Source organism: Zootoca vivipara, chromosome 7, assembly GCF_965207765.1.
Source record: "Zootoca vivipara chromosome 7, rZooViv2.hap1.1, whole genome shotgun sequence".
NCBI classification, from domain to species: Eukaryota; Metazoa; Chordata; class Lepidosauria; order Squamata; family Lacertidae; genus Zootoca; species Zootoca vivipara.
Window position 1 is genome coordinate 48203505 of NC_142590.1, and position 56302 is coordinate 48259806.

The 56302-nt window shown below is 46.0% G+C and overlaps 2 protein-coding genes across 5 annotated transcripts; both read right to left on the reverse strand.

Annotated features, from left to right (window-relative positions):
• Positions 1-1115: 1115 nt before the first annotated feature.
• Positions 1116-23798, reverse strand: ATXN7L2 (ataxin 7 like 2). The gene is made up of 11 exons (XM_035121476.3): positions 23588-23798; positions 19826-19894; positions 17331-17435; positions 14680-14884; positions 13127-13425; positions 11997-12079; positions 9295-9539; positions 8591-8783; positions 7927-8048; positions 4463-5348; positions 1116-1261 (listed from the first exon to the last, which is right to left on the reverse strand). The coding sequence occupies exons 1-11, from the start codon at positions 23727-23729 to the stop codon at positions 1247-1249; spliced, it is 2364 nt and encodes a 787-aa protein (XP_034977367.3). The 5' UTR covers positions 23730-23798; the 3' UTR covers positions 1116-1246.
• Positions 23799-32920: 9122 nt separating this feature from the next.
• SYPL2 (synaptophysin like 2) lies at positions 32921-48208 on the reverse strand. Of its 4 annotated transcripts, none has more exons than XM_088674134.1 (6): positions 47881-48184; positions 47603-47674; positions 43731-43855; positions 37955-38159; positions 37079-37270; positions 32921-33201 (listed from the first exon to the last, which is right to left on the reverse strand). In XM_088674134.1, the coding sequence occupies exons 1-6, from the start codon at positions 47941-47943 to the stop codon at positions 33058-33060; spliced, it is 801 nt and encodes a 266-aa protein (XP_088530260.1). In that variant the 5' UTR covers positions 47944-48184; the 3' UTR covers positions 32921-33057. The 4 variants fall into 4 exon arrangements, with proteins under 4 accessions (XP_088530260.1, XP_034977366.1, XP_088530258.1 ...); XM_035121475.3 differs by lacking the exon at positions 32921-33201 and adding an exon at positions 33401-35247; XM_088674132.1 differs by lacking the exons at positions 32921-33201; positions 47603-47674 and adding an exon at positions 33401-35247 and having other exon boundaries at positions 47881-48113.
• Between the last annotated feature and the right edge of the window lie 8094 nt (positions 48209-56302).

The following is a 56302-nucleotide window of genomic DNA, read 5'->3' on the forward strand; positions in this document are numbered from 1 at the left end:
TTTCGGGTTAAGAACAGACCTCCGGAACGAATTAAGTTCGTAACCCGAGGTACCACTGTACTAGGAAAACCCCTTTGAAGGATAAGCAGGAGAACAGAAGCTGTATTTTCATCCTTTTAAGTCCCAACATGCTGCCTGAAAACATTCTAGTACTTCGCTAAGACATCTGCTTCTCTCTCCTCTAGTCCTAAGAGGAGGAGTGGGGAGCTTGAGGGCCACATTAGGTATTAATCTGGTCAGCTGTGCCCCGTGCAAGGCCAAACCCCTCCCCCTTGCCTTCTGTTCTGCTCGCTGTGTCACAGTTGTGATGCCCTGTGACTCCCCCTTGGCTTCAGTGCCCAGCACAACGGAACCGGCTGTGCTGCCCTAAATCCACCTCTGAGGTATCCCTTGCCATCAGGGCCAGAAGTAAAAGTGGGCAGGGCAATGAATAATTTGCCTCTGTGCAGAAGACTGGCTTGCTTACACACACTTACACACACACACACACCTCTCTCTATCCAGAGAAGCAAGAGGCATTATTAATGTTCAAGGATACCTTCCAACCAGGCAAAAAGACTCAAGGATGGTCCAAAGCAGGGCCACTAGGGGTTTGGCTGGGAGCTAGGGGAGACCTGGGCCTGAGGTCCCCCATTCCTGCCTAACAGAAAGCAGGACTTAAGGGTCAAGGAGCAACAGGGAGAGCCACTGCGCAGAATCACAGCAGTGGTGGGATGTCAGAGTAGAAGCAGCACAGGTGATGCGGGCGATTGCCATTCAGGAACATGTGAAGAGCTGGGTTAATGCCCCCTGGCACCCCTGATCAGATTGCAAAGGGTGTCTGCATGGCCTCACAAAGCCTTTCAGCGCCGGGCTCCCGCCTTGCCTTCGCCATCTCATGGAACACCCATTTCCCTTTGAACAACCACACTGCCAGAAAACATCCCCATTTCATTATGGGCATTGAACTGCCTCCCGGCCATTCCACCTGCAACCGCATTTACAAGCTGCATGTCGGTTGCATTTCTATCAGTTTTCCTTGTGTTCGGTTTTCCCGCTCTCCTCCCTCACATCCCACCCAGCCCCCTTTAAAAAGAAAAAAATTAAGCAGGAAAAGAACAGGAGGAGTCTTGAGGTATTTTAGAGGGGTTTTTTTCCCTTTAAAAAAATACTATAAAGTTATAAAAAAAGCAAAGAGGCTTTGAGTCGGACCCAGGGCAGAGTTCTCAGGCTGTTGGCTCCTTCTGCAGAATGCAGGCACTTGCTGTTAATGCGCTTTTGACTGCAAAAGAGAAGAGAGAAAAGAGGGTGTCAATGCGGAGGGTGACAGTTTACGTAGCACCATTCACAGCAAAGTGTCTATTCTACCCAGGGCTGCAACCAGCACCTATCTGAAATTACAAAGAGCAGCAGCCATGCTTCTAACTTCATTAGAGGGGTATTTGACATGGCAACCTTTTATTAATTGGGGAAAAGAGCTTTGTATGGGATTGCACGGCACCATTCGAGCTACGTTGCCCCCCTCCACCGTCAAAGACAGGGTGCCACTGAGTGCCAGTTGCTGGGAATCACAAGTGGGGAGAATCCTGCTGTGCTCAGGCCCTGTTTGAGGCCATCCCATAGGCATCTGGTTGGCCACTGTGAGAACAGGATGCTGGACTAGATGACCCTTTGGCCCGATGCAGCGGATGCAGGGTTAGATGTACTGAGGTTCTAATAAAGGAACTTGGAAATTACAATTCCGCAGATAATGCAAATGGAGCACATCACCCCATGTGATATCCAGGGTTCTGAAAGAATGAATCAAAGCAGAGTCCCATTTTAAGATGCATCACAATGGCATGCGAGTGATCTCTCCGCAGCTCCTCCCCACGTGGCTGCATAAAGCCAAGTGAGCAATGCCTGAGGGAACCAGAAAGGCTATAGGCTGCAACAGCCTCCTTCTAGGCAAATTTGACAAATTCATGGAGGGTGATCCTTCAACAGCAGGGATAGGGACCGTGTGGCCCTCCAGATGTTGGGGGACTCCAGATCCCAACATCCCCAACCGCTGGGCCATGCTGGCTGGGGCCGATGGGGAGTTGTTGTCCAACAACATCTGGAAGACCACACGTTCTTCATCCATAGCCTATCAACAGTTCTCAGTCCACTGCAAACTTCACCTTCAGGGGTAATTTCTTGCTAGCTGCTAGATACCAGGGACAACAACCTTGGTCATGCCTGCTAGGAATCGGAGCTCTGTGCTGCCTCTGGGATTGAAGGTCTTACGCCTCTGAATTCCGCTCCTTGGCAAACAAGCGCATGAGAAGGTTGGTGCGCTGACATCCTGCTTGTGGGCTTCTCAGAGGCATCTGGTTGGTTACTATGAGAACAGAGCGCTGGACCAGATCGGCCTTTAGTCTGATCCAACAGGGCTCTTGTGTTCTCGTGCTCTGCTTTGTACTCCCCTCCATCACTACAGTTTCATTTTGGGGAATTCGTGGAAACTGCCCCTCTGAACAAAACTCAAATAGCCCCAATATAATTATCGTATTCCCTTCCTAAACATTTCTACCCTTTATCTTAAAAGTGCTCCTAGCTGGGGTTGCCATCTTCCCCTCCGCTCCCCACCCCCGCCCAGGAGACCTGTGTCTTTTAGAACTGCAGCTTAGCAAGAATTTATTCAGCAGGTAAAGCTAAATCAGTGCATCTACCGGTACATGCTAGGAAGCTGCTTAAGACTAAAGAAGTGGTGGGAAGGTGTCACTCTTAGCTAATCTATTACTTCTCTTTTCCACCTACTGCCAAAGCAGTTAAAAGGTCTTCTATGCAACTTGAAGGCTTTTAGTATTTCAAATTAGCTGAATAAAAGCATCAACTCACTTACCGTGCATTTATTTAATTTTACATAGGATACCAGTGGCCTCACTCCTAAGGCTTTCGATAAAAATCAGAACTGGTCCACCAATGATATAATGCTAAATCAATCATTTGCCTTTTAACTGATTGCAAATTTATTTAAATTTAATTATGCTTCCATGAAGCAGTACCGGGTATTAGATGCATGTATTAATAAATGAATGAAGTATGAGATAACTGCTGAGACAGGTTTGTTACTCAGTGGTATAGAAATTTATTAAGTGCCATATAATCTAATAAACCAAAGCTTAAGCTCATTGTTAGGAAAGCCTGCCTTTAATGGTTTGTTTTTCACCCCCTGTTCCACCACCACACCTGAATCAAACATATATATACACAACATCCCTGGGTACTTAGATCTCAGACCTACAGATGGAAATTGGCCCTCACTGATCAATCAGTTGAAGGTTTAATTGACTGATGCACTGCTCTCTCTCTCACACACACCAGGATACAGCTTCAGAAATTATAAGAACCCAAGAGCAGCTTTCCTGGATCGGACAGCTATCTGCCTTGTTTCCTACAATGGCCACGCAGATCCCTATGGGAAGTCCATAAGCGGAACAGGAGAACAGTATAGCCACTTTGCAATCCTGTTCCCCAGCAAATGGGCTTCCAAGGAAGGAGGAAATACAAAGTCATACTGAGCAGAAGCCACTGGAAACCTTATCTCCATGTATTTGAACAAAACCTGCTTCTAGCAATCTAAGTTGGCTGACATCAAATAATGAGGCAGCTAATTATCCTGTTTATGATGAACTGTGTGAAGTACCTCCTTTTGCCTATGCTGACTCTTCCACCATTCACCCCAAATGTGGTCACACCATAGATCTTTATGAAGGCGTTACAATACTGGCAGTTGTATTTATCACTCCTTTCCTAAGGAGCTCTAAGAAGGACTTTGATTTTTCCACACAGCGGCCAACATTTCCTTCAAACTATCTGCCACAGACCCCATAAGGAGGATGTTAGCCAACACGCTACAAAAAGGAGCATGACGCAAAAAATGTCACAGCTGGAAGTTCCTGACCCAACACCATTTTAAACGCACTCTCTTGAACACTATCCAAAACTTACCATATGGACTACAACAGAGTTGGTGTGTGTGTTGCTATAAATTTATTAGCTTCTGGGGACCATTATATGCCATGTCCTGGAGTTACGAAGCAGTCAACCTTGCGGCAGTAAACACAAGTGTGCAGACTTTGTGTCAAAACTCTGGCAAGGGAGAAAAGGCAGCCAACGCAATCCTTTGGAGGCAGAAGATCCAGTGTGGGGTGGTGGTTCGAGTGTCAGACTGGGGCCTCAGAGACCAGGGTTCAAATCCCCCACTCGGTCATGAAACTCACTGACCTTGGGTCAGTCACTGTCTCTCAGCCTAACCTACCTCACAGGGTTGTTGTGGGGATGAACAATGTTGAGCTCCTTGGTGGAAAAGCTGAGAGATAAAGGAAGAAGAAGAAGAAGAAGAAGAAGAAGAAGAAGAAGAAGAAGAAGAAGAAGAAGAAGAAGAAGAAGAAGAAGAAGAAGAAGAAGAAGAAGAAGAAGAAGAGGAGGGAGGAGGAGGAGGAGGAGGAGGACGTACCTTCATTGTGTTCTGCTTCTCCTCAAATCCCAAAGAGACAACTGGCTTCTTCCTTCGGACAGAGCCACCCAAGTCAGAGGAGGAAGAGGAAGGCAAGGGGGAGGGGGAGTGCCTGGCCTTCATCGGCCTACAGTAGGTGGCTGTATTCTTGCGTCGCTTGGCCTCCTCATCCGAGATGCAGTTGGCTTGCAGTGCCTTTGGCCCATTCAGTGAGGAGGCCCGGTTCTCCAGCTGCAACGCTTTGACTGGGACGTGGCCGGGAGCCCTGCAGTCCAGATGGCTGACCCTCTTAATCCTGGCTCCGGCCGAGACGGTTCCATTCAGGGAAAGAGTCGAGGAGGAGGAGGAGGAGATCATGGATGGCTTGGCCTTGGCGGGCGGGCGGGAGACCTGGCAGCCAGCTGCCTTGCTCTTGCCCAGATCGAGGAAACAGGTCTGTTTGTACGGAGGGCTAGCGGGGGCCCCGGGAGACTGCTTGCGTTTCCGGGCCAAGGCCTCTGGCTCCACGCCGCCAGCCGCCGCCTCCTTGGCTTTGGAGGACTTGCTGGCCTTGGTCAAAGGCAACTTGCTGAAGGACGGCGAAGGGGTGTTGGCTGGGAGTGGGGAGGTGATGGACTGGCTCCCGCCCATGCAGTCCGACTGGCTGCAGGCGGCTGCAGCATGGGGCGACCCCACTGCATAGTTCATGCTGTGGTGGCTGCGGTTGTCCCTGGAGGCCACGGTAGCGGAAGCCGCGCAAGACACTGAGGTCCTGCCCGGGAGGCTGTTGGGGAGGCTGCACACCAGGGAGGAGCTGCAGTTCTGAGAAGTGCTGGAAGTGGAGAAGCCCAGAAGAACAGGGGGTGGTGTGGACAGAATTGGATGGTCAGCAGCGGGAGGGATCCTTCTGGTTGGGCCAATAAAAAGGCGGGGGGGGGGGGAGAGAGAGTTAAGAAGACCTCTGACTTTGGAAAAACCCCTCCAACCCTCAGCTCTTGTTCCTTTTGCCCTCCATGCCAGATCCTAAAAGCAGAATCCTCGTGGGCTCCCTTGCTTTTTCAGGTTCCAGATATGACGTCGCACCCTGCTGCTCTCAAATCCAAAGCCTTTGTGCTCGGGTTGCTATCCCGTTCTAAATCCCTTACATCGATACCTGCAAACACACGCATCCACGCACACACACACAGACAGCCGCCACCCGCCCTCCTCTTTCCCCTCCGCCAGAACCTGGGTGTTTGTTTTCCCTTTGTTCCGATGAGTCGGCGTCAAACCCTACAGCCCAGCGCCACCTACTGGAGACGAGGCGGACCAAAAGCCCCGACAAAACACCAGGACTACGAGGTCAGCCGGAGGAACGCAATGTTTCTCTCGGCAACCGTGTGCAGAGTGATTGATGGCAAAGCTGCGGACTGGGAACATAATTGCATGCGCTGCTCTTTTTTACACGGGTGCTTAATAGGTGCTTAAAAGCACGCCCACATTTTACGTCCATTTGCAGGGGGAAGAGATGTCAAACGTGGATTTCAGCTGCAAGCTTATTTCGGAGGAAGTCACAGTGAGCACAGTGGGGCTTCCTTCTTAGTAAAATAACATAGGATCTGGCTGCCGGGGTGGGGGTGGGGGCTTTCTACATTCCCATCTCCCTGCCGCCAACCACACAAGAAGCATGCTGTTGTTTCTCATTTGAATTCCTTGGAGAAAAAGGAGGGATACGAATGCAATAATTAAGCTATTGCCAAGGGTCCAGATGTCCCTTCTCTAGGCACCACTTCTGAAGAAGAGATAAGGAATGGAGAAAAATGCAGGAAATGCAAACACCCAATCTGTCATTTCCACTGCTCCAGCGAGTCCCATGTGGAATGCGGCTGGGAGACGGATGAACATTTGCCACGGGTGACAAACCTCAGGCAAGTTGTCCTCCACTACCAGGACAAACAAACCCTCAGCGTGGGTGATAGTGAATGGTTCAAAAAAGCCTCTGAAGAGACAAAGCACTCTTTTGCTGTAGCTCTAAAGCCTGAGAGAAGGGGCCATTTAAGCTCAGTGGCAGACACCACGGTCTGCAAGCAGGCGGCCCCAGGTCCAATCCTTGCCATCTAGGAAACAGCCCTGCCTGAAACCCTGAAGGACTGCGGCAGCCAATCAGTGCAGAGTGCTATACCAAGCGAGATCAGCCCAGAATTCTGCCTCTGTGTAAGGCAGGTCCCTATGTTGCTGCATCTCTAAATAATGTCCACGCATGCAGGATGCAGGAATGGGCTGGACCCTTATCTCCCTCAACCCTACACCCATGGGGCCACCCGTCTGTCAGTCACCTGACACCTCGGTAATGGAAGGTGACCCATTTTCACCTGCGTGGTTTGAAATTAAAACGAGACAGGCATAAGCACACTGCGCGAGCTGCTTTGAAGCCCCGACAGTTGGCTGGTTGTTGTGGCTTCAAAGCCCTGTGTGTGGCTTTTTGCAAGCCCTGATGATTGTCAGGGTTTGCAAACAACAGCACACGGGGCTTGGCAGGCGGCGCTGATCAGAAGTGCCATCAACCCCCCCTTTTAACCCTTGAAATACAATCAATTTTTTAATGCTGATTTATAAAGTTGCTGTTCTTGGCTCTATATGCACTGGCTACTTCATTGTTAAATATGAACCAGCCTGATAATCTGATGCAAGGTTATAAAAGGAAGAAGATCTCAATATCTGAATCAACTAGGTCAGTTGAGTCCATAACAAGGGGATTAGATTTCTGAACACAAAGATGGGACCTTCTAGGTGGTGTTAGACTCAGTAACTACTATCAGATCCAGACAGCATGGCTTATGGTCAGGAGTTAATGGACATTTGAATCCAACAGCATCTGGAGTCCCTATCAGAACAGAAAAAAGGATAAACACATGGGACAGACATGCAAAGGTTGGGGGCGGGGAACCAGACTCCAACAAAATACCAATCTCATCAAAACACTATGTTTTGTAGCCTCCATTCTAAATATATTTAGACCTCACTGCTACCCTGCTATGTCCTAGTAAACAGCAGCAATGTCAGTGTCGGGAAGATAGCAGGAGGCACTTGGGAGTTGATCCACAAACAATCATACAAACTTGTTTCTCAGAAATTTGGTTTGTTTTCCAGTTGCTTTTGCCTCAGAGGACTTTATAGCGCCCTGAGGTGGAGTGGTGAAACAAACCATGGTTCAGAAGGGTTCACAGTAACACCAAGCCAAAGCTAAAACAAACCAAGCTTCATTAGCCAACAACAAACAATGGCTTCAGACATGTTGGCAGTAAACAAGCAATAGTTAAGCTGCTGGGCAGGATTCAGATGATCAAACAAACCATAGTTTAATAAACCCGATTTTAATCAGGCATAGCTTAGTGTTAAGCACAAACAAGGGCTATAAACATGCCCATCTTCAGCTGTGTGCAAGGGGCATTAACATGTCACAATTCATCACAGGGTTTTCTCTACTTCCCCCTAGGATTACTTACTTCCACATGTGTGAGCTGAGATGCTTTTCCAGCATGGAACTGAGTGCAGAGCAGAACCGATCCAGCCGCCGACTGAAGACGTAACACCCAGGGCTCACCAACCTGCTTCCAAAAGTGCAGAACTGTTGTGGGGAGACGGAAGCAGGGATAAAAGGCATTAAGAATATTAAATCGTGCAAACGGCACATACTGAAACCTCTTGCAAATGGGGATGGGATGCTAACACCAAGAGAGTTGTTTCTTCTGCCCACCTCATCTCCTGAGCAAAGGAAGGCAAAACATCGCCACACGCACCTTCACACCTGGGTCTCATTGATACCAACAGAACAAGGGCAACTAACCTAATCTGGGACTGAACCCATAGATTTGTTTTGCATGTGTAAGAGTTTGCAAGAGTTTAGACCTTGGTGTATCCAGTTAAAGGGACCTCAAAACTCAGGAAGACATCTTCTTGGAGCCTTTGAGAACTGCTACTAGAGTAAATGTCATTGGGTCACATGGACCAGGGGCCTCACGCGGTATGAAAGCAGCTTCATTTGTTCAAGCACCCGACATTCCCCTCCCCCTTGGCATTCTTCTTGCAAGACTTGGGGCAAGCATTTTTCTCCAAAGGCGTGAAGGACCCATTTCACAGAGCCACGCCAGTTTTTAGCCTGGCACTTACCGCCTGGGGGCGTGGTGACCGTGTTGCATAATGGCAGTCCACCTTGCGGGAATCATCCACTGCGTCATCCTCACTCTCCTCGCTCGAAACCCGGCCGGTGCTCTTGGGCGCTGGAAAAGGGTAGAGCCCGTGGTCGACCTCGCTAGAGGTGGAAGGCAGGTCATCGGGCTCACTCTCTGAGGATACCCTAGACCTAAAAGCAACACAGGAGGTTAAAGCCCTCTTCAAGGGGAGACTTCCCTGAATTTGTGGCAGAGATATTACTGGCTTCCTTACTAGGGAATATATATGACTAGCAGCCATATGTCCCACGCTGCTCAGGAATTCTAAGAAATCCCAAAATTAGTGCAATTTTGAAAGATTCAGTCTGCCATTTTTTATTCAAAATGGAACCCCGCTGTATCCAAACATAAACAAAAAACCATCTCCTTGATCTCGGGAACCATTGTACAAAAACCGGTTATGATAGCTTAAGAGGTGTCCAAATGCATGGCTAACAAACCACTTCCAAAATATATAGTAGATACAGAGTTTCTGTGAATAGAGTCTGCTTTTGCAGTGGTACAGAAGATGGCACAGTGCCACCTCTCCTGAGGTCCTGTCCACATCTGTGGTTGAGCCAAAATAATCTCCCAGGCAACTTTAATTAGAAAACTACACAGTCAACTTCCTTCTCATGCTTTACCTATCTGCCCTTTTTTTACCTGGAAAGTGCACAGTGGGAGTAGGGTTGCTTTATTCGGCAAAGAGAGGCGTTAGGCAGGACCAACGATGGCTGTGAGAGTGACGAGGAGTCCTGCGAGAGTCGTTCAGAAGGCGCTTCCTTCCTCACTGGGCTCTTGTCTTTGGGGGACTCGCCTTTCCTGGCGTTGGCCTTCAGCTCGGCCACTAAGACGTCAAAGTCCTTGGCGCGGCCCTGCACCTCACGGCGCTGGTGGACCGAATGGATCTGAGGCACAGAGAATGGTTAGAGGCACCAGCTGACAAGCGACAAGCACATCCACTGCTGCAGGACTTCACGACACTAGATTATGGAGGTGTGACGCGAGCAGGGCTTTTTTTCAGCTGGAACTTGCTGGAACTCAGTTCCAGCACGTCTCAGGTGGGCACCTTTGCCAGGATAAGAGAACAAGGTTCATGGTGAGTTCTGGCACCTCTGTTTCTAGAATAATAGCACTGGACCAGAGCATGACAAAACCAACAACCTCAGAGAAGAAGTCCATTTCCAAGCCTATTTAATGAGAAGGGAAGCTCTGATGGGGGATGGGAGAGACTGTCACATGGCGGGTGACTTTCGAATAAGAAATTTGCCACGTGGTCACTAAGGTGCTACAATCTTGTGGGGAAACTGATGCTCTCAACCCCTGAACATTTCAATAAATCCAAGCAGCTGGCTCTTAGACAAGTGCTGGATGAACCACTGGGCAGAAAACAAGAGCTCATACAGTTATTAAATTGGATTTTAAACAGGCCCACCTGGAATAAATCTGACTTATGGTTAGAAGGCAGCTGATCATCAAAAAGGTTAACATTATTTACAGAGGCTGCGGCAAAAGCACACTGTGAAATTACCCAGTGTTGTCATGGGGATGCCTTGACACACTGTGTTTAGCTTGCTTATGTTTTGCTGTCCTGGCTACAACTTCTGCTATGCCTGGATTTTTACTAGTAACGCTTCATTATAGCATGTATCTCAAACTGCCCACCAAATATCCCTCTGCCTGAACCAAGTGTTCTGAATGTTTGGAACAGAGAAACCCCAGTTCCTATTCTTCACACGGGGTAGCTGGCTGTAAGAACACAAAGCCGTCTATATGGAGCCTTAAGACTACCTCAAACAAGTTAAATTGAAGCTACAAAGTTTCCCACCTATATATGATGCCTGGCTGCCTTCCAGAGAGAGATGAGAGGCATAATTCCCCCGGGGGAAATTCTCCTGAGCACGCTTTATTGCAATGCACAGGAGCTGTGCAAGACCATCCTAAGTGCTCTTGTACAGCTCCCATTTATTTAAGAGCTTTCCAGCAGATTGTGCTCTAGGTGACTCTTCTCCAACCTGGCATCCTCCAGTTGTTGTTGGACTCTAGCTCCCATTAGCCTCAGACAACACAGCCAATGGTCAGGGATGAACGGAGCTGTATAGTCCAGCAACAGCTATAGGGCCATAGGTTCCCCTTCCCTGGGTTTATAGCAAAGTATTTTCCACTTGAACTTTTCTACAGAGCAGGTGTTGGGACATGGCTGAACTACAGTTCCCATCAGCCCTAGCAAGCACGGCCAACGGCCAAGGATGATGAGAATTGTAGTTCAGAAATATCTGGCGATCCAAAGGTTTCCCACACCTGCCATTGAGTCAGGAGCTTCCACTTGATAGGGTGACCACTTCTTTTTTTATTTTAGAACCTAGTCTTGCTCCTATGCCTGACAGCAGCCAGACACAAAGCCACAAAGCAGGCATCTATGTTGGTAGAGTGATGTTGATGGTGCAACAACAGGTAAGCCGTATCACAGCACACACTAGCCTTCTTGCAAATGCAGAATTCTTTCATCGGCAACTTGCTTCCAGTAACTCACAACAGTCTTAAGAGGAGGGTAGGCAGCCAATAGGGCTCAGGAACCTGAATAAAGCTGGCAGACCAAGGGCAGCCAACTTGGCGCCCTCCAGATGTTCTTGAACTGCAACTCCCACCAGCTCCAGCCAGCATGGCCAATGGTTCAGTATGGCGGGAGCCACAGCCCAACAACATGATGAACATCAACACCCAGAACTGAAGCTAAGCTTGCAGCAGGGAACGGGCTATGCAGAAAAGCCTCCCTACCTTGGAAAACCACAGACAGTGGTGGAGCAAGCCGATTGGGTGCCTGGGTGCCCTGCGCCCAGTGGTGGGGCCATATGCCCGCAGGGAGAGGTGAGCTGGGGCAGGAGAGGTGACGGGCGGACCGTTTGGGGCAGCGTGGAGCCTGCGGGCGCCCAAGCCACTGCGACTCTCCTCAGGAGAAACACGTGGCTTGGGAGCGCTGCAGGCCCCGCGGTGAGTGCTGTCCGGCATTTTTTCACCCCTCTGAGTGGTGACACCCGGGGCGACCCGCCCCCCCCGCCCCCTTCCTCCGCCCCTGACCACAGGCACTCCAGAAAGGTGTGTTGACCAGGGAGGGGAACACTACGAAGCACACACACAGGAGGGGCCTCTTTCCACCATTGAACAGGTGAAGCATTTCCGAGCATGGAAAACTTTTTGCCTTCCAAATTTCCAGATTTGGCAAATGGAAAGGCCTTTGTTAGGCAAAGGAACATGCCCACTTGGGACGGGGGGGGGGGGAGCAAAGGCTGGTCAAAACTCTTCCTTATGCTGAACTACTCTTTTGCCCCCATTTCACACCAATTTCATCACATGAAGCATCATACCTTGCAGGTCAGTAACCGAGTGCAAACCTTCTTGGTTTCGGGGTTCACCACCCCACACTGCCTGTTTAGGTCACATTCTTTCCCTGTGGGAGCAAAACACAGAATTAAGATGCAGACGGGAAAAGAGAATGCAAGACACTCATCCTGCCCCCCCCCCATGTCTCCTGAGGCCTGGTTTTATGCTTTCCCCCTTCCAGTGCCTCAGCTTCCCTCTCATCCTTCAAGGAAGCTCTTATTCAAAAACTCCATATTTCAAGGAACTCTTGACACCTGCTGTCAGAATAGCACCAACAGGTTATTTGTCCAACAATATTTCTTTTCCTGCTGCTTTTTAATTTTATTTTATGGGCATCCTGTGAGAAGTTGTGTCTTTAGCAATCACTGCTTCAATGTGGGGGGGCTCTCTTCTAATCCAACATTTATTGTCCTGAGAGGACAAATACTTGGGGTCGTAAGAAAAAAAAAAGATGGCAGGAAACTCCCCTTCCTGTCTCCCTTGGTCAACTGAGCCCCAAGTCGCAGATTATGCACAGTGTTCTCCTTCTTCCCAGTCACCTGGAGGCCAAGTGCACAAACCTGGTCAGGAGAGGGATCTGACATACTGGCTATGCATACCCAGCTTCAATTTGAAATGGGTCACTTCCCCTTTAAAAAAAAGGGTGCTAGTTGGTACATACACCTGGCCAGAGACTATCAAGCTTGCCTTTCTGCTAACCCTTTCCCCCGCTCTATGCACCCAACAAAGTAGCCCACCTAACAAGGGAGATCATTCAAAAACATGGTTCCAGATAAAAGAATCCAGATATGAGTCTGGTGCACTTCAGAGTCCAATGCATCCTCACTTACAGCAAATGTTCTATCTATCCTAGTCCTCAAATACCTTTCTACCAGTGGAAGCTCGGAAGAACCTGTATTTGGGGGTGTGGCAGTATTCTCTTTGATGCCCACTCTTCCGGAATTTGGGGAATTTGGAGATAATGTTGTGTGCAGAAATGCTACCAAACCGTAACCAAAACTGCACCGCTGTGAAATGGAATACAAGAAGGAACGCCCCCCCCCTGCAAAAAAATAAATAAATCGCTTGGCTATGTGCTATGCTGCCTCCAGCTACAGGATACTACGGTACTCACGTGGCATCTTCTTCAGAGATTTCACAGCACCAGTCTCTTTCTCTCCCAAGGCAGGAGCATTTTCAATTTTCCTGCTCAAGCCGTCAGCGGGTATGATGGAGTTGCCACTGGACTTGGCTGACGTTAGGGATTCTTTCGGTGATGCCACTAAGGAGGGCTTGCCCAGCATCTCTTTTGAGCTGGCAGAAGACTGTCTGGCGGTGGCAGAGTCAGAAGGCTTTGGGGGGGCCTTGATCCCATCGCTGTCAGGCTTTGGAAGGCTGGAGATCTTCTCTAGGTTCACAACAGGCACAAACAAACTGGAAGGGAGCAAAGCAGAGCCACAAGTCAGAAACACCGTAAGAATTCGTCATCTCCCACTTCAGCTGACCAAGGTTGACACTCTTGCGTCTTCACTGTATTGGGTTCTAGCTTCACTACTAACAGTGTCTGTAGGAACATTAGAAGAAGCTGGGCTGATGCTCTAAACATGAAAACTGGAGCCTTAAGATGCCAGCCAAACAGGCAGACCCAGAGCAAATAAAAGGAGAGGCAAAGACAAAAAAAAGAGCAGGTGCAGTTTCCACATTGGTACCACATGAGTCTTGGAAGGCACCAATGGCCAAATCTCACAGGTCTTCCCAGTGTCCTGCAACACAAGCTCCTTGCTCAGCTCTGGCCATCAGCAATAGACCAAGATGAAGAAAGAAAACTCTGAAGTGCCTTCAGATCATCTTCCACTAACATCGGCAAGGATACTTCAGGATACCATCTGACCTCATGAGTCTCTAGAAATAGGCTGCAGTTCCCTCACTAGCAAGACCCAACCCTATAATAAACTAGTTGAGTTTGCTTAATTCTGCCTTGCTTTCTGCAACAAACCTAGAGTCACTAAAAGTGACTAAAACCATCAAGGGGACATCAAACCGGGGGAAACAGATTATATTCCCTCTCTTGCTTTTCAGATTCTTTTTTGTTAAATTTGTTGTTTATTGCTGCAATTTTTAGTGAAGTTGTAACTGCTCGGAGAAGGCAGGGCACACATTTTAGTACAAACAAACAAATAAAATAACCAGATGCAACTTATCAAAAGCCATAAAAACACTCCCTAAATATAACCTCAGTAATAGGATTCATTCAGACCCATCTATGTGCCTGCACACACACACACACACACACACACACACACACACACACACACACTAAAAACTACTTCTAGCTTCACAGGTCTAGAAATCTAGAGGTTAATTTAGCCCTTGTCCTTTTATACAAAGAACAAAAAGTAAAACTTTAGTACCCCTAGATAATAAAACTTTAGTATCCCTAGAGCTGCATGTAGATCCCCCGTACCATCTTACAAAATGGAGACTTACACCAGGTTGCACCTGCCATTCTGAAGGGCGCAATTTCTCCAATACCTCTCCCCCAACCACCCCAGTAAGCACAGCGCTGGGATGCTTCCCCCAAAAGCAATGGAGTGAGATTCCATACAGCCCAAGAAGAATTGGTTGGGCTGCCCTCTGTATCCTGAAGCTCAGAAAGGTCCCCTGCCAACAAACCCAACCCCTCCTTACCAGAGGTTGTCCTTTGACATCTTGTCTGTCCTCTCAGGCGTGTGCTGGGCTTGACTGAAGGAGCCCTGGGACCTCTCCCGCCAGGACTTGGTGGATCCGTGACCTCCACCGGCAAGGGACCGCCCATTGACCGCATGGCACTTTTGTAAATTTGAAGAGGCCTGCACCCGGCCATAGAGCTTGCTGGGAGGTCCATGTCGTCTCTCTAGGTGGGAATTAAGATGCTGTTACTGAAAACATTGCAATCAACGAGCCAATGTGGGGGTCTGGACGGCAGCCATCATACTGCAAGTGGCAAGTAATGGCCTGGAGTACAGAAATGGGGAGCTCCAATAGCAGCTTCTTAACACCAGGCGGATGGCGTTTCATCTTTACGAATTCCCCATTCCATTTCCAGCACGTGTTGCTCTGCATTTGTGGCACCTGCTGCCCACAAACATTTTTGTAAATTCCAATATGCCTTCATGGACAGTCATGGACAAACTACTGCAGCAGCAGCAGCAGCACCAAAAATCTACCCAGAGGCAAAAATACTCCAAGAGCCAACAGCAAAATTGTGATGCGCTGCCTGCTGTGGTTTGCCCCGCCCAACACCCATCACCAATTTCCCTTCTGAAACACAGATCAGTTGAATCAGAACAGTTATGCAAAAGCACCCAGTTTATGGATTTTATTCTAATATGAAATTTGGAGGTTTACTATGTAAATAGTGCTCAGTGCCAAATTTGTGACCCCCCCCTTAAGGTTTCATGGGCAATGCTCCAAAAGTCCCATACTGTTATTAGAAAACTGTATCCACACCTCCTTCTCTCCTTTCTGTTGGGAACTTGCTCAACCCAAGTTAGTGGCTACATCCAGAACTTCACATTTAGAGTTTCCTAGCTCCAATTTACCAAGTCATGCATTTTGCACCACAGAACTGTGAGAGGTGGGCTCCTAAAATGCATCCTTCCAAGATCTGCTCCAAATAGTGGGTAGCAGACAGCCAAGCAGCTACTCTATGAGATATGCCCATTTCCCACTCAGGGAGGCCCATAACTTGATCAGAGTCAATCACCAAGAAGTAGGTACAGGGTCCAAAAGGGGGCAATCAGGACCAGCTGGAAATCTGCCTAATCTTAGCTGTCACCACCCCTCTATGTGTTGCTATTCTGTTCCTCGAGGCCTGATTCATAAAGCCCAAGGGAAGTTGTGGAGGCAAATGGAATAAACACACTTCATTTATATCCTGCTTTTTCTCCCATGATGGAATTCCAAGGTGATGTGGACAGGGTTCCCTCATCCAGGTGTTCACCAGGCCTAGACCTGCTTGGCTTCAGCAGAGCTGCGGCATCCTGCACCTTCAAGCCATGTCCTGGGACACAAATACCAGCCTACCCCACCCTCTTTGCAGGTTCCTTGGCAGGAGGTCAGACCGTAGCATTGCCCGCCCCCCCCCTCCGTAGGGTGAGTCGCTAAAACAGCCCATCTCCAGCCCCTCCGCTCTCCCCGCTTCTTGCTCAGCAGCCCCTTTCAAAGGCAGGCGGATGGCCTTGGGCAATCCCAGCGAGATTACTGCTCAGGGCACCAGGCCAAAGGAAAAAGTCTGGATACGGACAAATCATTCACAGATGGTGGCAAGAGGAGGTTGCCTAATGTTAGATTCCCTTCGTTGCGCTTTAAGAACTTGGGAGGAGAAGCAGCTAGAAAACGGCTGGGCCTAAGTCATTAGTGTAAAGGCTGAACGGAGAGAAGTCTGTTGGGAGGATGGGACGGAGGGGAGAAGGAACAAACAGTCCGTTTAGAGCAGAAATGACCCATCTGCAGGGAGAATGGTTTTCAGGCAGAGATATCTTTGCCAGATCCTGTACCTGCTTTCCTTTATGGCAGCCTTCCCCAAGTCGGTGCCCTCTGGACAGGTCCTTTCTGTGCCCACTCCCCCGCTGATGGGAGTGCTATGCTAAAACATCCAGGGGGCACCGAGTTGGGGAAGGCTGACCAGAGGCTCAATTTGAGACGTTCTTCCCAAAGCATAAGCTTAGGCACTCAGTGATGGCCCGTCTCCTTTCGAGATGGGACATCACAGGAACATAGGAAATCGCCTCATACCGAGTCAGACCAAAGGCCCATCTAGCTGTGAATGGTCAACACTGACTGGTATCAGATCCCTGGAATTTCAGGTAGGCATCTCTCACAGCCCTACCTGGCTGGAGATGCTAGGGACTGAACCTGCTCAGCAGGCAAAGCAGATGCTCTATCCATGAGCTAGGGCTCTTCCCCGCAGCTCAGGTGTCTCTCCATTCTGATGTTACCTGATGTGCGTACGACCCTTTCCTAACTGCCTCCCCACATTCCTTCCCCAAACGCCAAGGGCAAAGTTGTGACATCGGAAGCGACCCTAGCACGGCCAGAATTCTGCCTTTCCGTCTCTTGGACTGCTTGCTGCCCTCGCAGCGGCTTCCTCGCTGGCTGAAAAGAAATTCAAGGGAAGACAACCTTCCTCTTCCCCCACCCCGCTCCCCATTTTCAGGAGGAGAACAGAAAAGGGCCTTTCAAGCCCAGGCACCACCCACTGGGCCGATGCCTGAGGCGGCAGCAAGCAGCCCTAATTCACAGCTCTCCATCCAGAGGCCACAGAAATTCAATTGGCAGCTTTTGGCTGCTTCGCTTACCGCAGTGCTTCTGAAAGGCTTGAGGTTTGACCACTTGGCCACAGTGGTTACACAACACCAGGTAGAACTCATCGTGAGCTGGGCAGTGACCAAAGATAGACATGTCTGAAAGGACAAGAGAGGCGAGTGATAAGAGAGCACCCTGGTGGAAGAAGCCCCGTGCAACCTGGTCAGTTCTTCAGGCTGAGAAACACTTCAAATAAGAGCGGCAACAATACCCCACCGTTAATTCTGACAAAAGATGGAACAAGAAGAAAAGCCCGCCATGTAGCTTAGAAAGGCAGAGAGCTGAGAGGCACATGTTTACATCCCTGCCACAACAGCTGGTGGGATGGCACAAAGCATGCCACACACCTCCATCCTCAGTTTTCCCAGCTGCAAACTGGGAATAAGTACCATGCTGTTTGTGATGCAGGATCGAAAGATCAAGGAGGCACTGACTGCAAAGCAGGTCATCCATTCATAATGCCAGAAGGAGCTTTTATACAGACTTAAGACCGTTGTTCCATCAAACAAAGCCCTCTTTGGCTGCCTCCCCAAGATTCTTCAAGCACGGATTCAAGGAGTTTCATATTGGGCTCTTATAAGAGCAGAGCATGTGGTATATTACTGAGCCAATGCAGCCCCTAGATGGGAACTGGGGGAACAGCTTGACTGGCAGCCCAACGCTCCAATGGCACCGAGCTGCACACGCAAAGATATACACAATTATTTTACATGTGACTTATGTCAAGACTTATCTGAGCAAATGGCTGTCTAGTTCAGAGAACAGCCACTGGGCAGTGCAGCCTCCCCCATCCAGCCTGCTGGTTCAGGCCCAGCCCACTTCTCAGGCACAGGCCTGAGACGCGGGCTCACGTTTTAGCAAACACACACAAAAAGGCAGCAGAACAATCGCTTATCCTTGGGTGATGGGGCCATCACACGCTCCAACTTTGTCAGGAGGCAGCCCCACCTCCTAGCACAGCTGGGGTGGCAGGAAAAAAAGGAAAACAAAGAGACACAGACAGGCTGAGAAGCAATGAAAAAAAGACGGAGGGCAGCAGGGCAGGGGGGGGGCGAGCTGTCGGGAGAGGAGGGGAGGGGCAAGGCTCAAACTAACTATGGGCTGAGAGTGAGCGCAGAAAAGAGCAGGGCGAAAGCCCAGCAGAAGCTCATCTGGAAACTCTGGCTCGGGAGCTCAGTGGAGAGGACAGGTGGCAGCTCACATTTCCAAGGGCTCTGCCGAAAAAGCCTAGTGAGGGAGTTAGTGTGACCGATTTGATTTAGGACAAATACAGGCCACCATGCAGGGGTCCCACAAAAGACCTGGTATCCTTGGGGGAGTCGGCCCTTCTTACCTTCTGCTGCAAGCAGGACCTTCCATTTGAGTCTCCACCCTGCCCCCACCACCCAAGACTTGTCTGAGAAACAGACACACAGAGGAGACTTTCTGATCTCTTGATTGAGGATAGACAGATGGTGGCTCAGGGCCTTTCCCCCCTAACAATCATTAAAAGAAAGAGAGAGAGAGAGAGAGAGAGAGAGAGAGAGAGAGAGAGAGAGAGAGAGAGAGAGAGGAATGGGGAGTCAGCACATCTTCATCCGCCCTACTATACTTCCACCTTGGAGTTGCACCTGGAATCCTTTCTTTGCGATGAGCTGGTGAACATGTTTTGCTGGTGGCCAGAGCACGGCTGATATTCCAGGTCAGGAAAGAATTTGGCCGGTGCGGCGCAGACAGAAACATGGTGGGACTCTTCTCTGCCGCTCAGCTCATTTGCACGAGTCCATCAGCAGCTATTGCTCTGCACCAACTCTGGCTGCTTTTTGTGACACGCTGTGATCTACGTCACATGGGCTGATCAGGAGGGAGGCTGTGGGCAGGAAGGGGTGGAAAGCCAAAGGCCTTTTGCTGTGGACGTCTCTTAACGTCATGTTGCTAGAAATCATGGAGGCAGAGGGTCCTCAAAGCAAAGAAACATGTATGTGAAAGTTCCACAGCTTTCGGCTATCCCGAAACTCTTGCTAAATCCCTATAACTAAATGTTGGGTTAGCGGCAGGGCTGCAGAGGATCACGACAGGACTCAAGGCAAAGTCCACAGCCTCATTAATGGGTCATGGAAGATGCAATGTATTCAAGCCTAAGCTTGGAAGAGTATGAATTTCCTGATGAATTACAAGAGACTTCACCCATCATATTCCAAGACCCAGGCAAGGTTTCGAGCTCTAGTAAGGTATAGCCAGGCTAGCTCTTAGGGCCAGAATGCCAGCCCTTGGTGGCATGTGCGAATGCAGCTATCAAAAGGGATAGTTGTCTTCTGTTTTTGTCGGGATGCTTTCATCTAAGGGTCACTTGCTGTGTGAGAATGTAATGACTGCTGCTCCAGACAGACAGACAGACAGACACAGAACTCTCAGCTGCCCTTGCACTTCTCTCTTCTGCAAAGCATTCACTAGACACAGGGCAGAGGTCTCTACAACTCAAGTCAGACTCAAAGAAGTCTGTTCTTACCTTCTTTGATGAGGGTCATTGCATCCAGCTTCTTGCTCCCATTCCTACCGTTTTCTTCCACATCAGACCCTAATAGATACATAGAAAAAGAAATCCCATCAGCAACACTAATAACCCTTTGCAGATCCATCATCCAACAAATCTAGACACATTAAGATGAATCATTCTCTCTCCCCCCCCCCAATACCACATGATTCGAAGTAACGCTTACACAGAAGCAAATCAACCTGAATGCAATGAGACTTACTAGGAAGTAAGCATGCTTGGGACTGCAGGCCTTAATAGGCTTGAAAAGAGCTCAGGAAAAGCATCTATTCCACTCGTAGCTTCCTCAAACTTGTCATGTAGTGTTATGTAGGTCACATTGTGGCCCAGAACAGAGAAGATCCATCTGCAAGCCTCAGCAGACAGGACACTAGGACCAGTAAATCTGTAGATCAGGATTTCCCCTCTTCGAAACCCCATAAGAATAAACATAGCACGGATGGTCCTGACCGGTTTTTGATTTTTTTTTTACTATACATGTATACAGGCTTTGAGGAGGTATGTGCAGGGGTATTCTATTTTATCCTCACAACAGCCCTGTGGGAAAAGGTTAGGCCAAACATGCAACGTGCCCAAGGTCACTCAATGTGTTTCGCAGGGGAGCAGATTAAGAACAATCATTTCCATTTGCCCTAAAACTCCAGGTCTTAAAAGTTGCCAAGAGAACAAGGATCCCTAAGAATCAGCTCAGCTAACATGGCAGATGTTCCAGAGCTTCTGCAAACATACAGTAGTGGACTTGCTGAGTCTCAGACTCCACTGCCTGCTGCTTCAGCAGAACTGCTCTGCCAATCCGTATCAATCAAGAGGTGTTTGGAAGACAATGACAAGCACATAGCACCATCCCCAGACTCCTTTCCAAAATACAATGTGCAGGGTAGAAACGTGGCTCTCTCAACTCCACTTGAGAGTAGCTGCTTTACAAACTCTTGTTTTCCCATTTCAAAGGGTGGCATTCAAATATCCACAGCCCACCAGAATTCTGTACATGCCCATGTGTATACGCATGCAGAAAGGGAGCACACTTGCATGGCAGGGGATGAGAGACAGCTCTCTCTATTCCATATACCTTTCACATGAACTTTTCTGCTCTGCTAGTTGGGAACACAAAGCTTCAAAGAAAGATGCCCCAAGATGGACTTCAAAATGGAATTGCCAAATTCTGAGTTAAACAGACACCCCTGGTTTTCAGTTCTGGAAGCCAAATCCTTGCCAATGCCAAATTATATTATAGTTTTGATCACAGCATCAGTGATATTTCCCTGGAAACATATTAATGTTGACAAGCTTTTCATTATAGCAGGACCATTTTCTTACTATGCTGTGTTTGTGTGTGTAAGCAAATGCCTAGAATGATGTGGTTTGTACCCTAATCCCAACATGCATATAAGAAATCAAACACATGGGATTCAGAACTAATGTTTTCCCCCCATTCAGCTTTCCAGATTTTTAGACTACAACTCCCTGTGTAGTCTGGGGCTGATGGGAGTTGTAGGTCAAAAATCTGGAGGGCATCAGGTTAGCAAAGGCTGCCGTAACCCCTTCTGTCTGCGCATCGACCTGAGGCTCACAGACATTCATGAAATGCCTACAAACTCCTTGCGATGCAGATCAAATACTACCAATTGTGGGGAGGGATATGGCACAAGGGGCTGATTTGTCTCCAAATTAACAGTGTGAAAGCAAGTAGCAGAGCTGGTCCCCAAAGTCCTGACTCCTGTGCTTTAACCATGGCATGATACTCCACTTGCATTTAATAGATTTCACACCACATGGTGCCCTCACAAAGACAAGATGTACCTGTTACAATGCATCAACTGTTTCAGCATCAAAATACAAAACGGAAATCCCAAATAGCTGTGTGTTTTTTTATTTAAAAAATTGCATTGACACCAAGAACATTAATCTCTCTCTCTTTTAAAAAAAAAGGGGGGGAACCTAACTGAATTAAAACGCACATACAATTAATCCCATACCACAAGGTGGAAACTAAGCAAGCTCTCCCCCCCCCCGCCCATCTATGAAATCCTTACCATTCCATATCTATTAGCAATAAATTAAAAAAAAACAATCCGTTCAGGCAGCAACAGGAAGCTGTCTGCAAAGGACAATTTACAACCTGCTTCTTAAATCCCTGAAAAGACAGGGGTCATTATGTAAACTCTGTTGGAGCTGGAAGTAGATGAGGAAACATACGAAGCACTAACTATATCAAGTGCAAAGGGAAGATAATGGAGGGGGATGGGAGAAGCTCAACAATATATAAAGCATCACGTTGAGTCTCACCGCCCCTTCTAGAGTCTGCCATCAGGCTGCACTTGAGAAAGTCAAACATTCTAGGGAGGTGCTCCCAAGCGATTTTCTAGGATTCCAAGGACACAAATCACAAGGGGCCAATCCATCCACCCACCATTTTCATATGCATATACCACCACCACCCCCTTAGTAAAGGAGGGCAAACAGAGCAAGGGACAAGGGAGAATGGGGGGGGTGGCAGGGAGGAGCATAGGGATGCTGAATCAGGATGTCAGGGAGGAGGATGTGCAGTTTTTCAAGAGAAAAAGGGGAATCCTAAGGAGTGGTAAACTGAGTGGCCAGGTCAACAGTGCAAAACAAAAAAGAGCTTCATGTAAAAGACAGAAGAGAAGATATAAGGAAGGTGAAGCAGATGGATGGGCGGGGACCAGTTTCAAAGGCCTAGGCACAGATCCTAATGGAAATGGAACAACTTCAACAAGAGGAAATCCAGAAACGCAGCACAGCTGGGGGAGAACAGCAAACGGTGGGTTGCTGAAAGCACTTTGAAAGGAATCAGTTGAAGAAAACTGTAACGGGATTGAAAGATCAAGACCGATGGGAAAATGTGGTTAAAAAGGGGGAGGAAGAGAAAAAGGGAAAGTGGTCAGGGGTCACCCAGTAGATGATCAAAACCCGTCAGGGATATCATACTATCCAGGGAATCACAGAAGATCAAGAACGCTTGCTGTCCACAAGTGTTCCAGTGGCACCTCAAAAGTGCGTATTATTTGGGGAGAACAGAAAAAGTGAATATGTGGAGATCAGGAAGAAAGAATGCCCAGGTGAAATGGAAGCAGTCGACATGGGGGCTCGAGGTGCACGAGAGTCAAGGCGCAAATGTTAGGAAAACTGGTGAGATCACTATGTAATAAATAAATTATAAACAGACAAGTCACGCAGCCTTTACATAGCATGTTTCGGAGACAATCGTGGGCTCGGTGACAGAAGAGATCAAAAGTCCGGGGAATCTTGCGAATATGGCTTTTTTTTAAAAACAAAAACCCATGCTCCTGTAATAAGGGATCAAAGTAGGAACGAGAAGCACATAAGGAGCTGGAAAACGCGTGGGACAAAGATCCTGACTTGATCACAGCATCCCCCCGGTGAAATCAGGCTGGGGGAGAGGGGATCCCATCAGGAGGATCGAGAGATCCTAGGGAACCCGATCGAAGCGGCAGGAAAAGGAAGGCAGGATCCATCGGGCGGGAAGGAAGGCGGCGCTAGGACCCGGCGGCTCCTTTGTTTGGGGCGGGCGGGGTGAGGGAGGGGGCGAGGGAGGAGGAGGGGAGGCGAGGGAGGGAGGGAGGAAGCTCGACGGCGGCGGCGGCGGCGGCAGCAGAAACGGCGACGGAGGGTCCCCTGCTTCCCGCCGCCGCCTGCCGCCGCCTCCGGGCCCGCGGGCAGGGCGGGCGCGCTCACCTGTCTCGGCTGCGGTCGGCCCGGCCCTCTCCACCCAGGCGCTCCAGCTCTGCCCCGCGAAGTCATCGAGATTCGGCAGCCGCCGATCCACAGCAGCCATTGCTGCTGCTGCTACCACCGCCGCGCGTCCACGCACCGCCATCACCGCACGGGAACGCGCAGCCCTCCCCGCTGGCCGCGGCCCAGTGCGCAGGCGCCCCGCGCTCCGCGCACCACGGGAAACGTAGTCCTCGGAACCCGCGGCGCGCTCGCTCTGCGCATGTCCGAGAAAGGCGATAGGCGCGAGAGTGGCGGGTTCGAATCCTTGCCTCTCTTCCTCTGCCTTCCCGCCGCCGCCAGCCATTTTAACAGGACTGGGAGCAGGAAACGCCCCGAGTTGATGCCCGGACTTTTCCCCAATAAATGCAGAATAAAAGCCAAATGGAACAGACCGAAGGGTCTCGCAGTCTGGCGTCGCTCCCCACAGCGGCTGCCAAGTGCCTGCAGGGCATGTTCAGCATCTCACACTAATCCACTGAGCTATCCAGCTGATGAGGGCAGTACCCCGATGTCATACTAGCTGTCAAGTTTTCCCTTTTCTCGCGAGGAAGCCTATTCAGCATAACGGAATTTCCCTTAAAAAAAGGGAGAACTTGACAGCTATGCCCAATATACTGCCTCTGACCATGGAGGTTCCTTGCACGCATTTAACTTGCGTGCATTCAACTTTACACGCTTGGCAAAAAAATAATAAAAGGGGGGTGGGGGAAATTACGGTACTTTGGCAATCCCACCCACCATTGAACCCAATGTGTTTTGACTACACGTGATTTTAGCTTTATGCACTATCTCCAGAATGTAACCCTTACGTAAGTTGAGAGTCGTCTGTACCTCATTTTGTCCGGCCTGAAATGAATCAACTGCCAGCTACTGTTATTGTGTGGCCGCAATTTCTAGCAGTAAGAACGTAATTCCGCTACTGGATTGAACCAAAGGTCCATCTAGGCCAATGTTTTCTTCTCATGCTAGCTAACCAGATGTCTATGGGAAGGTTGCAAGCAGAACACTCTCACTTGTGATTTCCAGAAGCTGGTATACAGTACAGGAATATACCATCCCCAGTGCTGGAGACAATATAAAGCCATTATGGTTAGTAGCAATTAATCTCTGTTTTCCTCCAGGAATTTCTCTATATGCCCTCATTTAAAGCAATTACTACATCTTACGGGAGTGATTTCTATAATTTTAACTATGTACTGTATGAAGTTCCTCTCAAAGAGAAAAACTGTTCTCAATCCACTTTCTCTACATCATGAATAATGTTAGAATCATGTGCCCACCACCCAACGCCAGTCACTTCCCCCTCTTCATAAACCAAAAATCCCCAGGCACTACAGCCTTTCCTCATGAAGGTGATGGCCGATCACTTGTTTCAGGTATCTTTTCTGTACCTGTCCTAGCTCTAGGATTTACGTTTTGAGATGCGACCACCAGAACACTACACTATTTGAAATACAGACACGTAATAGCTGGCTGCTTTGTTTTCAGCCCTTTGTAGTAATTCTGAGCTTAGAATATGCTTCCTTCCCCTCATAGGAGTCCTTTAGCCATAAAAAAATGCCTTGCATTTCTTCACACCAGGAGGGTAAAGATATATGCAGCATAAAATATATGTTGTAGACATGCAGTTCTCTCTCCCACACATAAACATGCTGGGGGCATGCTGGCGCCACACAGAACATGGCAGTGTAAAAGTTCCTATGCCGTAGCAAGACGGCTTATATAGGGCAGGTGAATTATGTTGCTGGGAGCTGGAGAGGTGTGGATAAGGCAAACTTTAGAGGAGAGGTGTGGTCAGCAAACTTTTTCAGCAGGGGGCCGGTCCAGTATCCCTCAGACCTTGTGGGGGCTGGACTATATTTTGGAAGGGGGAAAAATGAATAAATTCCTATGCCCCACAAATAACCCAGAGATGCATTTTAAATAAAAGCACACATCCTACTCATGTAAAAACACGCTGGTTCCATTTAGAAGGCGATTGGGCCGGCCCCGGCCCCTGGGCCTTAGTTTGCCTACCCATGGGATAGAGAAACAGTAATGACTGAAGATTAAGGCACTTGTGAACACCCCAATCCTAAGTGCATTTACTCTGAAGAATAAGTCTTGTGCAATTAAGTGGAGTTTACTTCCACATCAGTGATGTGGGATTGCACTGTGCCTGACAAGCAAGGTGTGCGTGTGTTGGAATCACTGTTCCTCCTCACCTGATGGTTGGAGGAGGAAGCGCTGTAGGGAAGCAGGCCAGGCATTCTATTCCTGAGAGCACAAGGCCTGGATCTTCTGCCACAGTGACAGAAGGCTCCCACGGGTATGGGAAGAATTGCAAGCCAGGGAACCTTTTGCATCCCTGAAAGCTTTTCAGCTGCTCCACAGACTTCCCCCCACCCACACGTGTAGATCAATATCTTGCGTGCCAGCCAGCATCCTCCCGTCCAGCCTGCACAATGAATTCATCCATCACTTTGCTCTTTTCCTAATGAATATTTTCTCCCTTGTAAGGGTTGTTGCTAAAGTCTCCGCACGGCAATATTTCTCCTTCAGGATGTCACTCTGCTTAGGAGGCTGTGGTAGAGTTTAATAACAGGGCCTGCTGCTGCTGCTGCTCCTTGGTGAATTTCTCCTCTCCCAAATCCATGCTCCTAACTCCCCCCCCATCTCCCCCACTTCAGTGCCAATATTTAAAATAATAGTTATAATACATCTCCTCTGTGAGGTTTTCTGACGTTCAGAGGTTATTATAATGAATAGGCTTCAAAACGCTGTGGAATGCCAGAATTACATTGCAGCGAAGGTTTTCTTGCTTATATGCCTATGCACACAAGGTGCAAGGACAATACAAATAGGACAACCAGGAGATTTCCTAGCATGCCAAACTTCATGCTAGGGATTATTATGAGAGGCACTGACACTGGAATTAAATGGCTAGTTTTGTAATGCCTTGAAATAAATCTGCCCTAAAGCTAAACGTGGAATCCTGGTCACTCCCTTGCATAGAGTTGGAAGATGACAAAATGAACATTCTCCAAATGGAGAATTTATCCTCAAAATAGCTACTGTCCTATACACTCCTACCCGTGTGAGTGTAAACAATAAAAAAACATTGGGACATTGCACGATTGTAGGCAGGTTTTTGTAATTAGCTTTCTGTTTGTCTTTCCTCAGGATGGATTCTGCTACACTATTTGGCCCTAATGTGCTATAAAAGGGAACGTTTATAAATCTTGGGTACAGAGCTGCAATGGCACCTCATGTAGGCATTGGACTGAAATTTCCCTAAGTGCACAAAAACAACAGGAGACCAGTCCCCTCTGTTTTGTTGCTCCACTTTTTGACTTCCTGGTAATATTCTGAAAAGCAAACTAAAATAATAACACGCTTTGCCACTGTTGACACAAGCTTAAACTGCCCCAGGTTTAAGGAGGCAGGAAGAGATACCCATCACCACACAGGATGTTGCAAAGCCACCAAGGAAAGCAAGGTATTTTTTTCTTAGTCTTTAATGGAAACAACCTCAACGGCTTAAGCATGTAGAAAATAATACTGTCAAGTTCTCCTTTCCTTTCTTCCTCCTCCGCCCCCTTTTCTTTGTTTAGGAAGGATGGTAATACAGTTGTTGCATGCTGGAAACTGTACATTGTATGCTGGAAACTGTACCAAACAACAACAACAAAAAACACACACTCCCCAAAACCAGAAATGAAAGCAGAAACAGGATATCCTTTAGTACAATGAGGAACATGCAAGAATCAAAGTTAGTGTTATAGAGTTCCTCAGCAGTACTCAGGGTTTTTAATGTATTGCTCAGATTTTGATTTTGCCCCTCCTGGAAGAAGCTCATTGTGGAGCAGCAAGGGCATCTTCACTTTTTAAGGTACGGATGATACCTTCAAAGGCCACATGAACTTACAGGAGGGAAGGCATCTTGTTCCTTTGACGCTGGCAGCTGTATAAACAAAGCCTGATATTCATTCTCTAAATATTAAATCGGATATATTTAAGTTCACAACATTTGAAAAACCTGTAGCTCTTTTCTTTATTTGCCTTCTCGCTTCTGGGTGTGGCAGGTATGTACACAGGAATACGATCATCTTCACAGGCTTTAAAACTACACAATTTTATATCAAAACAAAAAACTCCAAAAGCTCAAGCTCTCAGCTGTTTATAACAAGTGCTAAAAGGTGAGCAATATTGTCCAGGTTAACTGTTAATACATGGGGTCAAAATAATGGGACAAACCCCTAAGGATACAACTCCAAGACACATCATGGTACTCACAGAAGAGTCACCTGATAATACACACATTCAATCGAATCAGGACTGTAATAGAATGCCCACATACAAACAATTGAAACTGGATAAAGCTATCATGTCAATTAAAAAATCCAGAATATAAAGTCTCTCATTTTGTTCAGAAAATATTTTCCTTTAGTCTAAAGTTTCCATTATTCTAAAACGTCACGAGAGCAGCAACACCCTATTTACTTATTTATAGTGCTTTCTTCTGGGGGTACACATACCCCTAAACCTTTGTCCATTTACTGTATTTCTTTTTCCCAATTTTAACTATACCATGGTGGTTTTCTTGAGTCAAAATGAGAGTGCCCCTAAACATTATTTTAGAACAGGGGTCCCCAAACTTCCGCCGCTGAGGGCTGGTGCCGCCAGCGCCGATTGCGCTGCGGGCCGCAGCACGAGGGAGCGTGCGCCCATATGTATGCACACACGCGATTTCCGGCGCACTTCCAGGTCACCGAAACACCAGAAGTAGCTTGTGCGCATGTGCATGGGCCTCCTCCGGCCCAGAAGTGCGCCGGAAATGACGCTTGCGCATGTGCACAAGCTATTTCCAACGCTCTGGCGACCCGGAAGTGGGCAGCCGTGCTGTGCCGCGCAGCTAAGAGTGGGCGGCGGCAGGGGTCACCGGGGCCGCATAAAAGAGCCTTGCGGGCCGCATCCGGCCCCCGGGCCTTAGTTTGGGGAAGCCTGTTTTAGAACAAAGCACTGCTTATTTATAAATTAAATTTGTATATCTGAATCTTGGGTGATCCTTCTTGACAGTACATTGAAGATGATGAAGACTTGTATACAGTACAGTCATAGCTCGGTTTAATTACGCTTCGGTTTGAGTACTTTCAGTTTAAGTACTCCGCAGACCCGTCTGGAACGGATTAATCCACTTTCCATTACAGTACTTTCAATGGGAAAGTTCGCTTCAGGTTAAGTACGCTTCAGGTTGAGTACTCCGCGGACCCGTTTGGAACGGATTAATCCACTTTCCATTACTTTCAATGGGAAAATTCGCTTCAGGTTAAGTACAATAATGTGTATGCATTATTGTTGCAATCGTTTGTGTATACTGTACAAATAACATGCCCCCTTCTTTCAAACAGCAATGCTGCTCCAAACCAGAACAGTTTGTAAAAAAGAATGTGGGAATTTGAGCAGGGAAACCTGGGCTGAAGACCCAGCCCAGCTGTGAATGCAGCTGAATGGACTGTGACATGATCATAATCTAACCTAATTTCCCACATGGGAATGAAGCTGACCCAATACAATCAATATCAGAACACATTTCTTGTCAATGTGCCAATAAGACTCTTTTTGTTGTCATTATTCAGTCATTGTTTCCTCTTGACGCTCTTGGCATTACATGAGCGATATTAACCAAGGTAGGGAAGATCTCTAAATTTCTCTGGAAAGCAACAGGAGACAGAGGATGCAGTAGAACACAGCATTATCTGAACCATTTTGCAGGGAAGCTGATAACATACATGATGCCTATTTATGCCGCAAGTAAAGGAATTTGGCATCTACAATAGCATCTGTAAAATCCTTCAGAATCCTTAAAATTTCTTACCTAAAAAAAGAAAAAAGAAAGCTTCTTGTCCTCATAATACCAATCGACTTAATAGTAGTTATGTATCTGCTGGTGAGGATTTCACTTATTATTTTTACAAACTTTCTTGTAACTTTTCAGTTGCTCTGCATCGGTTTCTCCTCTTTCCCAATTCTATATTCAGCAAGAGAGGGAAACAAATAAGACAGATTTAAGCCTATTTTAATAAAGCAACAATATTTATCCACTTCCGTATTTGTAGGCATTTTCTCAGTTTGATTTTGTGTGTGTGGAAAACTCAGTGCAGTGGAGTACAGAATGTAAAGACATGGGCTCAGATCTCCTCACTCAGCCTTGATCACCCTTGCCTTATCTTTCCTTCTCTCCCCCCACTCTGCCACAGAGTTACTGTAAGGAAAAGAAAGGATAGCCTTTCCTCCACGTATAGGTCCATTTCCGAGGAAGAGTAGGACACAAAGCTGTAAATGACTCTCTCTTGTTTATTCACCTCTCAGATGAAGTTCTGGTGGCTTTTGAAAATATCTGGATCTGACTACTAAAATCATTCCAACACAGTTTTCAGTGGAAAAAGAAATTGTGCTTTCAGCTGAGTACAGACAGTTATTTATCTAGAAGAACAGGACCTGTTCTTCTTTACCACTACTGCAGTAATAAGCCCTAGTCCAGCATTGAAAACTTATGGAAGAACTGCAGGATGCAGCAGTCAGGAAACTAGACAATGGCTTTACTGTCCCCCTTGAAACAAGAACATTCTTAGGAAACTCTCTACTCCAGGCATAGGCAACCTTGGCTCTCCAGTTGTTTTGGAACTACAACTCCCATGATCCCTGACCACTGGCCTTGTTAGCTAGGGATCATGGGAGTTGTAGTTCCAAAACATCTGGAGAGCCAAGGTTGCCTATGACTGCTTTACTCCACACAGAAGCAACTAAGCCCACTGCCACCTAGTGGCTACCCTATATAATGACACTATCCACATAACAACCATACAAATCTAAAGGGTGCAAAGAAAATGCCTCTCTGCAAGTCAAAAAGACACCTGAAGTGGCTAAAGTAGACTGCTGCAATCAACTTCTAGTGTAGTCAGTTTCACACCTAAGAAAAATCTGTTTGTTTTCTTCTTCTTCTTTCCAATGAGGATACACAACTCACATCCAAAAACAAACCCTTCAACCTTTAAATTACTCAAATGCTCTGGACACAGAAAAAGAAAGGATGTGTTATTTATCATGGATTCTACTCACCAAGCACCCTATCAGTCACACATCTATCTACTGCATCTATCTAATACTAACATTTTTGTGGGTTGCTGACCTCTCTGTAAGTCATTCCACTGCACAGCTTGGAGTAAGCGCACTACTACTCAGCAACCTACTAAACTAGTTTGAGCAGGGACTATGATGAGACACAGAAAATTAATGGGTGACATCCAAATAAATTGTGGTGTGCGTGAACTTCTGTAAGTGCCATAGAACCTCCTCTCTCCTTCCACAGATTTGCTTGGTGGTTCCTCTAAACCAGGGGTCAGCAAACTTTTTCAGCAGGGGGCTGGTCTGCTGTCTCTCAGACCTTGGGGGCCGGACTATATTTTTTGGGGGGGGGGGGGGAATATGAACAAATTCTATGTCCCACAAATAACCCAGAGATGCATTTTAAATAAAAGGACACATTCTACTCATGTAAAAACACGCTGATTCGCGGACCGTACGCGGGCCAGATTTAGAAGGCGATTGGGCCGGATCCAGCCCCCGGGCCTTGGTTTGCCTACCCATGCTTTAAACCCTCTGGAGTAGATTAGGGGATGGTGTGGCAGGCAAGTGGTGGAAGATGAGGGAGGGGGAGTTCTGTTCCACAGGCATAATGACTTAGCTGGATTCAACCAAATATATAACACAAGCAATTTCATGCCCACAATATCACTTGCAGGTCTTTATTACCTATTGTCTGCACAGCGTCTTAGAAAGGCAGAAATCATCCCTCAAAGAGATATGAAATGTCAGGATGTGCATCTGTTCTCTTACATTAATATCACACCTTTCTTCTGTCTTGGAACCCAAGGCAGTAAATGCAGGGTGCCTTCCAGGCAATGACCAGACCTGCATCTTCAGACCATGTCGTATGTTAATGTAATGTATACAGTGCCCCCTGCGGTTGGTGCAAGAGAAATGAGGGCTCCCGAAAACTTTTCACGCAGCTGATAGCCAGCATAGCAATAAATAATCAAGGAGATAATGGTATTTTATGAACCGGGCTGCAAAAGAGATCAAAGAAGGCAAGCACACAGAAAACCAGCCCAAAGTCAGCTCTCCCTCAGAGCAAACTCTCTTGACACTTTATTAGAACCATACTAACAATCGTCAGGAAAGGAGAAAAACATGCAACATACCGCCACTAGAAGAAGAAATGATTGAGAGAACCAGGGCTGTTGGACTCTACTCCACATGGTGGCATTTTCAGGACAGGACAGGGTATAGTTTTGGCATACCCTCATTGAGCATCACTAACCACACCACTTCTCACCCTGAGCTCTTGTACAGATTCCACACCTGCTCTCTTCTCACCCCTACTCAAAGCAAGCAGAAGAAAATGTGGCGGGGGGGGGGAATCATAGGCCACAAAATGCAAAGCTAGTACAAGCTGAGACTGACCCTTCCCCTTCTTCCAATTACAAGTTCTGCTGGTCCCCAGTCATCTGCTTGAAGTCTGTTTTGTGGGGGCTCCATCACAGAGGAGGGATGTGTCATGTCTAATACACAGCTAGAAGTCTGAGAGAGTTAGTCATACAGGATAACAGTGGTTTCAATGCATCGGGTGTATCAAAAAAAAAAAAAGTAGAAAACCCACAAGGGTGTGATATATCCTGCACCTGCTGTCTGTTCAGCTGCTCCCAACAGCCCTCTCCTGTGCTGTGCCAAATGTAATGCTACAAGGCTAACCTATATATTATCTCTCTTATACACAGATTTATAGATAAATACAGAGAGAAACAAACTCACAGGAACTTGGGCCCGTGTGGAAAGTGATTTGCATGATCAATTGTATACAATTACCATTTCTTTTCCAGGAACTATTACTGAGTCCTTTATTCCTGCTTTGAGAATCCGTCTACATAGAATATTCCACATGTCTGAAGCAGCATTCTTTAGGCTTTGCCCACGGCTTAGACACAAAGGTCAGGTCCTCAGCTGGCATGCACTGGCACAACACACACTGTCAATTTATACTAGCTGAGGACCTGGGACAAATCTTTAAGAAATTAGAAAATATCCCTATAAGACACAAATGTGATACAAGATACACGTATCCCAACTTAGGGCGATATGGAGGGTTGATCCATTTGTACACTCAAGGGCTACGGTGACTGATTCTAAGACTCACTGTAATGGTGTGTTGTGGAACACGCTACCATGCCAGAAGCTGATTCCTAAGCCTCCTACTATGGAGTAGTAGCTTGTGGCCAGAAACATGGTGTGAATGGTGATGTTCTGTGAGTGGTTTTTTAAAAAAAGAATCACTGGGGAAAGTCCTCCTAAAAGACAGTTGGACTGAAAACTGGAGAAAAACCGCCCTCCTACTAACTAGTCAGCTTTCTTTTTGTATTGTACCAGCCCTTATGTTGCAAGGAAATCTGGACACTGCAACACAAGGGATGATTGTATGCTTCAGTCTTTGTGGTTTGACTGCAGACATGCCAGAGGATTCCATAAAGGCTGCTGTTCTGTAATGCTGCTGGGGCAATGGCAATAATTAAACTAGGGAAGAAAATTACAAAATGTACAAAGAGGGTCTTCTTAGCGTAGAGGTCCCACACCTCATGAAGCACCATTAATATTTTTTCTTCTGTAGGAGAGAATTCCTCTCTCTCAGCACAAGAAGGAGAAAGAGAATAAGGAAATAAGAGAAAGTCAAAGACCTAAGAAGGTCTGATATGAAATATTTAATCAGCACAGAAGAACTCGCCCTGCAACCTGCTGCACCCCAACCTCCCCAAAAACTAGTTTTCCCCATCCAATATTAGACACATGGAAGCACAGGGATTTAAAGATTTGGGGTGCTTCTTTTCTATTTACTCATGTAAGTTTTAGAAAATAGGCAACTAGTAGAGTCTGGAGTAAATGGCAGGCCAGGCTCCAGTCCCTTGTTTATGTCAATGGCATGATCAAAAGGAGGAAGAAAATGTGACAGCTCTCTTCACCTGAAAGTATCTGCTTCGTATACGCAATAACAAAGAGTATCTATGATTTAAAAACGTCAGATTTAATACTGTCCTAAACTGGTGGTCCCATCATTTGCTAGAGGGACATCCAGGGATTCTGGAACCTTCCTTAAAGATTCTCATGTTCACTTGGAGGCCTGGGATGTCTCAAGCCTCCATCAGAAATCTACAAGCAGCTGCCTACTGCCACACTGGAGTGAAAAGGGGTGTTGGCCGGTGATAGTGGCATACATGAAATCAGTGACAAACAATCCACACCACAAACTTGACAGCTCATCTGTTCCTGTTACCAGAGTGTTCAGAGGCCAGAACTAAGGTCATTGACCACAAATATTCTCAACAAAACAACAAGTTGTACAAAATTCAATCCTTCCCCTGCATGTTTGTCAACCAGAAATGAATGCCCCAAGGCTCTTGGGCCCAAGTTTTATATCAAACTATCCTAGAAGCTGAGAAAAATTCCTCTAGGTTTTCATATTTAAAAGTTTGCATTTTAAAAATAGAACAGGACCTCAGAAGACATGGAAACAGGTGTCTAGGGCTTACATGCTCTGTGTGGGGAAGGGTTTGCCTCCACTATACATGTAAAACACAGGGAAATGGAGACCGAAAGCTGCCATTCAGTTTATGCTGGTGGGAGTCAGCACTTGTGGCTCAATATGGACATAGTATCCATCTGTGCATGACCCGAGAGGAAAAAATAAAGGCACCAAAACTTTGCTGCTCAAGAGTGAACAACCGGTGGGCAAATGGCAGCTCCAGCTTTCATCCAACTGATTTTAAGAGAAGCAGAGATGTTTAGCGCATTCATACCCCATTATGCAACAGAGAGAAATGCAACACACCCCTTCCTTCAATTGTATGAAAGTAAAAATATTCCCTTTGTATTTCTCCTTTATTTTGCTGCTAGGCCAGGTGGCATATTGCTGCTTCTGCTTCTATTATGGCTGCAGAGTCGAAAGTGTACTTACTCTCAAAGGTGCTTAGATGTCCCAGGTTCTGTAGCACTAATGCCTTGGTTATCTCTATGCTGTTATCCAAATCTACCTGCATTTCTCATTATAAAGTGGTCAAAAGCAGATGTGAAGGAACAATGCCACACACCTTAGGACTGGTAGTAGCCAAGGTTACAATGCACAATAATATACATTTGTAAAAAAAAATCTGAAGGCAGAAGAGTTTTTTTTAACAGTCTGTGTATCTAGGACCACAAGAGGACCCCTGATTTCAGCCAGAGGAGGGCATTCCAGAATAGTCAGGAGAGAGAGATGTCAGTATGACTATTGGACAGCAGCAACAATTGGCAGAGAAGGCGTATTTCCTGCCCTGCTGTGAAATGGGATGAGCATGGACGTGAGACAAGGCACTGTTCCTGGTGGGGGGAAGAGGAGGCTTCAGGAGTGAAGGAGGAGAGGTTCCTTATTGCTTATCAACAGCTCCTTGTTCAGCAGAGCTTTCCTTGTTGGTGGTCTGAGCATGCCAAGGGGTCTCTTTAAAAACAAACCAGCAGTTTCCAGCCCACAGTATGAAGTTGACAAAACCAAACAGCTGAGAAAGAAAGAGAGAAGTGTGGAGTTAATGTAGAAGCACTTGTCGCCAAGCTACCTGAGCAGACTGTATGTTGTAGAGGAGTGCAACCACTCTGGGCTGGAGCCAAATAATGAGGCAAATTTGGTTGATATGCAGCTGTTTTAACGCTTTCAGAATCAAACTGTGATAGCAATAAAATGCCCTAAGCTGGATCAGGGTGTCACAAAACCTCATTGCTCTGTTTTTCAGTGCCCTATATGCCTATGTTTCTCTACTCTAGCTCCATGGGCTTTGCAAGAAGCGAGTTTGTTATCTAAATGCTGACCTTGCAGCACTGAAGAGCTGTGGATGTTTTTGGTGGTTTTGTTGTTGTTAAAGCAGAACAATGGATTTTTTTAAAAGTACGTTAGACTCCATTTCACACACACACACAGTCTGCTGCTCTGTCTTTTTTTGGGGGGGGGGGGTAATCTGGAGCTCCTCAGCACTCTGCAGGAAGTATTAAGGACAACCTCACCTCCTACCTCCTATTGGAGGACATAGCATCAACCCAACACAAACAAGCACTGAGAAAGCTAAGCTGGCCAGTGTGAAGATGCTAATACTTTCATCAATGTACAAGTAAGAATATACACCATTTAGCCACCTTTTAATTATTTTAAGGTATGAAAGAACAAGAGACAAAACCATCTCCCACCCCCCAAAAGATAACTAGATGTTGGTGTTTTAGATGGCCTCATAAAAGCATTGCCCTAGTATGGCTTATGCAGGAAAATGAAAGCCTTTTACTTTCCCTACAAAGGGCTCCTGGGCCTGCAGTTTGGTAGACTTAATCCACTCTAGAAGGGCTCCTGTGCTATCATCTGCTTCTGCCAAAAGGGAAAAAAGTTTACAGCCATTTTTAGATTCCTCATAAGAGAGAATGGGGAACACAGAGCTCCATTTATACAGAGCAGCATAAAACCCAAATCACAGTCTGAAGTGGATAGAGACTCAAAAACAAATCCTAATTGTTTTTATAAGCAGATACAAAACAAATCTTAAGGCCCATGCAAAACCTTAGTATGCTCTTGTGTTCTTCCTTAATGCCCTTTAATTTTCTTTTGTCTACTTCATCACTTTGATCAACAAAACGTAAAAAGTCAAATTTTCACTAGTTTTCAGTAAGTGTTTGTGAACAGTGGTGACTGGTGATTCTCACCCACATTTGTGAAAGCAAGGACCAAATGAGGTCAATAGTTATTTTAGAATCGATTAATCCATTAAAAAATGGCCTTGAACAGATGCCCTGTCTGTTTGCCTGCTCTTCAGGGGCTGAAATCTGTAGTTAGGTCATCACTAAGTTGCATATATTTTAGGCACTGCCGTACTCCATCACATATGCAATTTAAACCAGCAACTGCTTTACTGGTACTTATTTAAGTACATATTTGACAATACTGTTGCCAGTGTTGTAGAAAACTGTGAAATGCCCATAATGAAAAAAGAATCAGGAGCTTTATATTCAATATGTGCAGACAGGCTGTTCTTCATTAAGAAGGGCAAGACCTCTGAAAGATGTACTTGGGAAATAAAGATACCAACTGCATTTGGTTAAAATCCATTAGTTAGTAGCTGTTTGTTGTGTCATTATACATTACGAACAGAACAGAAGCTAAAAACTGCACCTACATTACTATCTGTACTCAAGTTACTCAAAGGGTATGAATGTATGAAGTTATGAATGTGTATGAAACTAACAGAGCTCTATTAAAATCAATGGAGCTACACTCTATAGGTTCCAATGCAGCTGAAGCTCTGCCATCCCCCCACCCCAACCACACAATATTGCTCCCCAGACAACTCTTACCACAGAGATGTTGGCCAGGCCCATAGAAGGTGTGGCCCCAGCATTGCATACAGCAGTTTTGAGTTGACACACTGACATGGCAGCAATGAGACTGGAAGGCCGTGTAGCTGCTTTCACATCTGACAGACCTTTGCCCCAGGCTGAAAATGCCACTAGCCAGAAAAAGGTAAATGAGACGGTCACACAGAAATCCTGGGGAGAGGAAAAAGCAAATAAGACCACAATGGTTCCATCTCATAGAACAGACTGCCCTCCCTATTCCACCCAAAAGACGCATTGAGGGCCCTCGATGCTAGGCCATTGCCCTATACCTATACCATCTCTCAAGCCCTTTACATGGTGGGTCTACATGTGCCAAAATAGCCACATCCAATTTTCCACAGCTACCTAAGACACTCTGAAGGGATCTACAAGTGATATGGGGTCATCACAATTCAAGTGGCTCCACGCAACCCCAAGGGGAAGGAGTTTAATGACAGTGTTAGATAGTGTTTGTGCCACTTGGGGGGGGGAATGCTGTTCCAACTAAAGAAGGCCAAAGATTCCACCCTAAAATGAGGGTTAACCAAGGTAAAGGTTCCTGTACATTAAATAGTTGGGTAGAAGCAGGAATTCCAGAAGGCGCAGCTTGTCATGTTACAGCACTACAAGAAAATACTTGTATGTCAGGCACCGTCTAGATCCACTCAGTGCATAATATGGTTGTGTGAGCTGCTCCTCTGGATTGTCCCAAGGATAAACTGAATTAGGGAGTATAGGGAAGCACTTCCTATTTGGATAGAGAGAAGCGTCTCTTATCCAAAGAGTGTTTTAGACACTGGTTCGCTGGGGTTTAGGCCCTGCATCAAAGAGCAGAGGACCAAAGTGAAATCTTACCGCAAAAGGAAGCTTCTTATTTTCTTTGTAGAGTGAGTGAAACCGTAGATAGACTGCCAGTGCTGCCATGGTATACAGGAAAGAAAAAACACCCAAGGTCACAAAGAACTCAGCAGGTGCTGAAAAGTCTCCCAAGAGATGCAGCGTCCTTTTAGCAATAGATCCTTCAAGACAGTCTGGCATATCAAATGGAACCTTGTACAACCTGGTCAGGATGAAGAGGAAAGAGAAACTTAGCACAACTGGTACAAAGCTACCTCTGACAAACGGGGATGAGGGTTGAGACAGATGATAGCTTTTGAGCGAGTTAAAAGTAGTTGAGATTTATTTTGCCCCACTCTCACTTCAGGTCAAATAGATTGTGCAAGGTTTTTGAAGCAGAACAAAACCCTGCAGCACCTCTTTATCAAAGTGAGATGAATGCACACACCAAACAGCAAACAAACCCCTTTCCAAAGTTCCTCCAGCTCTCTGGGAAAAAAAGCACCTCAAACCAACAACTACAGCCTAGCTCTAGCCTTTCCAAGATAGAATCATGTCACTCTTCTCATTGGGGAATAAAACCATATCTGCATCTTTACTTATCGGAAACAGAACACACTTATCGTAAGGCCTGATGACAGGTGGTGCCTTCTCTATATGGCTTGCTGCGATAGTACATCTCACCCTTACTCTGAAGGAGCAAACCTCTTAGGTACTGATACAGCTTTCAAAAACATACATGTGTGGTAGAGATTCTTTGACATGACTTGAACAAGACATTTCCTTGAAAGAAAGAAAGAAAAGTAGCACCTCTCAATTTTTAATTACATACTTGAGCTTTGGGGTACACTGTGTAGGTTTCCTCTAAACGTATTTAACCAACTTCCTACCAAAACAGATACAAGGTAGAAATGTCTATGAAAGACACCTCTTTCCTTGAAACTTACTGGGACTGTTCTGGCAGCTACCACTTTGCAGGATCAGAGGGTTTTTTTCACCTTCCACTTTCCAAAGACTCAGCTTTCCAAAGCAGTGACTTTGCCGATGCACAGAATTGCAATTTTCATTTCATGGAGAAAACTGGTTTCCCTAGGACTTTGTACAAGTGTAGTACAAATATACATACCCCATCTTCAAAGAGAACAAATATATCAAGCGCATGGAGCGCATATTAGCTGTTTGGATATAATTTTTGGTCACTAAGAAGAGCTATTACAATTCTCCACCTAGCTGCTATTGGGTGATATAACACCAGCAGCTCTGTACAGTACTGTACATTTATATAAATAGACTCTAGCCTTTCCCCACATGTGCCATTTGAACCAGGCTGGCACTGAAGTCTGAAGTTCTGTAGCTTGAGCCCTCAGCAACAGCTTCCAACATAAAACTGTGTTTACAGACATTAAAATCAGAAGGTTTCTCCTCCCATTGCAGACAAGAACTATAAAGCCAATCTGCTTATCTGCAGCAGATCAAATTATTTACAGGTTATGTGAAGCCATTCTGCTTATTTTAATAAGCAAGAGCCCACAGAAACCATCTGATAATTTAGAGGGCAGAAAAGGCAGCTATAATTCCATTGAAAAATGCAAACTTACCACGGGGCTTTAACAGAGAAAAATTAATGTTTCCAAGTCTGTCTAATCCCTATCTATTTATGTTTAACATACCTCTTAGAAAAGGCATTGTTAAGCTCAAAGGCTGCAGTTTAAGAAGGATCTGAGGACTTGTCCAGATAGTAATTTAACCATCAACACCAAAATATATAAGGCTCCCTGCAATGGAGGCATGGCCATGACAGAACAGGTCTGAATCCCACCCACCCCCCAAACCAAAAGGTAGCAGGGTTCTGTGATATACTAAAAAACAAATAATAATCTAGATGTCAAGCAGCAAGAAGAGCTCAGAGAATGAGAGCAAAAGCCTCCTTCATCTAAAGTGCTTCTCAACTCATACACAACACAATTCATTATTCCAAGAGACTATTCACCAGATACTTCATTCTGTGTTTTCTCTGTTAGAACCACTACCACTCCTCCCAATTTGTTCTTCTTGTCAAAGGCATCTCAATAGACTTCACAGACTTGCCTCTATTTATAGCTATCAGATGTTGGCAGGGAAGCAAAGTTGCAGAGATAGAACCATGTTCATATCCTACATACACTGAGTGTAAGATTGATTTCATTCTAACTTTGGCCATGTCTGTACTCATCTGACAAGCCTTGTGGTAGATCCCTAACATACAAATCATTTAATATTGCTAGCTTCTTACTTTCCATGAAAGGTAATATCCTGATTTGGCATGGCAAAAGGACCTATGAATGCCCCCCACAATCTGATCCAGTCTCTTGTTTTTTGCAGTGGCATTGAACCCCACCACCACCTCAACTAGGACTTAGCAGAACATAGACAGTGGAAGGGAAAGAGGAGAGGAAGCAGCAAAAAGGAAAGGGAGGGGTTATTGGTGTGTGTGTGTGTTGCTCTCTTGTCTTTATTATGCCTTTTGTGCTTTCATCCTGTATTTTCATGCTGTGAACCGCCCTCAGATCTACAACTGAAGGGCAGTATACAAATTTAATAAATAAAATAACTTTAAAAACATATTTCACATGCTTATATGTCTCTCAACAGATGACAGGTGCATCAGGTCAGCTGCAGCTTTTGAATTTGCTATAAAGGGCATAACCCTCCTTCCCAAAACAAATCACAGAGCACTGGGAATTTACAAGTACAGTGCCGCCCAGACAGCTTTCCCTATGTACAATTCGGTCCTCCAGCTGTGATTTTGAAGGGGTGTGTGTGTGTGTGTGTGTGTGTGTGTGTGTGTGTAAATGACAGTCAGTGTGGGGGTTTTGCTTTGGATTAGTTCAGAAGACAAATTCCTGCTAGACTCTGATCTGCTATTCCTCTGTCTAGCAGTTATTAGTACAGGGATTTTATTGTGTCAGGTGCACCCATTCATTTAACATTTACTAAACTCTCCAATGGTAATGCCCTTAGAAAGCTCCTTCCCTATCATTTCAGCCCTGAACGATCACCCAAGTATCACTGGAAATACAATATAATGCATTTAAACCCACACACACAAAAAGGAAGAACTCAAAACACAGTTGAAACAACACTGGCTAGAGCTCCTCCTGAAACAGAAGTCCAAGGCCAATGAAATCCTCCAAGAAGTGTTGGTGTGTTGGGAGGAAAGCATCCTCATCTCCTCCTTGGTGGCATTGCAGCAACGAAATTGCCTGCAGCCAGGGAGTCTCAGGAACCTGTCCATATTAAATAGCTATGCTTGGACAAGCTGGAAAAGGTGATACTGTACATGCTTTTAAGGGCACCTAATGAGGAAAACAGAGGAGTGGGTTGCACTGTGGTTTAAACCATCAAGCCTCTTGAGCTTGCCAATCGTAAGGTTGGCAGTTCGAATCGGCGAGATGGGGTGAGCTCCCATTGCTTTGTCCAAGGTCTTGCCAACCTAGCAGTTTGAAAGCATACCAGCGCAATCAGATAGATAGGTACTACTGTGGCGGGAAGGTAAATGCCATTGTTTGTGCTCTGGCACTCATCAGTGTGTTCTGTGCACCAGAAGCAGTTTAGTCATGCTGGCCACATGACCTGGAAAAGCTGTCTGTGGACAAACGCCGGCTCCCTCAACCTGAAAAGTGGAGATGAGCACCGCACCCCATAATTGAATTCAACTGGACTTAACCGTCCAGGGGTCCTTTACCTTTACCTTTTACCTGAGGGAAAATGCCTGGGACAGATGGAGTCCTCTGATATGTTCTGGTGTCTTCAAAACACAACAAGGAATTAGGGGAAATTAGGATATGCCCAACAGGGAATTATGGGAAATATTAAACTGAAGACCCAATTCTAGAAACTCATCGCTTAGAAGCAAAAACATCCCAATTAGCAGTGCTCACTCATGAGGTTCTCTGCAGATCACAAAAAATGGCACATTAACACATTTTCTAACTTATCTTGCAATGTGACAAGAATTTCTCTTCATTGCTAACAGGGCTGACAACTGATTTTGTCAAAAGCCTATGTCCAAAAAGGGAACATAAAATAGGTAAGCATATGGCAGTCTCTTTCAAGTGGATAGAAGCTGAGCCCTATGTATCTAAGGGTGCCTTCTCCCTTACATTCATTCCCATTAAGAGAACTATGTTCTACAGTATCTTCTTGATGGCAATGTCTGTTTACCTTATGATGCTCACACAGACAAACATGTCAGAAAAACTAACAGTGTCTTTCTCTGGTTGTCTTAAACAATATATTTAAAAACAAAAAAATCACATTTGAACTTGCAAGGAACATGTCTGATGCATTCTGTAACTACTTTCTTTTGTTAGCTTCCAAACAATGGGTGAGTTATAGTCTATATTAAAGCAAATATATATTCTATTTCATTGCTGATGCTTTTACTGTATTTGTTATTTAGTAACAGCAAATAACAAATACAGTAAAAGCATCAGCAATGAAATAGAATATATCATAGAACCATACATATATTTAATCATAGAACCATATATTTGCTTTGATTGTTAATGTGCTGCTTTAATTAATCTGCAATTTAGTATTTGTAAGAGTGGTGTGTAAATGCTTTGATTGGTTAAATAAATATGTTACTTCGCCTTAGCAGAACTATTCTTCTGTGAGCACACCCCCCTACAACATTGGGGGTTGCTTAATTTAGGGGAAAGGTTGGGGAGCAGGACACATGATAGAGGTGTAGAAAATTAAGCACAGTGTAGAAAAAGTAGAGAGAGAGAGATAGATTGTTCTTCCTCTCTCAGAATACTAGAACCCGAGAGTGGATTGCCTGGTGGGGCAGAGGCAGAACAATGCTATTACTTAATGGCAGGGGTGAGAAGGCAGCAAGGTCATGGCTTGTGGGTGCACCAGAAGAGCCAATTCAGAGCTCCTACTGGTGTGTCCTCACAACCCCAACCTCACCATCTCATTCCTACCAGTAAGTGGCAGCGACGCCACTGCCAGCAGCCTTCTGCAATGAAGCTCAGTGGTGGGAGATCTAGTGCAAACAAAAGGACTTAGCCCTTCCAACTCTATGAGTCGCCAACTTAGATAGCTTTGAAATGGGGTTAGGCAAATGCATGGAGGATAAGGCTATCAGTTGCTTCTAGTAGCAATGTCTATATGCTCCAATATCAGAGGCAATATGCCTCTAAATACCAGGTAATGGGGGTCATGAGTAGACAAGGGCAATTATGTGTGTGTGTGTGTGTTGCTTGGGGACTGAGTGAACAGAATCCCCTGACGAGATGGTCTTTTGGCTTGATGTAGCTGCGTTCCTCTTACGTTGGAAGGACCCGAAGAACCACAAAACTAGTTGCATACACCCCAATGGGGACTTGGTGTTTGTGTTTCCATATTGGTACCCCTGTGTGCTGCAGAGCTAACCAGTTCTGTAATCAAAAAAATTTACAAAATTGTTTTGAGATTTTGGGTTGGGGGCTATTGTTCAAGGTAAATTAGGGGAAAGTCCTATTAAGCCTGCACAAGCCATTGGCATGCCACACAATTCCCCCTCCCCCAAAATGTGTTTTGAGTCATTTCCTAGAAACCCAGAATTTTAGAGTTGGGAGACTCTGGAGGTTATCCAGTACAAACAGAAATTTTGCAACTAAGTTTCATTTTTTTTCAGGAAGCCTTTCCAAACACAGGCAATATGAGGTGCTAGAAACAGAATAATAAGCACCATGATGTATTTAGCTACAATGTCCAGATCCGCATAGTATCTCCTAAATTAACACTTGGTAAGACTCCCATTTACCTGAAAGGATATCCAAACTGCACAGTGATAGCAGTTGTCTCTTTAGGATTCTCATTGCATTTCACAGTAGCCCCTGTTTCTGCACTGAAAGAACCACAGGCTCCAAAGGCAAATATGGCAAACAGCTGGAGGAAAAAGCAAAGGAGTTTAGAACTAAATGTGTCCTAGTTGGTAGCAAACAGTGGCACAGGGTCTGGCATCATGCAGGGCAACAGATCTGGCATCAACTACTATGAACTATCCAAGACCTAACAAATCTGGGCTTGTCTTGCAAAACATTAAGATCAGCTCACATGCAAGCCATAATGATAAATGCCACAATGCACATTCATGTGCAAAGCTAGCCAATTAATTGGGGAGGGGGGGGAGAGAGAGAAGCAGACAACTTATTAATATAATACAACCCAAGATGGTTAAATATGTTGTTTTTTCTTTAAAAAAATACATGCTTCTCATCTGGGTGTATTATCAGTAGCCTCCACAGTACTAAGTACCTCTCCACTACAATGAGAGTAACAAATAAATTTCAAGCTGGATTGTGCAGAAAACCAGTTTGTGCTAAGGTTCTTAGGTAGAACTTACTGGGTTAAACAAAATGAATCTTGGGAGTTATTTAATTTCTACAATTATATGGTACAACAACGGAAAGAGGTCAATTTTTATAAAAAATAAAAAGTAATTTGGTCCAAGTTCACCATCAAACTATATACCAAAGAACAGTTGTTCTCTACATGTTAATAGTTTTTATTATTATTATCAGTAACATTAACCCAGAGTTACATACCGTACAATCAGCTCAAAAGTAAATGCCAATGCATTACAAAGCCGAAGTCTGAAACCTAAAATCTCTCTAAATAAGGGTTATTCCAGTTTAGCATATCATGCCAACCAAGAATATACATGCACCGAGATCGGTATTTTGTTTTCCTATTAGGCCGAAGTACGTTTACATACCAACACAGGCCCATACAAAACTAGATCAGGCCTTTTAAGCTGCTTCAGCACTACAACAACAGCAAAAAGAGTCATTTTTGGTGTATCAGTGCTGCATTATGACACCTAGGTGGTACCAGTGGACAACAGGCTCAGCAACAGCTCAGTTGATAGGATCAAAGCTGCTAAAATCATTGCATATAGCATTCTTGAGAATTAAATGCTCAAACATGAAAGGAACTTGCAGGCAAGGGATATAGCTTTAGTGCTAGTCACTCTTTGCACCGCTACAGCTGAAGAACTTCAAAACTGGGCAGTCCAAATACAAGTGCAGGGAAGATGGAACCTATGTGAAATCTGCAAACAAATGCGGTGGGGGCCATGGCTGCAGCTGTTCATATTTGGGACTATGGTGGAAGCATAAATGAAAAATAAAAATAAAAATAAATTAAACGGCATTATTATTCCACAAGGGATCAAACTAGTTTCCATTACCTCTGTCTCTACACTTGTTCCTGCCTTCAGAGAAGCCAAGAGGCCTGATCTAGTGAGTTTGGGCCAGAGACACTTACAGGAAGTGATCACTATGCCATCCTACATCGCTGGCAGAAAAGGAATGAAGCGTCAAGCTAAAAACGTCATCCTACGGTCTATTCACTAGCCAGTCACATCAACCAACTCCTCCCTCCTGAACTATATAATCCTGCCTAAGATCTACAGTACATTCATTCAGCAGTTCATGATGGCACCATAATACTCATTGAAGTACTGTATCCCTTATTTCCAGGAGGGGAGGGGGAGCTAAGATCAAGCTGCAAGCATAATTAACTGAACTTAACTAAGTAAGTAGGAACAGTCAAAGTGCTGAACTGGTGTAGATTTGAACTATAAAAAATTTGGGCCAAATATGTGGAAGAACTGTAGAGAGAAATAAGGACCTGAACTGAAAACAAAGGCATTAAGGCAGGCATCCCCAAACTGCGGCCCTCCAGATGTTTTGGCCTACAACTCCCATGATCCCTAGCTAAAAGGACCAGTGGTCAAGGATGATGGGAATTGTAGTCCAAAACATCTGGAGGGCCGAAGTTTGGGGATGCCTGCATTAAGGGATATGGGCCCTGTTTCTACTGAGATCCTGCCCTTTGTTTTCCAGGTCTATAAATTGGCAAGACACATAAGAAAAAGATTTTATATAGGATGGGAAATGCTGCAATAGAGCAAAACACCATCTTCACCATGCCATCACCACAACAGATGGCCTGATCAAGCCATGCACAATGACAAATGCTTCCACACTCATTGGGGGTGGGGGGAGACACATGCAAAAAGAGATCCTAACATAGCACAGGAGATCTACTTATTTTATTATACCATGCTCCTTCAGGAACTATTTGTATTATTATCCAAGCAGCAAAATTGGATGCTGCTAAGGCTATTTATTCCATTCAAAGAATTCAAAACCCATTTTAAGTCTAGTGCTTCCCTTACTCTTTTTTTTAAAGGGGGAGGAGCCATCAATGGATGCAGTTGTCAGAGATGATGGGAGTTGTAGTCCAATGACACCTGGAGACAGTCTGGACAAACAGGAAATGTTGCCTTGCCCTGCCGGCCCTTGGCACTGCCATACCTGCTGGAACTGGTGTTGCTTCTCTGCCTGCCCTCCCACTGGTGTAGAAGCGGCGCCAGCACTGGCGCCAATTTGGGGGGGAGATCTCGCCAAAATCGCACAAGATCTTTCGCACTATAAGATCTCTTGCAATTTCAGCCAATACCAGCATCACATCTGGTGCCTTGGTGGCTCCTGCCAGCTGAGGCAGCTGCCTCCGTCTGCCTAATAGCAGAGCCAGCTCTGTCCGGAGGGCAACATATCCCCCATCCCTGTCCTAAACCAACACACACAGAGTCAGAACTGTGCTGGTTGGAGCTGATGGGGCTTGAAGTCCAAAGTAGATGGGGTGCACCAGATTGGAAAAGGTTCTCTTATGCTCTTCTGTATTTGAGATGTGTCCACACTGACCTTCAACCTATCCAAGACTGCACTTTCTTGTGAAATGGATGCCAGCTCAGTTCTGTTTTGTTACTATCGACCCTCTGCCTTTGATTTAAGTATTGTCACCAGGTAGCCATCCCTCAAGTGACGCCCTCTCCTTTTGGCCGAAAGGAGAGGGGGGATCCACTTGAAAGACCTGTCCTGTTGTGCCAACATGTGCACTTAGTGAAAGTAAATGCAGGTTCCATGTGTTACAACTGTATTGTGGGGCTACTTAGGAAAAAGGACATATCTTAGAGGTTTTTCTTTTCTTTTCTTGTAGTGAGAACAAGGGCTCCTCCCTTTTCAAGAAGACATTTAGCTCTAAATAAGGCTCATTCGTTTCTCATTCTTGCAGTCGCTAACTGCTTTAAGGGACAGAAATTTGGGCATTTTCATGGCCACCCATTAATCCTAGGGAAATACCCCTAGCGCCTCCAACCCTTGGGCTCCAAACTGGGGACTAAATAAGACCAGGGCTTCTAAGCTCCCCTTGGGAAGCCTGAGAAGAGAGAGGATCCGTGAGCTCAGGGACAAGTTAAGGCGCGGTATGTGCAGGGTCAGAACTCCAGAAAGGTTAACCCGCCCGAGTGAAATGTGAGCGCTGCTAGCGCCAGCTCCCATGCATACCCCAGTCCACGAATCCAGACTCCTTGCACATAGAAGGGCTGCCTTAGAGGGCAGGCACTCGGGCGGCTCCCCCCTCCGTCCCTCGTCTGCCCCTGCACGCCGCCTCCGGCTCGCAGCCAGAAAGTCGGCTCGCAGGGTCCCACGGACCCTCCCCTGATCAACTCCCCCTGATCTCCGAGGGGCCTGGTCTCTCAGCACGTTTGCTGGACGGCAGCGTCACCTTCCTCTCTCTCGCACGCAACCCCCCCCAAAAAAAAGTTGCACGGGAGGCCGAACTTACCCACTCCAGCACCTTAATGAATCCTAGGGGCTCCTCCAGGCGGCCCCAACGCAGCCCCAAGAGCAGCTGGGCCTGGCGAGGGAAGCAAAAAAAAGGGGGGAGAGGGAGGGAGAAACAAGGGCAGGGAGTTCAGGTCAGCCAGGAGGGAAAGCCCAAAGAAGAGAAGGAGGGGAAGGGGCGTCGGAAAGAGAGGAGAGAACAATGCGGGGGTGGGCGTGGGGGAGGGAGAGAACAGAAGAGCGACGGGGAGAGAAAGTAGCCAAGAAAGGGCGCCCTACCACCGGGCTCTGGGACTCCTTGTCCGCTGCCGCCGCCGCCCTCTGGGCTCTGGGCTCCGACATTCTCGGCGAGGAGCTGCTGGTGGTGGTCGGCACGGCAGTGGCTGCGGGGAGCGCGGCTTCCTTGCTTCTCTGCCGCGCGGACGGAGGAGTGGTCCAAGCGAGGGGAGCCGGGGCTGACGACGGCCGGGGCTGCAGAGGCGCCTGCTGCTGCTGCTGCTGCTCCCTCCTCCGCGGAGCTGCGGGGAAAAAAGCCCCGTCGAAAGTGCTGTCAAACTCGCAAGTGGAGGCGCGGGTGGGGGGGGGAGGGAGAGCGTCATGTGGCGGCGAGCGCACATGGAGCTTGCCCCCCCTCGCGGGCTGTGGGCGGAGCCTGTTGACTGGCGACTCCGCCTTTCCCCTCGAAGGGACGGGCGGCGAAGGCTTTATTAAGTCTTTCTTAAGCGGCCTCGCGGGTGGTTGGGACGTGCTGGTGGGGCTTCTTGACTGACAGCGAGATCCTAGCCATATTTGCTCAGGTGTAAGCCCTGCATTGTTAGGCGGTTGGACTAGATGACCCTGGGAACCCTTCCAGCTCTACGATTCTATAGGAAAATCAATCAGTGTAGGCTTTAGGTGACTTGGTGTTAGGATTGCAGCCTCAGTGCGGGCACAGAAAGAGCACCAAGCCCTGATTAAGTGTACTGCACTGAGTTTTGAAATCATGGTCGTTTCAGTTGAACTGTAACACTTAAGGGGGGGGGTAGTATGGCTAATACTTTCAAAACTAAATAATAATAATAATAATAATTTATTATTTATACCCCGCCCATCTGGCCGGGTTCCCCCAGCCACTCTGGGCGGCTTCCAACAAAACAGAAATTCTAAAGTACAGAAATCCATCAAACATTAAAATACAGAAATCCATCACACATTAAAAGCTTCCCTAAACAGGGCTGCCTTGAGATGCCTTCTAAAGGTCTGGTAATTGTTGTTCTCTTTGACCTCTAGTGGGAGGGCATTCCACAGGGTGGGTGCCACTACCGAGAAGGCCCTAAACTAAAAGCATGTTAAACTCCAAGCAGCAGACCTTTAAACAAACGTGTTGTTTCCTTAACAAAATTCAGTAAGGAAGTTTTGTTTTCAAAACACATAATTGTTTGATGGGGGAAAAAACCATGTAGGTGACTCGCTCCCACCCTGGCTTCCTGTTGTCTCTCTTGTTCACTTTTATGCAAACCAAAGAGCCCCAGCCAGCACTCCTTGTTGCTTATCAGATATAAACATTTAGTTGAATTGTGTTCCTGTGCCCCCAGAACAATAAGATTCAAATGGAAGAAGGCTGGACTTGGGTGTGTTTGATATTCTTAGACAGCTCTCTACCAGAATGAATCTGTACATTCCTCATCCCCAGTGGATTCATCCTACTCCCTTCTTCCTTTATTGTTATTTATGAAGGCTGGTGGTGTGGGGCTGACTACAGTCATAATAGTAACAAACGTGCCTAACTAGAGGAAGTATTTCATATTCACCAGGAACAAAAATGTTGGGAAAATGGGTCACCTGAGTTGCATCCAAGTAAGTGTTACTTGGAGTAGACAGACTAAAATTACTGTAACTAAGTTCATCATGTCCATTAATTACAGTGGTTCTACTCATGAGTATGACTAACATTCGATACAATCCTCAGCAATAGAGAATTTCCAGAAGAGTAAACATGTTAGTCTGTTGCAGGAAAAACGACACTTCTTACTCCAGCTTGTGGAAGGGAAATCCCTTTCCTTCTCCCCCCTCTACATGCCCCTCATAGCTCTCAAATCTGCTCTGGGTTCCCCAACCATCTGGAGCAGATCTGGGGAGGTGTGGGGACAGATGGGAGGAGAGAGGGGGGAAGTTTTGTTGTAAGAGCCAAAGTCTTTCCACTTGTGCAATGACTTTGTTGGATTCAACCCCATGTTGTTTTTCTAGCAATAAGTATGTAACCCTGGAGAAGTGACTGGTGCCCCATCTAAGAGGCTTCTCAGTTGTAGGTAGTACGGTATCTTTAGTCACAAAAATGTGGCAAGCTTTTGTGTTCTCTTGAACTCAACATGGAAGATGTTGCACAAAAGGGCAACATCTTCGTCCCACCACCGTGTGTTACATCTTGCCCGATGAATTGTTCTGGAAAACTCATGCTATGTTTTTGTGCCTTTGGGCTTAGTCCTAATAAAAGTTATAAACCTAACTATGGACTTTGCAGGGTGTGTTTTTTAAATCATGGTCACCTTTGTCTTTTATCTCCCAAGGGAGGCTCAAAGTGGCCCTGAATGCAGTGTCATTTTGGCGTCGATCCTTTTATTTGCCCATTTTAGGTCATATGTTCTGCAATGTTTTACTTTGCTATTGTATCTCTGCTGCTATTAAATATTAATGATTTTTTTAATATTTAAAAAAAGGTTACTGTTGAAGGTTGTTTGTTTTTGTTTTACATTTATTGCAGTTGTGCTTTTAAGGTTATTCTTAGCCACTCTGGGCGGTTTTGCACCTGAAGCGTGGAGAAGAAAATCTTTTACAGAAATAATATTAAACATAATAACTTGAAGACAGATATGTGGGTCCTGCATGACAGATGGGAAACTAATACACATTTATAGTTGTGATTAAGCTACGAGCAGTAGGACATTAAATATGTTGATAAGATGGATGGGAATGTGCTTCGCTCACACCATACTGAAGAGTGCACATCTGGATGCACATCTGCATCCTCTCTGTGTGTTCAGCACTGCACATCTGGTTCCTTATCAGAAACCTGTTTACGCAGATCCTGAGACAGCAGAGGGAACAGTGGGCTTGAAGCCTGCTTTCATGAGTGGATCTCCTTTACTTGCAGGAGGTGGCTGAGTTTTTCACAGCCACAACTTTAAACTAACCATCCCACACCCAGGATGCTTCTCCTAGCACAAATGAAAGGATAGTAATGCCGGTGAGAAGGGAAAGCTATTTAAATAAAAGTCCTAACACCTAGATCTTCATGTTTCTGATGTGTACAGAATTTGTATCTACTACCATTTGGCTGACATTATGTTATCTGTGTGTCTAAGGTTGCTATCTTTTTTCCCCTAGCAGCTCTCCTGAGCATTGACAGTGGTGCCGATATTGTGTTGGTAAAATTAAATTCTGGAAATATTTGGGGAGTGAGATGTTGCATAATGTATGGCACCTAAAATGTCAACGTGTGTCTTCCAAGCATTTTGATGTTCTTATTCTGCACAGCAAGCTGTCTTCTCTGATGCTGGAGGAATTGTGGTAGCAGTACCACACAATATATGACAAGGGGAATACCCCCAAATAAACTCCTCCCATTAAGGAAGCCCTGTTCAGTGTCTAGTAGATGATAGTGTAGGCTTTGGGCCTAAGCCAGGCTTTCCGAGGACATTGGGACAACATGAATTTCACCCTCTCAGATAAAATGGCAATGATCAAAATGATCACTCTCCCAAAATTAACCTACTTATTCCAAACCCTCCCAGTCTGGATCCCCCCAATTCAACTCCGCAGATGGCAGAGAAAACTGCACTCCTTCATCTTCTCACATAAAAAACCAAGAATAAGCACCAAATACCTGCACCTCCCCACCTCACAAGGAGGATGGGGAATCCCTAACATAGAAACATATTACAGGGCCAATCAAATACGACATATAATCCCGTATATACTGGAAGATGAGACAAAACAATGGACACACTTAGAGAGAAACACAATTGAGAATATCAGCACCACAGCATACCCATTCCTCCCAAACAAACTAAGAAGGATCCCCACAACACTTAATAGGTACACACAAACCATGTTCAAAGCATGGAAAACAGAAACGGACAAACTAACCCCAACCACATCCCCACTACTCCCCCTGGTCTACCATCCATTATTCCACCAGGCAGCACAAAACATCCAAACTAAAACTTGGCAAACCAAAGGCCTATATCGCCTAACAGACTTCTATAAAAATAACATACCTCTGACAACACGAGAAATACAGGATAAACTAGAAGACACCCAAATACCCTGGTTAGCACAACACCAATTACATGCCCTCTTAAACAAGCCAGTAATAAAATCAGCAGCAACAAGACCCCTGACACCTTTTGAAAACCTCCTTCTAACGACAAAGGGTCACGGCAAAGGGATGGTATCTGCAATATATAAAATACTGCTCCAAAATTCCACAAACTCCCCAGACGCAATAAAAAAACAATGGGAAGAAGATATAGGCTATGAAATCAACCCCACTCAATGGACCAGAATGTGGTCTAAACCCCCATTTAAATCCATATCAGCAAAAAGGAAAGAACTCACTCTGAAAACCATCTACAGGTGGTACCTGACACCACGAAAACTAGCACTAATACGCCCAGGAACCTCATCAAAATGCTGGAGAGGATGCACATCAACAGGCACATATTTCCACATGTGGTGGGAATGCCCCAAAGCCCAACAATTCTGGAGAACAACCGTAAGAGAAGTAGGTAAAATAACCCAACAAACATTAGAACTTACCCCAGAACTGGCCTTGCTAAACATCTTCCAGGACAATAATGCCCACCTACATCACAAAGAACTCATAACCCACTTACTCTCAGCTACCAGAAACACCATAAGCAGACACTGGAAAGACCTGGCAGGAGTAAACATGGACCAATGGTACCAGACGGTATGGGAAATAGCCCTATTAGAAAAATTAACCAATAAGTTGAAATTGACACGGGGTCAAATAGAAGAAGACGGCTTCACCCCAGTATGGTTCCCCTTTATCACATACACAGCGCAACAAGACAACGACAGAAATCCACCAACAGCATACAAATCAATATGGCTAACCTGACCCGCCCACCCTACTCACATAAAACAGACCACCACAGCCAACCGCAAAAGAAAACTATATCCTAGGCCAACCCCAACAACTCTCACCATCAAAGGAAAACAAATGCACAACAAAGAACCTGCACAACCGATGCTGACAACCCCCCCCAACACACTTTAAGTAAACTAGAAACATTGTCACACTACCCCCACCCCCTCCCCTTATCTACCGCTCTCCCCCTTTTCCTCCCCAATGTCTCAACAATTGAAACTGATCTGTAAAAATGCTATGAGAGACACTGCTCATGTCTTTGTAAACTGAGAAAACCTTTAATAAAAATAAATTAAAATAAAATAAAATAAATGTTTGAGGTTAGGTTGTGTAAAAAGGTTTCATTTTTAAAAGCACATTTGTGAATTGAAAAAGGTTTGCAGAAGAGTAGCTGTGTTAAATTCATGGCAGCAAAACCTTAGGAGCCCTGCATTACCTTTATTTACTGTGGAATGAGAACAGGATAGCCATAGCATCAATTAGAATGGCATCATTTAATTATTTCAGTTTGCTCAATAGTCAGGACTGAACACTTAATTCTTGATTCCCCCCTGTCAAAAATTGAGGCGCAATGACAATTGCTTGCTTTATTGAACAGCAGCAACCCAAGAAGGAAATGAAAGTTGTTGTTGCTTAATTTAGCAAGTTAAAGCAGGTGCTTGTCAGCATATTTAGCAGAATATACTAGGTTCTGTTCCCCACTGGGCTATTCCTGCTCTCTTATTTGTAAGATATGATAGTGCAATCCTATCATGTCTCTATCCTGAAGCTTAATGAGGCTTACGCTCAGGTACACATGTCAAGAATCACAGCCTCAAACTCACATCTTTCTGTGCTCAAAGATTCTGTGTGCAGAGAGAGTATATAGCTATTTCTGGGTCACTTGCTGCACTGTCTCAGAACTTGGTACTATGCTCAGATTGTTATTAATTTCCTGGAAATGTGGCAACCCTATCCTGACTTTACTCTAGGACTTAGTATAGGACACAGAAAGTCAGTGACATACATCTACCACTCCTGTTCCTTTCCTAGATCTTAACCTCTTTTTGCAAATGCAGCTAGTGTTTTAGGCATCTTCTTCATACAGTAAATTTAATGTTTGGCAGACACCCTGGACAGCACAGGGTTTTATTATAGGCTTGTATGTAATGCAACCTGAAACCCACATGTGAGCCTCCTTCTCTTGAATCGCTATTTAAGCCTTGGACTTTACACCTCCAGCATATTTCCTTATGTGATAGAACAGAGTCCTCCTGCTCTGCTCTACTTATGGCTGGCTCAGCATTCCTCCTATATTTAGGGAACTTGGGCCATGAAATTAATGCTTGGTTTTAAAAATAGGATATTTTAACATTTTTTAAATGGTGGCATGTCATTTTGAAATGTTCTTTGCAAAAACGAGTCAGTTTTACTGAACAGAAGTGGTATAATATGCCTTGTTCTGGAAGGTATGCCTATCTTGCTAGGGAGTCCTGGGCTGCATGGAAGATCTGGATTCAGCTATGTGCTTGAAGATGTTGGTTTGATTTCAAGACAGTGTTATTAGCAGAAAGGGGGTGGGTGGGTTTCAGAAAAGGTTTGTCTCTTGCTGTGTAACTTCAGGGAGAGCAAGGAAGGGAGTCTTTGACTGCAAACCTATACACGCTTTTCAGGAGCAAGTCACATTGAACTACCAGGTTACCATCAGCCTACAAAGCAGTAATTTTCAAATGGTCACTTGGGATCCCATTATGGATCAGTGGCAGATTGCCAACTGGGCAGGTTGCCAGCAGCAGGAGTTAGAACACGATGGCACAAGAAACTCAGGGAGGAGTTCACCTTATGAGACTGAATAGATGGGTTCCACACAGAGGCAACATGCCATTTGTGAGTTCTCATGCATAGGCCAATGTATTCTACCACACACACATGGTGAAGTGTGTACACATTGGCAGCACGCTGGACTAGATGGACCTTTGGTCTGATTCAGCTGGGCTCCTCTTCTGCTCTTAACATGTAAGTCCCACTGCATTAAGCAGAGCTTACGTTTGCATGTATGTGTGCATTAAAAGAAAGTGGGTGGTGCATGAGGCACAGTACTAACAGAATAGGTATAGAATAACTGTTTCAAGCACAGTGGGTTTTATAACCTGGACCACTAACACCAGTTCCCTAATCCCAGCACCATTATCATAAAAGGAAAGTGCAGGGACCAGTACCTTAGCCTTGCAAGAAGCTTCATCTGGGGATTTTTTTTTTAATGTTGAGTCAGGTGACCCACAGGCTCCAAAGACATCTCTTTCATCCATGGAAGGGACCTCTCCTTTTTGAGCAAGCTGTTGTGAATAATTTATCTAGAGTCTCTTTGCTTAGTTCTAGAGCACTGCTGGTAATCGCAGGTGGCGCTGTGGGTTAAACCACAGAGCCTAGGGCTTGCCGATCAGAAGGTCGGCGGTTCGAATCCCCGCGACGGGGTGAGCTCCCGTTGCTCGGTCCCTGCTCCAGCCAACCTAGCAGTTTGAAAGCACCTCAAAGTGCAAGTAGATAAATAGGTACTGCTACAGCGGGAAGGTAAACGGCATTTCCGTGTGCTGCTCTGGTTCACCAGAAGCGGCTTTGTCATGCTGGCCACTTGACCTGGAAGCTGTATGCTGGCTCCCTCGGCCAGTAACGCGAGATGAGTGCCGCAACCACAGAGTCGGTCACAACTGGACCTAATGGTCAGGGGTCCTTTACCTTAGAGCACTGCTGCAAAATGAAAGGCCACTGGGGGTCCATAGTGGGGGATCCCACAGCATCCTCCTTATACTATTTGTGAATTACTGAACTGTTATCCAGGCAAAAAAGCAACTTCCTTAGCAGGGGCAAGGGGCTGACGTAACAATGGCTGTGTTACCACATGCCTCAACAACACCAGCCAGCCCGCCAAGGTATGTGGAATTGGTAGAAGGTAAAAGACCCTTGGACAGTTAAGTCCAGTCAAATGTGACTATGAGGTTGCAGCGCTCATCTCGCTTTCAGACCAAAGGAGTCGGTGTTTGTCCACGGACAACTTTCCGGGTCATGTGGCCAGCATGACTAAACCACTTTGGGCACAATGGAACACCATGAAGGAAACCAGAGCACATGGAAACACTGTTTACCTTCCCATCGCAGGGGTACCTATTTATCTACTTACACTGGTGTGCTTTCAAACTTTAGGTTGGCAGGAGCTGAGGCAGAGCAACAGGAGCTCACCCTGTTGCAGGGATTCGAACTGCCGACCTCCTGATCGGCAAGAGGCTCAGTGGTTTGGACTACAGCACCACCCGCCAAGGTATGTGGTACAGTATTGACCATTTGCCATTACCAGTGGAGAAGGGGACCTGAATCACATGAACTTTAGGTGCTGCTGTTACAGGAGCTGTTTTGGCATGTGTGGAGATTTTGTAAGGCAAAGAGTAAGGGACTTACTTGATGGAGAGTTGGGAGCAGCCAGAGCATCCTCAGGCTTGGTCAAAGGATGGATGCTGATGATTGAGTGCAGTTGTCTTGCAGATACAGGACTTAACAATCATGGTGAGGGGCATT

Excerpts from the sequence above, each read along its gene's own strand:
- SYPL2 (XM_088674131.1), bottom strand. The coding sequence starts at position 48,200 with ATGACGCTCTCCCTCCCCCCCCCACCCGCGCCTCCACTTGCGAGTTTG. Across the intron at positions 38,160-47,880 it reads AGGAGTCCCAGAGCCCGGTG|GTTGTACAAGGTTCCATTTG; the intron begins GTAGGGCGCCCT and ends CATCCTGACCAG. Across the intron at positions 35,248-37,078 it reads GCCTGGCCAACATCTCTGTG|CTGTTTGGTTTTGTCAACTT; the intron begins GTAAGAGTTGTC and ends TTTCTTTCTCAG.
- ATXN7L2 (XM_035121476.3), bottom strand. The coding sequence starts at position 23,729 with ATGGCGGTGCGTGGACGCGCGGCGGTGGTAGCAGCAGCAGCAATGGCT. Across the intron at positions 8,784-9,294 it reads TCCCACTGTGCACTTTCCAG|GTCTAGGGTATCCTCAGAGA; the intron begins GTAAAAAAAGGG and ends TGTTGCTTTTAG. Across the intron at positions 5,349-7,926 it reads CTCAGCTCACACATGTGGAA|AAGGATCCCTCCCGCTGCTG; the intron begins GTAAGTAATCCT and ends TGGCCCAACCAG.